This window comes from Panicum virgatum, chromosome 7N (genome assembly GCF_016808335.1).
Source record: "Panicum virgatum strain AP13 chromosome 7N, P.virgatum_v5, whole genome shotgun sequence".
NCBI lineage: Eukaryota > Viridiplantae > Streptophyta > Magnoliopsida > Poales > Poaceae > Panicum > Panicum virgatum.
In genome coordinates this window covers 29,178,814-29,250,902 of record NC_053151.1, presented here as the reverse complement: position 1 = coordinate 29,250,902, position 72,089 = coordinate 29,178,814, and the positions used below count along the sequence as shown (strand labels likewise).

General features: G+C 44.0%; 3 protein-coding genes and 1 long non-coding RNA gene across 7 annotated transcripts; all 4 read right to left on the bottom strand.

Moving 5' to 3' along the window:
• Nucleotides 1–36,387: 36,387 nt before the first annotated feature.
• Nucleotides 36,388–37,165, bottom strand: LOC120683578. The gene is made up of 3 exons (XR_005678834.1): nucleotides 37,142–37,165; nucleotides 36,845–37,036; nucleotides 36,388–36,620 (listed from the first exon to the last, which is right to left on the bottom strand). It is a non-coding gene; the product is annotated as an uncharacterized LOC120683578 (long non-coding RNA).
• Nucleotides 37,165–38,990, bottom strand: LOC120683577. Of its 4 annotated transcripts, none has more exons than XR_005678832.1 (5): nucleotides 38,862–38,987; nucleotides 38,505–38,719; nucleotides 37,974–38,080; nucleotides 37,772–37,894; nucleotides 37,165–37,292 (listed from the first exon to the last, which is right to left on the bottom strand). XR_005678832.1 is itself a non-coding variant. In XM_039965666.1 (5 exons), exons 1-4 carry the CDS (start codon nucleotides 38,881–38,883, stop codon nucleotides 37,779–37,781), a joined length of 294 nt encoding a protein of 97 aa, XP_039821600.1. In that variant the 5' UTR covers nucleotides 38,884–38,990; the 3' UTR covers nucleotides 37,165–37,292; nucleotides 37,772–37,778. The 4 variants fall into 4 exon arrangements, 2 of the variants coding, with proteins under 2 accessions (XP_039821600.1, XP_039821599.1); XR_005678833.1 differs by having other exon boundaries at nucleotides 37,783–37,894; XM_039965666.1 differs by having other exon boundaries at nucleotides 37,772–37,886; nucleotides 38,505–38,561; nucleotides 38,862–38,990.
• A 2,932-nt stretch (nucleotides 38,991–41,922) lies between these two features.
• Nucleotides 41,923–44,531, bottom strand: LOC120683576 (G-type lectin S-receptor-like serine/threonine-protein kinase At2g19130). Its single transcript, XM_039965664.1, has one exon. It carries the CDS (start codon nucleotides 44,461–44,463, stop codon nucleotides 42,073–42,075), a length of 2,391 nt encoding a protein of 796 aa, XP_039821598.1. The 5' UTR covers nucleotides 44,464–44,531; the 3' UTR covers nucleotides 41,923–42,072.
• Nucleotides 44,532–55,837: 11,306 nt separating this feature from the next.
• Nucleotides 55,838–58,458, bottom strand: LOC120683886 (G-type lectin S-receptor-like serine/threonine-protein kinase At2g19130). Its single transcript, XM_039965981.1, has one exon. It carries the CDS (start codon nucleotides 58,391–58,393, stop codon nucleotides 56,033–56,035), a length of 2,361 nt encoding a protein of 786 aa, XP_039821915.1. The 5' UTR covers nucleotides 58,394–58,458; the 3' UTR covers nucleotides 55,838–56,032.
• Nucleotides 58,459–72,089: the final 13,631 nt, after the last annotated feature.

Here is a 72,089-nt window from a genome sequence, read left to right as displayed (position 1 = left end):
CTGCAGAAAGAAGCCAATACTTAGTTAGAAGATAAAAAATGGTTAACTACAAGTACTCGACATGGTGTCCAAAGCACGTACCCAGGCATTCTTGGGAGGATTTTGTGCCGAGAAGAGTGTTGGAAGCGTCAAAGACTTGTCGAAGTTATCGAGTACTTTGCAGCATCTCTTTATTACTTTAGACTGAGCCATTGGTTCTGAGGACATCCTAGTGGGATCCTGCATACCTTCATATCTAAAGGCAGGATGCTTTCGCAGCTGGAGAGGCCGCGTCCGGCGACTGATAAATGAGAAGACCACATGATCTCCAGTGACTCCCTTCTTCATAATAATGGCTATTGCACGAAGAATGGCTTCAACTTGCTTGCCACCATGTCCTCTACTCGACCAGCTCTCCTAGACTTGGGGGGCACTAGCAGTCCTTTCTATAAGTGGGGATTCAAAGTTCCCAACATGGAACCAGAATTTCTTCCATTCGACTCCTTTACCCGCTAGATCATAAGCCAAGTACTCACCTCAGTTCTCAGGGCGGAGTACCAATTCAGATCCCCCGACGACGGTGGGATTGGTGGCATTAGGGATTGGAACAAGGAAGAAGAAATGTTGGAAAAGGTGGAAATGGGAGAGAATTCCATGGAATGCCTCACATAAATGAGTGAAAATTGAAAGATGCAAGATGGATTGGGGAGTCATATGGTGTAATTGAATTCTCCAAAACTGAAGAAGTCTATAGAAAAATTCTGACACGGGAAGAGTAAGACCACATTCTACAAAATCATGAAACATAATGGTCTCAAGGGTACCTTCCTGTAACACCCGGTTTATAAAAGGACATAAACCGAGCAATCATATACATGCCAGGATCAAGTCACACGTATATACAACAGAATGAACAATATATCACAGCACATATCACGTATAAAGATATAATAAAGCGAATACGAATGTTATTTATTACATAAAGGACAAAAATGTCTGATACAGCTGAAGCGAAGTACAAAATACGATAAAAACTCTCCTAAGCTGAGCAGGGCGCCACAGGGACGTCGACTGGGAGACGAACGCCTAGAAGTCCTCGTAGTCCTGGTAGCGCTGAGCGAACTCTCTCGCGTCGGCAGGAACTGAGCAGCAGTAGAGTATCCCAAGAGGAAAAAGAGTAGAGTAGGCAAGAGTGAGTACACAACTTGTACTCAACAAGTATAACACAAACTATGAGGCTCTAGGTTGGCTGACTCAACTGCATTAGCTTTTAATCTTGGCAAAATTTTATTAAAGCTATTTACTATGAGTTGATGAATTACCATAAACCCAGTTACATAGTAATTAATCAAAATTAATCATGTTGCTACTGAGAACCAAACCACAACCGCCAAGGTAACCCCGAGAGGCACCCCCTCGTCGGAAGGAGCTAACCCTACTAATCAAAAGGAGGATCTGGACCGCTCATGACCGTGAGCACGGCTAGTATACCAGTTTTACACTCTGCAGAGGTTGCACATCTTTACCCACAAGTCGTGAGCTACGCTAGTTGTTCATCACACTTCCTTAGGTGAGATGACTAGCAAACTCACTACGAGGCCTTTACAAAGAATCTCGTTGGTAAGGTGTAACTGCGAGGGTTGGATCGGCGACTATGGAGCAGGTCTAGTGGGCATCCTCGACGAGGCCACTCAGTACGAGGGACATAGAAGCTTACCACCCTTGCCCCGTCGGTAAGTTACTCCAAACCAAAAAGACCTAATTATTACGCCAAGACCGTCCCATTCCAGTCTTGTGGTAGCGCTGTTGTCCCAGGTTGTCACTCTATGAACCGGTCCTTATGGATAGTGGCCAACCAGGCAGTAAGCACCGTGCTGGCCCCCTAAACCATGTCTCTAATAAAAACCAATTTTAATGAGAAGTGAGCCACTCAAGCCACACAGAGGGCCACTCTCAGAATTAAGTTGCATATACCATTAATCAATTTAATAAAAAAGGACCATTATGTGTTATAGCGCGGCACCTAGCACAACTAACCAAAATGCAACCCAAAGGATATATATAAAGGATATAAAGTGGCTAGGAAATCCTTATAGGCATACAGTATTAAAATACAGTATGAAAGTGTATTTAAAGTGATAGGTTGTTCATGTTATACTTGCCTTCCTCGTACTATTCCTGCTGCTGCTCAAACTGGTCAGAAGACGACTGCTCCGGGTACTAGTACTGGGGCTCCTTAGATGGATCAACGTCTATTCACGAACACATGGCCAAAACAAGGCACAACAATAAGCATACAAGCAAACACTAACAAAAGCTAAGAAATAGTACATCAATACATAAAAACAGCACACTAAACTAGTCTAAAACTATTCTACGCGTTACAACGATCGCGTGGACATAAAGAACGCCTAAAACGGAGCTAAAACACAAAAACTAGAGGAAAAAAGGTCCAAGGGCTTTTCTGCAAGAAAAACTGAGTTCCAGGGGGTTTTCTGCAAAAACTGAGGGTCTAAACATAAATAAATGGTAGTTCTGGGGTCTAACTCGCAAAAACTACAGCTCTGGACTGTGGGTTCTAATAGGGAAAAGTTCAGGGGCTAAAGCATTAAAAACAGGACCCACGAGCAAATACTTTTGCACGCGACTGGACTGCGGCTTGTTTTTGGAAAAAATACAGGGGCTATTTTGCATAAACGCCAGCGCTGACCATTTTTGGTCTGGTTGACCTCGGGCTTGATCTATTCTGGGCCGTGGATCTGCGATCGGACGGTCTTGGGCGAAGGGGCACGCGGGATGGCGGCGGAACGTGCCGGAGCTCTCTGCTCCGCGGCGGCGCGACACGGGCTCGCCGGAGTTCGGTCTTGCGGGTGTTCCCGGGCCTAAATCAACTAGGGGTTTGGCCGGGGATGATCAACGTTAAATGCATGATCCACCCGTGGCAACGGCTGGGCTCGGGGAGGTTCAGGGGCGCTGATGCGGCGGCGGCGGCGGCTCTGAGCGCCGGGACTCACCGGCGTGCGGTGCGCGGCCACCTAAAGGGTGCTACCGCCTACGATTTCTAGTCCAAAACGAAGGGCAAGTGAAGGCGAAGCTCACCGAGGCTTGGATTTCAAGCGGGGAGCCCGTGCGGGGCACTGACGTCGAGGTCCTGCGGCGAGGTCGACGCTGCGCACGCGGAGGAGGCTGTTGCAGGGGTCGGGGTCGGAGAAGGAGAGGTCGATGGCGCTCCTGACTCTAAGGCGAAGCTGCGGCGGTGACTTGCTGAGGCGGAGCGGCGGCGAAACAGCGATTCCACGGTGGTGCGGCGGAGCTCCAAGCTGTGGAGCGTGGCGAGGGCGGCACTAGGGTTCCGGGCATGTGTGGCGTGGAGGATAAGGGCGCAGGGGTTCCGCGGGGACCAATTAAAGGCCGGAACCGGGGTCTGGGCATGCGTGCCCGAGATGGAAGGCGCGGTGCGGGGATCTCGGCCGAGAATCACTGCCGGTTGTTGCTGTGCAGCGCGTCGGGGAAGGAAGGTTTGCCCTGTGGGGTCGCTGTGTCAGGGAAGGAGTGCGCCAACAGGCGAGCCGGGCTGCAGGCGTGGGGAGCAGACTGGGTCCACGTGCAGCGGGGCACGGCCGTGTGAGCAGAGGCGCGGGCGGAGGAATTCGGGCGCGAGGTGGAAGAAAGGAAAGGGAAGGGGTGGGCGCTGACGCGTGGGGTCATGCTGTTAGAGGAAGAGAGTGATGCGCGCGGACTGCTCCGCGTGCTGGGCTGAGGCGCGCGTCGCGGGCCGGAGAGGGACGCTGGGCCGGGTCGCTAGGAGTGAGGGAAAACGGGCCCGGAGCGCTGGGCTGCGAAAAAAAAGAGAAGGAAACGGGCCGCGCGAGGAAGGGGGCTTGGGCCGGTGTGTAAAGGAGCTGGCCCGCGAAGGAAAAAGGGAGAACGGGCCGCGGTGGAGGTTTATGGGCCGAACTGGGTTTGGGCTGGAAACTGGGTTGGGCTGCCGGTGTTGGGTTTGCTGGGATTTGAGGTTTGGTCCACTTCTTCTTTTCTTTTCCAAACACACTCAAACTAAAACTATTTGAATTCAAATCAAATTTGAATTCAACTCCTATGCACTCAAACAATTAAGAAAGATGCACTAGCATGAATGCACACATATTTTAACCCTATGATAAATTTTAATTACTTGAGGATCAAAATTAGATTAAATGCAAGTCTAAACACAATAAACCTTAGAAATTTAATTAAAGCCAATTAAATTTATTATTAAATATTGAAATTTGAATTAGGGTGTTACACTTCCATGGGGTAATCTTATCCTTCACCAGCGCGCCACTGGCTTACGCCCTGCTCTTGGAGGAGACCCATACTCTCGAACTCCCGGACCAGTGATTCAGACATCTTGCTTTTACGCCAACCTGTGGACATATTGGCGATTGCTTCCTCTTCAATCTTAGACTTGTTCTTCTTGGGAGCCATCTCACAGTCGCGAGTTTTAGCTCGGGGGCTACGAGAGGGGCTTTTGGATTTTGACAGAGAAGTGGCAAATGTGAATCTGAGTTTGACGGTGGCTAGGAGTTCAAGGGGTAAAACCCTTGGAAGTTTTCAACTGGCTTTATACGGTCTTCAGGGGCAATTTTGTGAATATTTGGAATACCAACGGATTCTTTCCTTCTCAGGGAAGTTTTCAGTTTTTGCCACGAGTTTACATTGATTCTTAAATCTAAATTGAGGAATTTAAATTCAAGACTCGGGGGCTGCGGAATATATGTATCAGAGATTTATTTTTCAAATTTTTTGAAAAATAAAGAAGAAGAAAAAGACTGAAGTGACCCTCAGTCTGATTCTACGATTCAACCTAAGGCTCGGGGCTACTCCATATGGAGCGCGAGTACTTCGCGCACCATATATGATCAAGATTTCGGGGCTTGAGCACCTCACAGCCTCGAAGCAAACGGAAGTACTTGAAGGACTACTCGACGTATCTAAAGGAAGAACCAGAAGCAACTAAGTGGATGTTCTGTCTACTTGAAGTACTCGAAGACATGCAGCCAAGTACTCGACGCCTGCAGGACTCGGCTTCGAAGAGTTCGGGGGCTTGTCAGACCCGGGGCAACGGGACTGCTTACAGACATAGAATGTTCTAGAGTAAGGGATAGCTCATGGATGTACCTTACCTCCCTTAAAACTACCCGAATAGGCATAGGACTAGCTGCAGTACAAAGGAAACTATCTGATTGTGTTGTAGTAGGACTCCAACTGTACTCGGCTAGGACTTTCCATGTAACCATGTCCCCCCGGATATATAAGCGCGGACAGGGTCCCCCTCCAAAGACATCTACACCTAAGGCAATACAAACCACCACACAGGACGCAGGGTATTATACAACTCGCGGCCCGAACCTGTCTAAATCTTTGTGTTCCTTGCACCATCGAGTTCCAGAGCCGACGATCCTTACCAACAAACCCTACTGCTGAGGGTATCCCTGAGTAGGCTTGGCAGTAAACACCGATAGTCGCACAGACAGTATCGGCTGCTCAGCTGATGGCTACACCCAGTCCACAACTAGCATCGGCAGCCTTGCCAATAGCTTCGCCAGCATCACAATCAACAACATCTGCTGGTCAACAAATTGATTGGACATTTAAGATTGCAGAGGTAATAAGAGATCAGTTTGGCTTGAGGCCAAAGCAGCAGAATTTGACGTACAAAACTCCATATCCAGCTGCGTATGATCAACTCCCTTTGCCCACAAATACAAACTTCCAAATTTCACCAAGTTTTCTGGACAACGGGAGGTCTCCACAATAGAGCACATCAATAGATTCATCATGCCGTGTGGAGAAGAAGCACAAAACGACGCGTTGAAGGTGCGTCTGTTCTCCATGTCTCTCTCAAGATCGGCCTTTACATGGTTCACAACATTACCAGCCAATTCCATAATATTTTGGGCCGATCTGGAGAAGCAGTTCCACCAGTTCTTCTACTCTGGCGTGCATGGGATGAAGCTGACCGATTTGACCAGTTTGAGGTAAAGGAATGATGAATCGATCACTGCTTTTATTCAGAGGTTCAGAGATGTCAAGAACCGGTGCTTCAGTCTGGTTCTATCTGATCAGCAGCTTGCTGAAGTTGCTTTCCAAGAACTCTTACCACACATCAAGGAGAAATATGCTTCTCAAGAGTTCTACACCATCAGTCAGATGGCCCATAGGATGACGGGGAAATCAAACCTTATGAGCAGAGAAGGGGAAACTTTCAGAAGAAAGTTAACTTTGCTGGTTACCCAGATTCCTCCGACTCCGATGATGACCTGTTGGTGGGATCGACTGAGTGGGTTCAGAACAATAAGAAGCCGATTGCGTGCCCATTTGGCAACAAGGAACCCGAGAAGTATGGGTTCGACATTACAGAGGCTGACAAGATCTTCGATCTGTTGCTATCAGAGGGTCAGATTAAGCTGAAGTCGTATCACAAGATCTCAACAGATCAAGAGCTGAAGAACATTAAGTACTGCAAGTGTCAAAATGCAACGACTCATGACAAGAATGAGTGCAAAGTGTTCCGTTAGCGATACAGTCGGCTATAGAGCAGGGTTGGCTCAAGTTTGAGGTACCCCAAAAGCCGATGAAGATCAATGGGCACCCGTTCCCTACCAGTACGGTAGATGTTGGAGGAAAGAGGAATGCACTGCAGACTAAGGTGCTCACATCACAATCGACCAAGGAATCTGGAGCTATTGACCCTCAAGCTCAGATAACAGCCAAAGAAGCCAAAGGCAAGGAGACGTAGGAGAAGGTTGAAGAGTTTGCGGCACCAAAGAAGAAGGTCACATCCCAGATGCTACTGAGCAAGTTCCAGCGTGACCAGAAGAGGCGACAGTAAAGAGAGGAAGCTACACAACATCATGAAAGACATTGGAGATGTCCTTTCTTTATGTATTGTTGGGAGGAAGGCTTGACTCTGCCAACAGTGAATAATTGTCCAGAGTGCAATGGTTTCTACTGTGAAGACCGATCGTACAAGAAGCCACGATTCGACCAGAGGTCTCGTGGGCCGATCATCATGGAAAGGGGTGATGACAGACGCATCCCTGTACATGATCGGCTGGGGGGCATGACCATGCTACGTGATCCTGCAGGAGGAAGGTTTTCTGCTGATGAGCGGGTTGAGGAGATGTTATCGCCATAAATTAACAGGGTTAATTAATGGGCCACGAGTGAGTTGGGCTTAATGAAGAAATTGAAGGAGGCTTGCGAATCGGCTCCTGCGTAAGCATTTGGGCTGTGTGGGCCATGTATCCTTAGATTTAGTTCAGTTTGAGTTAGAGATAGAGTCTGATATGGACGCGTTAGTTTAGATTGTTTTCCAAGTCTCCGGACTATAAATATGTACCCTATGATATTTGTAAAGGTAGAACGTCATCACGTTTCGAAAACAACAACTCTCGGCGCACCGCCACCCCTAATTCTAGGGTTTCATCCAAGTAACTGCCATGCTGCCCTGATCGCTTCTTGCGATCAGGGCAGCGTTGTTCTTGCTTTTACCTTGGTATTACTCGTACTGAAGTGTTTTTGATGGCGAGTATTGCTAGTTATCCTGATATTCGTAGCATGGCTTTTAGTAGATCTATCATGCTTTGGTTGTTTATCATCTACGAATATCATGTTGTTTCTGTGCAGTCATGTTTTAATCTTATGCTAATTCTCGTTGCATAGAATTAGTAGTGCGGAGACAACACCCTGCTTCTTTTCTATCTAGTAGATCTAATCTGTTATGGTTTGTTCTTATTCTTAAGAATTGGCGTAATATCTGCTAGTTTAGGCCTTGCAAACGGGTTGGACGATCCGGCGACGTATTAGATGCTTTATCTTAGTCTTAATAGGGATTGATCCGGGAATCGGCTTTCGCTTATTCTTAGGCCTCTTTTCTGGTTAAGGTTTGGTTATCTATTACGCTCGTTAGGCCTAATTACATGTAGGATGTTCCGATCTAGCAGTGAAGCTTTTACCGTCGTGGATTAGACTAGCTAGATTTAATTGAAGCAGCTTTACAGTTATTTGCTTTATCCATTATCATCTGGATATGCAGATCCAATCTGACACCGGGACTCGATCGGCTCTTTAAAGCCGATGCAAGAGTCGTCCCGGGGAGCCGACCATGGCTCGGACTAATGATTACACGTGTTTGTGTATGCAGGCAGATCGTTGCAAGCACGTCCACACCTTCTTGATCAGGTATAGGTCAGGTGGCACGCCCTGCATCTTAGAAAGCCGCGGTGTGTGTCAGGATTGCGGGCCGTTGGTGAGGGAGCAGTGCCTGCCAGCGTCCCGGAGAACTCCCGGCTCTTCGTGTTACCTGTCGCTACTCCCGATGGGTTTTGACCGACAACACATTCTGGCACGCCCGGTGGGACCCTCATCAGCAACAACACTCGCCGCAGAGATGACAGGACCTCAGGACCAAGCACCTGTTCCGCTGGTCGCCAAACCTGTCACGTATGAAGAGCTGACTCCAGAACACAAGCAGAAATACGATGAGGTCAAAGCTCAGTTTGAAGCCGATCTCATCGGCTCTTTCGAGAGGACCCGCAACCAGGCATCAGGTGGAAGGGGTTCTCACCCGAAGGTGCTCTCGACAACATTGACTTATCCGTACCATCAGAGGAGCGCACCAGGGCCCTGTGCCAGGAGATGAACTACATGGTGGCTCACACGCTTCATCGGCACTCAGAAAGCCTGGTGAATGAGCTCGAGCGTGTGGCACATCGTGTCGTCCAGGAGGTGATCAAGAACCAGGACTCCCCATCAGGACCAATCCTGGGGAGTCACAGGGGAGAGGCCTCACTTCAGTCTAGGCCGCCAATATCGTATTCACTCACAAATCCAGGTCCGCAGGCTTCGCTGATCTACGTCGTCTACAAGATCGGCGGTGATCTCGGCGAGGGCCAGTTCCTGAATGAGCCGCCTAAGGAGATCCTGCACGGCTACATGTGCATGTACATACCTGACAGCATCAGTCCAACACGCGCGGGACAGATGCAGAGAAGAAGGCATGGCTAGCGAAGTACGCTACCGGGCCGAGTGCTGAGCCCTCGGCCCCTGGAGTTCTGAGTGTGGAGCAGGTCAGTGCAATATTAAGGGACCAGTTCGACATCTTGCCCAAAAGAAAGGCGATCGGCTATTCTAAGCCGTATCCATGTGATTACGACTTGATCCCGTTACCACCCAAGTATCGGCTCGCGGAGTTCACCAAGTTCAGCGGGTCAGAAGGGGCCAGCTCTATCGAGCATGTGAGTCGATACCTAATGCAGGTCGGGATGATCTCAGTGTCGGATCCTCTAAGGGTCCGTTTCTTCTCCCAGTCTCTCACGGGTTCAGCCTTTCGGTGGTATACGTCACTGCCCCCAGATTCGATCCGGACTTGGAGGCAGCTGGAAGATCAGTTCCACACCCAGTATCGCTCAGAGGCTGCTGAAGCCGGGATTGCCGACCTCGCCCAAGTCAAGCAAAAGCGAGGGGAAAGTGTGTCAGAGTACATGCAGCGCTTCAGAGAAGTTAAGAATCGATGCTACTCATCGCGCATCACAGAGAAGGAGGCAGTCGATTTGGCAGTTTTGGGGCTCGCTAAGCCGATCAAGGATCTGACTTTTCAGTTGGAATTCACCTCTCTGGCGCACATGGTGCAGAAGCTCACGGCGTATGAACACTATCACCCGGAGCTGTACCAGGAAAAATTCAAGCGCCATGTAAACATGGCCCAAGCAGATGATTCCGATGATTCTGGCGGGAAACAAGAAGTGGCTGTGGCAGAATGGACCCGGGGGGCAAACCCCGTCCCGTGCAAGTGGGTCAAACAGAAGGGGCTTGTGAAGGGCTTTGATTTTGACGTGGCCAAGGCAGAGCAGATATTCGACTTACTACTCAAGGAGAAGCAGTTGAAGCTCCCAGATAATCACAAGCTGCCAACGACGCAAGAGCTGCAGGGGAGGCTGTACTGCAAGTGGCACCACTCGTTCACCCATGCCACGAATGATTGAAAGGAGCTGCGTCGGTAGATCCAATCGGCTATCGAGCAAGGCCGATTAATTCTGGCCCAACACACTATGAAGGTGGACAATCAACAATTCCCACAAGCTAACGTGGTGGAGCCGTCGGATTTTGGACCTGAGGGCCAGAACTTGGCATTCCAGATTAACATGGCGGGACCCATGCGTCGCCGTGACGAGCAGAGGAAAGAGGCCACTTCTGGCAAATGGCCCCAGGATGAAGACAAGCCGGAGCAGCAACATGTTACTGAAGAACAAGTGCGTCACATATGCAATCAACTCCCAGCTTCCAATCGGCTTCTGGAAAAATACCAGTATCAGTACAAGTTGCACCGCCGATATGAATCAGAAGAGGAGGAGTATGAGCATCGCACAGGGAGAATGCTGGGGAGGCGCCAGGCTATACGCGACCACTGGCATTGCCCGTTCTTCAGGTATTGTTGGAATTCCGGCATGAGCCGATTGCCTACTATCGATGATTGCTTGGAGTGCAGGCCTCGGGGACGCCAGCCAGGCGAGACGTCGGTGTTCCAGCGCTTGGGGCCCAAAGCACGTCACGACGACCATATTGAGCGGCCATCCAGGGATGATCTTGAGCTAGAAGGGGAAGATAAGTATCATCGGCCATGATGGTGTCCTGATGGGCTCAGCCGCTCACAGAAGCGCATAGGGCAGCACCTACGCAATCTCGAGGAGGCAGAAGCAAGGTACCTCGACGTGCTGAGAAAAGCGAGTCCGGATCTCGCGGAGCAAGTCAGGCACCCGCGAAGGGTGGAAAGGCGCCCTCCAAGGAGGGAGTGGCGCCCCAAGTAGCCAAGAGCAGATGAAAAGCCATCAGTTGATGTGAATATGGTGTTCGTGCTCCCGTCGGAGTTTTGGGCGCCCCAGCCGGAGGAATTGGCCGTCGCGCAGCTGGATCTTGGCCCACGGCCTATCATCTTCGAGAAGCCTAAGGAGAAAAGCTACAAGCACCTGAAGGGATTATAACTCAAGTGCCTCATCGATGGCAAGCCTGTGAATAGGATGTTGGTCGACACTGGCGCCGCGGTCAATCTAATGTCGTACTCAGTACTGCGCCGATTGGGTCGTTCTGCTGCTGATCTCATCAAGACCAATGTGATGCTCAATGATTTCAACGGCCAGCCGTCGGAGGCACAGGGCGTCCTCAATGTGGAGTTGACAGTTGGTCGCAAGACCGTCCCAACCTCGTTCTTCATCGTCAACAGTAATAGTACGTACACAGTGCGGCTTGGGAGGGATTGAATTCACGCCAATTGTTGTGTTCCTTCCACGATACACCAGTGTTTGGTCCAATGGGATGGCGATGAAGTGGTTGTGATCCGTGCAGATGACTCCAGCGAGGTTTCACTCGCAGACATGAACGCCTGGGACGCGGAAGGGCAAGACCCGATCTCAGGGATCGCGCTGGAAGACTGTGATCGGATCGAAGTGACAAAAAATGGATTGAGGCTGGTCTTATCCACTGGCCTCACAGAATAAATACATCCTGGCACGCTACGGAGCCTAGCAGGTTTAGAGAGGCCGGTCCCAGCGACCGGCCCCAAAAAATAGACAATTCTTGTTTAGAGTCGAAACTGTTACATTGGGGATAGACTTTAGCCTGCTCTGGCAGTTGGTTAGTTAATGAGCATTCAGCTTCAAGGGTTAAAATAGAGACGGCCGGCCCGTGCAGTCGGCCGCAAATTTTCTTTTGTCATCTCCCCGTGTTTGTTGTCGACGTGGCAGATGATGACGAGTCGCCTGCGTCCACAGTTGATTTTACAGGCGACGGCAAGTTAGGGTACGGGTTTACATCAGCTGACGATTTGGAGGAAGTTGATATCGGTCCCGAGGATAAGCCGCGACCAACATTTATCAGCAAGAAGCTAGACCCGAGTCTGCGTGAGTCGATGACAGCATTGTTGATGGAATACCGAGATTGTTTCGCGTGGTATTATACTAAAATGCCTCGTTTGGATAGAAGCATCCTCGAGCATCGGCTCCCGCTTAAGAAAGGATTTCGGCCGTTTCAAGAACGAGCAAGGCTGATGAAGGCTGAAGTCTTGGAGGAGGTCAAGAAAGAGGTGCAAAAGATGTTGGACGCAGGGTTCATCAGGCCATGTAGGTATGCAGAATGGATCTCCAGTGTGGCCCCTGTATAGAAGAAGGATGGCCGATGGAGAGTCTGCGTGGATTTCAGAGACCTCACACAGAGCGACGCCAAAGGACGAATATCCGATGCCCGTGGCAGAAACATAGATCAATGCCGCTGCCGGTCACAAAATGCTGAGCTTTATCGATGGTAATGCCGGCTACAACCAGATCTTCATGGCCCTAGAGGATATAAGCAAGACCGCGTTCAGAGTACCAGGTGCGGTCGGCTTGTTCGAGTACTTGGTTATGACCTTTGGATTGAAAAATGCCGGTGCAACGTATCAACGTGCCATGAATTACATTTTTCATGATCTCATCGGCAAGCTGGTAGAAATCTACATTGATGATGTCGTGGTCAAGTCCACATCGGCCGTGGGGCATCTGGAAGATTTGCGTAAGATTTTGGAGCGGACTCGGAAGTTTGGGCTCAAAATGAACCCGAAGAAATGTGCCTTTGGCGTATCGGCCGGTCAGTTCTTATGATTCCTGGTACATGAGCGAGGAATCGAGATCGGCTTGAAGAGTCAAGAAGCGGTAAAGACAGTGAAGCCGCCTACTACGAAGAAGGAGTTACAGAAGCACATGGGCAAAATCAACTTTGTCAGATGATTTATTTCCAATCGTCTGGGCGTATCGAGCCATTCATGGGTCTCGTGAAGATCGAGTCCGAGGATGAGTTTCACTGGGGGGGCAGAACAGCAGCATGCTCTTGATGAAATCAAGGAATATTTGTTGAATCCTCCAGTATTGGTTCCGCCTCAACAGGACAAGCCTTTCTACGTGTACCTGTCCGTGGGTGACACTTCCATCGCCTAGGTTCTGATTCAGAAGCATAACAATCAGGAGAGGGTTGTCTTCTACCTCAGCAAGCGCATGTTGGACGCTGAGACTAGGTATCCTGAGATCAAAAAGCTTTGCCTTTGTTTATTCTTTACATGTACAAAGCTTCGACATATTTTGCTCTCGGCGGAAACGATCGTCATATATAAATCAGATGTCATCAAGCATAGGCTTTCAGCTCCTATTCTAAAAGGCCGACTAGGAAAATGGATGTTTGCGTTGTCAGAATTCGATACCCGATATCAACCTGCAAAGGCGGTCAAGGGACAGGCACTGGCGGATCTCATTGCAGACAGGGTCAACACTGACGTGTCCGCACTTTTTGTACGTGCCTGGGCTATGTTTTTCGATGGATCGGCTTGTGATGATGGGTGCGGCGTAGGAATTCTTTTGGTATCGCCTCATGGGGCGACTTATTCTTTTCCCATCAGGATGGCAACACCATGCACCAATAATTTAGTAGAGTATGAGGCCGTTCGCAAGGGGATGGAATTACTCCTGGAAGCTGGTGCAGAAGCAGTGGAAATATATGGGGATTCGAAACTAGTGATTTCTCAGCTCATGGAAGAATATAAATGTGAGAGCGAGGCTCTTTTTCCGATATGGATGCAGTGCCGTGAGTTGATGTCACAATTCAGGTACATTAATTTCCACTGGATACGAAGGACTTTGAACAATGAAGCCAATAACTTGGCACAGATGGCTTCCGGATACAAGGAAACAGCCGATGGGGTCGATGTAGAGGTTCAGTTTCTAGAACCTGGAGACTGGAGAGCCGATATCTTCAATTATTTGAAGGATTCGGCTCGGGGGGCACCCAGAAGGATAAGACTCAAAGCTATGAAGTATGTTCTGATAGGGGACGACATGTTCTACAGGACTTTGGAAGGACTGCTGCTTAAATGTTTGGGGCCTTTGGAGTTGAATCGGCTCTTGCATGAGGTTCATGAAGGGGCATGCGGTACTCATCAATCGGCTCATAAGATGAAATGGCTGATTAGGCGACCGGGATATTACTGGCCTACCATGCTTGAGGATTGCTTTAAATATTACAAGGGATGTCAGGCATGTCAAAGATTCGGCAAGATTCAGATGGTGCCAGCATCAGTGATGAATCCTATCATTAAGCCATGGCCGTTCAGGGGTTGGGCCATGGATATGATTGGCTAGATTAACCCGCCATCTAGCAAAGGTCACCAATGTGTATTAGCTGTCACGGATTATTTCACAAAATGGGTGGAGGCGGTACCCATGAGGTCGGTGGCATCAAAAGATGTGATCAGTTTCGTTAAAGAGCACATCATTCATAGGTTTAGAATCGGCTCATGTGATGTTACCTATTGTGAGGAAGAAGGGATGGTCTGTCTGAGTGTGATCGACTCAGTTGGGGCAGTGACAGTAGCATCGGCTATGTCAGCTTGTTCGTCACACGCCTCTATCGGAGCATTAGGAGTTCGAGTTGGGCTTCCATCGTCACGTCATCTGTTGCAGTTTCTTCGCTGTGAATTTCTGCTTGGACGATGGGTGGTTCTTGCTGTTCTTGGACTTCAGTTGTTCCAGTATTGACTTCATGAACAGCGGTTCCCTGTTGTGATGGGCTTCCGGTGCTAAGGATGTCTTCAGCTGCGTCCTGGAGAAAGGATTACAATCCACCAGAGTATATGTCCATATATAAAAAAAGGAAAAAACATTCAGGAAATTTCAGAAAGATGAATTACCTGGTTGGTGTTGGAGTCTGATGGACTTGGGGAAGGTTGTGCTGTCTTCTTGATGACCTGTCTCGTGAAGATCTTCCTTTTCTTAGTTGGGACTCGGGGGGCAGCACCTCCAGAGGTTTGTCTCCGCTTAGAGGCCGACTGTGGTGAGTCTGGCCGAACAGTCATTATCACTTTCTTCATTAGCGGTGATCTCTTGCAAAAGAGAACATCAGGGGCAGTTGGGAGAAAGTGGAATGGCTCCCCGTTATTTGTCATGGGTTCTGGACCATCCTGTTGCTGCAAGCAAGGTGAACAAGGTTAACCAAGAGAAATGGGAGAAGGCTTAGAAAGAATAAGAGCATGGGTTCAGTACCTCTTCCTCGGGGATTGCATATTCAGGATTAATTTGCTGCAGTAGAGGGCCTAAAGCTCTTCTGAATACATGAGTTTTCCACATTTCCCACCAAGTGTTAAAACCGATTGACGAGGGAGTAAAGGATAGATCGGCTGATATTGGGATGTGGAGATTGTCAAACATGCTGTAGCATCTTGAACTGGTAAGACCGTCAGGTAGATTGGCTCTACTCTCCACCAAGTGGTGAATATGGAAGTGGGGAGGGACTTGTCCTTGGCCGAATTGCCGAGCTGCTATGACAGGTTGATAGGTTTCATAACCTGGTTTGAAGATTCTGTTGGAAGTGCTTATGCCGACAGAAAGGAAGCCAGGTCGGATCATTAGGGAATATAGGTGCCGAGTGCTGTTGTCATCGGCAAAGCTATCCAGCCTGAAGGTAGATGGATTTTCAAAGGCTTTAGATTCAGTGAATGGAAAGAAAAGGGGGTTCTCTAGGCCTTTGTAGAAAATTCTAAACCATTTTGCTGCATCTGTTGAGTTCAGTTTACTGCCAAGGAGGCTGAATAGGGCTTGGCCACAGCTGGTGCATCTAATTGGCTTGCCATTCTCGTCAGGGAAGGAATTCTTGGCTAAGCTTTGAAAGTTTCGAATCTGATGCTGAAAGTAGTGTTGTGCCCATAACTGAATGAACCACCAAGGGCCTCCAATTCTGAGTTTCCTTTCGCTGAGCAAGCTGGTTGTCATCAAATGGAGACATCTATATGTTTCTTCGAGGAAAAGCTTGCCCAGGCTGGTGCGGTTGCCATGGGCTAGATGTTTGTGCAGTCTATTTTAGATGAAAGTTTGAAGGGGACTTCTACCATTCTTTGGGCTGCAGGATCAGGGGATCCAATGTCAAGGCCAGTGATCATGGTAACATCCAGCAGAGTAGGGGTCATGGGTCCATCACCAAAGAGGAAGCAGTTCAGGGCGTCAGACCAGAAATAGCCGATGGTCTTCAGAAGGTTTTCATCTTTATCAAGAGGGGATAATGATAGACTGAGTGCATCATCTATGTTTAGTTCTTGCCACAAGGGCATATAGGCTTTTGCTACTCTGCTATACCATGTAGTCCAGCTTTCAGGTGGATTAGGCCAGGCTCTTAAGCAGTCGGCCCAGGAATTTAAATTAATGACTTGACTCACGAAAGGGATTCTATTCGTTTTACAGGAGATTAGATCTGTGGGATTTTCATAAGTTCGTGGGCTAAGATAAAAGGGTTTGGGATTGGAAGGATGCGGCAAGAGGATGTCTGACACCTGGAGTTCAGAGATTCAGAAATTTACATATGGTGTCATATTTTAGAATTTAATTTGTTGGAGGCTTAATGAGCTGAAGAAAGTTAAAAGGGTAGGCTGAATATTACCTTCAGGCCACAGATTGCCGCATCGTCGATTGAAGAATTTGCTGTCTGAGCTGCAGAGTCCGCCATGGTTCAGATCTGCTGACTTAGGGTATGGTCGTTTTGCGGGCTCTGGTTCGAATTCTGGATGCTTTGCGAGTCTTTGCTCGAACTTATGGAGCGGGATTCTCGAATTATGCTCGGATTTGGAGTGTCTATTTCGAGTTGGATTCAGAGTGGAAGTGGTGTTCTGTTCTTATGCGGGTTCCTTCCAATTTTGAATTTCGTCGGCTCTTGGATATTAGTAAAGCCTGGTGCGATGCTATCGGCTTTTTGGGAGAAATCCGAGTAAATGAGTTGAAAGATAAAGACTTCATTTAAAAGTTGGATTTTTACAAGTAGAAGAGACGATCTTACAAAGGATGAATCCTTCGGCTTTACAATGCTATTCCTATAGTACTGCTCCTACAGTACTACCAACATCTACCGCTCATAGGTACGTAGTACCTACGGCGCTTTGGGCTTTGCGCCGGTGTATCTCCGCCGTCGCTGTCGTCATCGCCGTCACTATGGTCGGCGGCGGCGGCGGCGCTGCTGCCACCACCGGTCTCGGTGTTGCTGCTCCGACCGCCGCCGCCGCTGCGTTCTTCTTCACTGTCCTCTTCGGAGGACCCGAGGAACAGGAAGTTGTTCCCATCCGTCGGGTCGTCGCTGCAGGAGGAGGAGCCGATCTCCTCTTCCGAGGAGGAATCGGCTCCATCCCAGGAGAAGCCCTCATCACTCCCGCTCTCCGGCTCCTCCTGGAACAGGAGTCGGAGGTCTTCGCCATCGGTTTGGCTCGTCGTCTTCGGAGACGATCCCGAAGTCGAACTCCTCTGCATCCCAGTGCAGAGGAGCGAGCGCCTCATACGCTGCCTTCGGGTCGTACTCCGACGTCGGTTCCCGGCTCTTAGAAATAGAGTCGAGGGAGGAGGCGGAGGAGCTTGAAGAGGAAGGGGAAGAAGGGTAGTCGATGAAGTTGGAGCCGGATGAGGAAGAGATCGCCATGGCTACTGAAGGTTTGGGGTTTTCTGCGCTGTTTGGCTTCGGGAAGAAGATGAATTTGTGGTGAAAGGATTCGATTCGGGGTGAGATTAAATAGTAAAAAAGTGGAAGACGGACCGGCAGTTTCACATTCTACGAGAAGCCAGTTGCAGAGATGTTGTGTCTTCCATCGCGGTTGTTGTGCGTTTAATGAAGCATCAACGGGAAGGTGAAGCAACGGAGTGGTTTTGGAATTATCATTGCCAAAACCAGGGGGGCATGTGTTATCGCCATAAATTAATGGGCCACGAGTGAGTTGGGCTTAATGAAGAAATTGAAGGAGGCTTGCGAATCGGCTCCTACGTGAGCATTTGGGCCGTGTGGGCCATGTATCCTTAGATTTAGTTCAGTTTGAGTTAGAGATAGAGTCCGATATGGACGCGTTAGTTTAGATTGTTTTCCAAGTCTCCGGACTATAAATATGTACCCTATGATATTTGTAAAGGGAGACCGTCATCACATTTCGAAAACAACAACTCTCGGCGCACCGCCACCCCTAATTCTAGGGTTTCATCCAAGTAAGCGCCATGCTGCCCTGATCGCTTCTTGCGATCAGGGCAGCGTTGTTCTTGCTTTTGCCTTGGTATTACTCGTACTGAAGCGTTTTTTATGGCGAGTATTGCTAGTTATCCTGATATTCGTAGCATGGCTTTTAGTAGATCTATCATGCTTTAGTTGTTTATCATCTACGAATATCATGTTGTTTCTGTGCAGTCACATTTTAATCTTATGCTAATTCTCGTTGCATAGAATTAGTTGCGCGGAGACAACACCCTGCATAATATCTATTAGTTTAGGCCTTGCAAACGGGTTGGATGATCCGGTGACGTATTAGATGCTTTGCCTTAGTCTTAATAGGGATTGATCCGGGAATCGGCTTTCGCTTATTCTTAGGCCTCTTTTCTGGTTAAGGTTTGGTTATCTATTACGCTCGTTAGGCCTAATTACGTGTAGGATGTTCCGATCTAGCAGTGAAGCTTTTACCGTCGTGGATTAGATTAGCTAGATTTAATTGAAGCAGCTTTACAGTTATTTGCTTTATCCATTATCATCTGGATATGCAGATTCAATCTGACACCGGGACTCGATCGGCTCTTTAAAGCCGATGCAAGAGTCGTCCCGGGGAGCCGACCACGGCTCGGAATAATGTTTACACGTGTTTGTGTATGCAGGCAGATCGTTGCAAGCACGTCCGCACCTTCCTGATCAGGTATAGGTCAGGTGGCACGCCCTGCGTCTTAGAAAGCCGCGGCGTGTGTCAGGATTGCGGGCCGTTGACGAGGGAGCAGTGCTTGCCAGCGCCCCGGCGACCTCCCGGCTCTTCGTGTTGCCTGTCGCTACTCGCCTTTGGGTTTTGACCGACAACAGAAGACTACTGATGCTCGGGTTTTAGATGAGTACCCACATCGTAGGGATCTAGAAAGAGAGCATGTTCATCATAATATTGATCGGCCTCGATGGTGTCCAGCGGGTTTGACCAGATCGCAGAAGAGGCGAGTTCAGAGGCCATATCAGATAGAGGTGCTGGAAGAGGAAAGAAAGGAGGCTCATAAGAAGAAATGAGTCAAGTCAGAGGTTTGGCGTGTTAAGCAAAAGGATGATGATCGGCAAGGTCCAGGGTCATCAGTTGCTCCTGTTAACATGATTATCATGCTTCCACCGATCCAAGCAGCCGGTTTCCCAAACCGTTCCTAATGGATAAGTTCCTTGATGATGAAAGGAAGTTGGGGCATGGGTTTACATTGGCCGAAGCTTTGGAAGAAGTGGACATTGGAGATGGAGATAGACCAAGGCCGACGTTCATAAGCACCAAATTAGATCCTGAGTATAAGCGAGAGCTAGTGAAATTGTTAAAGGAATATAAAGATTGTTTTGCTTGAGAGTATTACGAGATGCCTGGCTTGGATCGATCTATTGTTGAGCATCGGTTGCCTATTAAACCTAGGTATCGGTCGTTTCAGCAGGGTGCAAGACGGTGTAATCCTAAAGTTTTGCCAGATATAAAGGCCAAGATCACAAGGTTAATAGAGGCAAAGTTCGTTAGGCAATGTAGATATGCTAAATGGATATCTAATGTGGTTCTTGTATACAAGAAGAATGGAAAGTTGCGTGTGTGCATTGACTTCAGGAATCTCAACAAAGCTACGCCGATAGATGGTTACCCGATGTCAGTTGCCGATATGTTGGTAGATGCTGCTGTGGGACATAAGGTGATCAGTTTTATGGATGGGAATACTGGATATAATCAGATATGTATAGCTGAGGAGGATGTCCATAACACTGCATTCAGATGCCCGGAGCATGGTGGTTTGTTCGAGTGGATTGTCATGACCTTTCGGTTGAAAAATGCTGGAGCTACATACCAGAGGGCCATGAATTATATTTTCCATGAGATCATCGGCAAGATTGTGGAAATTTACATTGATGACATTGTGGTAAAGTCCAAGGGGCATCAAGAACATTTAGCCGACTTGCACAAAGGTTTGGAATGCACCAGGAAGCATGGGTTGAAGATGAATCCTAACAAGTGTGCGTTTGGTGTGTCGCCTGGTCAATTCCTTGGGTTTATGGTTCATGAGAGAGGAATTAAAATTAGTCAGAAGACTATCACAGCCATTAATAAGGTAGTGGCTCCAGAAACAAAGGTTGAACTTCAATCATTGATCGGTAAAATCAATATTATCCGAAGATTTATTGCTAATCTATCCGGTAAAATTCAGTCGTTCAATTGATTGTTGAAGTTGAAGGCCGATCAGAAATTTTGTATGGGGAGAAGCACAACAAAAGGCATTGGATGAAATCAAACAGTATCTAGCATCGCCTCCTGTGTTGGTTCCACCACAAAAGCACAAGCCGTTTAAATTATATTTATCGGCTGATGAGCATGCTATCGGATATTCAAGAGTTCGAGGGAAAAGAATGAGTGATATACTTTGTCAGCAGAAGACTCTTAGATGCTGAAACCAGGTATTCTCCCGTCGAAAGGTTATGTCTTTGCTTATACTTTTCTTGTACCAAGCTAAGACATTATTTATTATCGGCTGACTGTGTCATAGTGAGCAAAGATGATGTGATTAAATACATGCTCATGTTGCCGATTTTGAATGGGAGAATCGGAAAGTGGATTTTGGCCTTATCTGAGTTTGTTCTGAAGTATGAATCGGCTAGAGAAATTAAGGGACAAGTCATGGCCGATTTTGTTGTTCAGCATTGTGGGCCAGAATTGGGAGTTGTTGATCTAGTTCCATGGATATTATTCTTTGATGGTTCATCGTGTGGAGCTGGATCTTGTATTGGCATTGTTTTGGTGTCGCCTCGGAAGGCAACATTTGAATTGTCTTTTCCGATAGAAGCGATTGCTACTAACAATCAAGTTGAGTACCAAGCTTTGTTCAAAGGGATTCGGCTATTGCATGAAATTGGGGCCGATGCAGTAGAGATATTTGGGGATTCCATGCTAGTGGTCAATTAGTTGATCGGTATATATGAATGTAAAGATGATATTCTACGGGTTTATCATGAAGAGTGTTGCCGATTGCTGAAAGAATTCAAGAAGATAACTATAGAGCATGTCCCCAAGTTTTACAATGGTGATGCCAATCGGTTGGCGCAACATGCTTCTGGTTATCGGCTGATAGAGGGTGTGATGGCTCTAGAATTACCCGCTGATGATTGGAGGAAAGAGATCGTTGACTATTTGGAAGATCCTTCCAAGAAAGTGAGCCGGAGGACTAGATTTTAAGCGACTAAATATGTGTTGCTTGAAGGAGAATTGTACTACCGGACGGTTGATGGTGTTTTGCTCAGATGCCTTGACAGGTATGAAGCTAAAATCTTGATGGGGGAGATATATGAAGGTGTCTGTGGGTCACATCAATCGGCATATAAGATGAAATGGAAAATATCTTAAGAAATATTACCCATGTATATGGGTAGATGCATAGCCGATTGTACCAAAAGATCGGTCGGTTTTGAATATAGCCGATACAAAATGTATCGCCTTCAGTGCAAAGATAAAGAAAGATTTGATCATGATGTGAGAACGTTCAAATGCTTTCGTGAGTTTGGATTTGAGTCAAGATTGCATGGTGTTTTCTTGGAATTATTGGGTTTCTTTGCAGTTGGATTTATCTTAATTGATTGAAACGTGTGGATTTGTTTGTTGTGGCAATCGAAGATCAATGTGAAGAAAACTAAAGAAAAATTGGAACGGCACAAGAGCAAAGGCAAAAAGGGGGAGGAGCCCCATCCATTGATTATATTTACAAAGTAGCCGATTAGGCTGTTACATGCTACAACCTAATCTGACTCCTTGCCGAAGAGGTTGCCGATGACCCCATCTAGGCTAATGTCGTCGACGATGGCGTCGGCAACGAAGCGGAGATCGTCAACGAGCTCCTCGAAGTCCTCCCGCGCCGCGCCCCACTCGGGGAAGACCGGCTCCCACTACCGGTAATCCGCCCCAGACATGGTGGACACCACGGCGATGGCCGTGGCGGCGCCCTCGTGTGCTCCATTGCCCGCAACCTCCTTGATGCGGGCCGGGATGTTCCGTAGACGTATGGCGACGGTGCTCCCCCGAGCATTCACCAAGTCTATGGCAACTCGGGAAGCGTCGAGGAGGGTCTGGACCTACACCTCCAGATCTAAAAGAAGAAGGAGTTAGAACAAGAAGTTGGGGGTGATCATGGAAAAGGACATGGCCAAAGAAACTTACTGGCGACTTTGGTGTCGGTGTTGGTAAGCTAGCCGCAGATGACGAACTGATCTGTCTGTGCCACATCGAGCAGTCGGCAGGCCTCATTCCGCTGGCGGAGGAGGTCACAGATGCACCCCTGGGTGCCCTCGTCTTTGGCCTAGAAGTTCACCGGGAGCTCGGCGTCGATGTCCCTGCAGAAATCAAGAACCGGTAATGAGATGCAATCTAAAATGCAACATGGGTAAAAAAGGAAAAGTGCATTACCCGTGATGGGGACGGAGAGGCGGAGGAGCACTGGAAGAGCCCTCGCCAGCGCGCTTGTTGCTCACCATTTGCTGGAGGAAGGAGAGAAAGACTGGGGTTTTTGGGGAGCTAGAGGAAGAATAAGGCAAGGAAAGCTGTGGCCGATGGAGAAACTATAGTGCCGATGGGGATATTTATAGCCCAAAGTGGGGAGATGAATCGGCCGCGGTGCACTGGTGTGGCTTTTACCCTTGGAGTTAATTGAGAGAAGCATATGGGTAAAAAGACAGAAGATGAATCGGCAGATTCCTGTTGTGTGGATGGGGAGGTGAAAGGTGAAGGGCAAAGAAGCGATTTTGGTTCACCACCCGCATGGGAAGCGAGACGGCAGTGATGAGAAGACCGTTTGGCAGCGTAATCATGACAAGGAGATTAATTTCAAAGTAAAAAGGACATTTTACTCCGAAATTGGGGGGCATGTGTTGACACCAGATTTTAACACGCGTCAAGAGTGTTGCAGAGGAGAGAAAGTTTTGTCTAGCGCAAACGGTGGATTTGGAAGGGTGATCGTACATCACCGATGGAAATCCTGTTGATCGGAGAAAGGCAAAGTTGATCGAATATTTTGTCTTCGGTTTGGCAGGAGATATCTTGTTTAAGAATTAGTTTTATTTTCTAGATTAGAATTGTACTTTGCCGTAATCGGCTCGGACTTTGTTAGCATGGGGTATAAATATGAGCCCCCGATCATTGTAGAAAATTGATACACGTCCAAACAACAAAACTTTACTCTTCTCGACATTTACTTTTCCGTCGGTGGCTTCGCCATCTTTTTATGTTTTTGTGAGTTCTTTCGAGCTAATCAAGGACGCCTCACATTCAAGCGACTTGGTTTACTAGTAAGTTTTCGTTTACCGAGTAAATCTGAGCTTTAGTTTCCGGGCACATCGCTGTGGCTTTATTTAGATCTATTCAAAACTTATTGAATTTATCTAAGCTTTGATTTCGGATGCTTCACTATTTTCTCATTTAGATCTATTCACAATTTACTCAGCTTAGCAATCTATTTAATCGGCTATCAGTTCCTTTGTTTTAGTGTTAGATCTTGAAAAGCTGATTAAATCGGTTGCAAGCTTAGCTTTGTTCAGATCCATACATTCGTGGGTTCGCGCATTGTTTCCTGGCACATGTCGGTTTTTTATCATGGCCGTCTAGTTGCATACCGGTATCGGCAGCCCTTTGCCGATTCCTCTCAGATCGCTTTTAATACACGCTCTTTATACCCGATCTATTGTCGTTTTCTGTATCGGCAGAGTCTTGCCGATACGCTGCGTAAGAGTGATTCAGAAATCCAGCCGATACGCTCTAGTATTTGACGGTTTGCTGTTTCTTTGTCAATTTACAGGTCAAATTGACTGGCACGCCTTGGTTTGAATCAAGTGCAGTCCGAGCTTGGCATACGGGGCTCTCGGACTTTGGTGTGTGATCGTTTCGCGTCAACAAATAGATGCATACACACAATGGTCTCGTGTATGTCTATTATAGACACGGAACCATGCCTTCGCAAAATTGATTGTACAAGTCAACAGACTAAGAGAAAGTCAACCTGAACACCAGATAAAATCAATCAGATTGGACAATGCTGCAAAATTTTCTTCCAAAGCCTTCAATGATTATTGTATGGCCTTAGGAATGGAAGTTGAACATTCTGTACCATATGTTCACACTTAGAATGGTTTAGCTAAATCTCTTATCAAGAGAATAAAGCTCATTGCTAGACCATTATTGCAAAATTGTAACCTACCAACCTCATGTTGGGGTCACACAGTCTTACACACAGGTGACTTAATACAATTGCGCCTAACTGCATACCATACAGCTTCCTCGCTGCAATTGGTTCGTGGTGATCCTCCTAGTATTTCCCATATGCGGAAATTCGGTTGTGCCGTATACGTACCGATCTCACCACCAAAACGTTCATCAATGGGCCTTCACAAGAAAATGGGGATTTATGTGGGGTATTTATCTCCGTCGATCATTAAATACATGGAGCCCCTTACAGAGGATTTGCTCACAGCCTGGTACGCTGACTGTATCTTCAATGAAGAATATTTCCCGACATTAGTGGGAGAATTCAAGTATCACACTAAATGCCCGGAAATAAATTAGGATGCCTTAGACACCCTAAAGGAGGATCCTGGTACCACAGAATCTGAACCACAAGTTCAAAGAATCAATGATTTGCAGAATGCTGCAAATAATTTGCCAGACTCATTTACTGTGAGTAAAAGTGTCACAAAATCATACATTCCTGCAAGGAATGTGGTGGAAAGAGTAGAGGTACCAAATAAAACTATTCAACTCCCTATTTCAAAAGAGAGTGGGAGAAGTACGGCAAACCCTCGCAAGCGCACGAGGAAACAGAGGAAACAATCCTCTGACACAGTAAATGAAACTCAACCTCAAGTTGACAGACACTAAGTGGTTTTACCCAATCCACCTCCCACATCAATAGTGCACTCAATTTCTAATGATGGGACATTGGAATGTCCTGATGCTGTCGTATTGGGAAATACCGTCAAATGGGGTACATGAAATTTTCATAAACTATGTTGATTCTGGAGAATCATTCGATCGTAAGACTACAATTGTCAACATATACTTTGCCTCATCAGTTGTACAAACCATCCAAAATGATCCAGATCCAAAATCCATGGTAGAGTGTAAGAAACGCTAAAACTGGAACAAATGGAAGGAAGCAATTGAAGCAGAGTTAACCTCGCTCAATAAAAGAGAGGTATTCTCACCAGTGATACCTACACCTCCAAAAACCTTCCCTATGGGTTTTAAATGGGTTTTCATCCAGAAGCGGAACGAGAACAATGAGGTGGTGAGATATAAGGCGAGACTTGTACAAGGGTTCATGCAGAGACCTGGCATTGATTTCAATGAAACATATTCTCCAGTTATGAGTGGAATTACGTTCAGATATTTGATTTCACTGGCAACTAAAAAACGTCTATCTATGCAGTTGATTGATGCCGTGACAGCATATTTATATGGGTCACTAGATTCAGATATATATATATATATATATATATATATATATATATATATATATATATATATATATATATATATATATATATATATATATGAAGGTTCCCGATGGGATCCCAATATCGAAAAAAGCGCAAATCGCAATATGTATTGTGTAGAGCTCAAGAGATCACTCTATGGTCTTAAGCAGTCGGGAAGAATATGGTACAACCGGCTGAGTGAGTACCTTTTGCAGAAGGGTTACTCCAATAATGAAGATTGCCCGTGCGTCTTCATCAAAAGATCCTCCATAGGATTCTGCATTATATCAGTTTACGCAGATGATTTGAATATCATTGGAAACACATAAGATATTGATGAAGCCAGAAATCATCTTAAGACAGAATTTGAGATGAAGGATTTGGGTAAAACCAAATTTTTCTTAGGTTTGCAAATTGAGTATCTTCACTTAGGAATTTTAGTGCATCAATCTGTCTATGTCCAGAAATTATTGGAGAAATTCATTATGGACAAAGCATACCCAAATAAGACTCCTATGGTTGTTCGATCTCTTGATAAAGAAAAGGACATTTTCCTATCACAGCAGGAAGGAGAAGAGATATTAGGATCAGAATATCCTTATCTTAGTCTCATCGAAGCACACATGTACCTTGCAAACAGTACCAGGCCTGACATTGTATTTGCAGTGAATCTGTTAGCAAGACATAGTGCTGCCCCGACTAAGCGTCACTGGGCTAGAGCAAAACAAATCCTTAGATACCTGAATGGTACTAAGCATCTTGGCTTATTCTTTCAAAAAACTAATGATCGTAGCTTGGTTGGATACATTGATGCTAGTTATTTGTCTGATCTGCACAATGCCATATCACAGACAGGTTTTGTGTTCCTCCATGGAGGAACAGCTATATCATGGAAGTCATCTAAACAAACCTTAATTGTTACATCTACAGATCATTCTAAGATTATTGCACAATTTGAGGCATCACGTGAATGCGTGTGGCTCCGTAGAAGGATAAACCACATTGAGAAATTTTGTGGTATTGATTCCGCAGAATCACCTACCACAATCTATGAAGATAATGCTGCTTGTATTACACAGATGCAAAAAGGTTACATCAAAAGCAATATAACCAAACATATTGCTCCTAAGTTTTTTTATCCCCATGTGCTTCAGCAAAGTGGAGAAATAAACATCTTACAAACGAAATCTTGTGATAATCTGGCAGATCTCTTCACCAAATCTCAACCTACTTCCATATTTGAGAAATGTGTTAAGGGAATTGGTATGAGATGGCTCAGAGACTTGCAAGTTTTAGGAGACTCTCTGAATGATGAACCTAATTAAACGCTTCACATTGCACTCTTTTCTTTTATGAGTTTTTACCACCAGGTTTTCTCATACAAAGTTTTTAATGAGACAATGTTTAATACAAGCATATGCCTTATCTCATGTTTTCCCCACTGGGGTTTTCCTAGAGATAATATCAAGGCATGAATTACTCCTTAAATCTTGCAGGTTTATGATAGAGTAATCACCAGACATATTATTCCTATGTTTTTTCCCACAGGGTTTTTCAAAGGAACTAAAAGAACTTGTTGGTCTCAAGGATTCGATCAAAAGGGGGAGTGTCACAAAACCAGTTATTTGATCTCATCGAATGCAGCCATTGTAACAGCCATGTTTATGGCATTAATCATCTTTATTTCTGCCATTAGAAAGAAGAAACCGATGTACTTATGGCTAAGAGTTACACATTCTTGTAATCTCCCTATTTATGGGAAACTTGAGATCAATGAGAAATTACACAGAATTCAATGTCCATTTGTCTTCACAAATTCTACCATAACACTCTGCTCAGTGCTCAGCCTGAGCCAAGCCCCTTCTTTTGCATTTGCCCCCAAAATCTAGTGATTTCGGGTGCAAAAAGTCCAAAGATTGCAAGGTATGGCCCAACTAAAACTTTAATTTCCACTTCTCGTTTTTGTAGATATTTGAACCGCGCGGGCGAATTATGATTAGGAATTCATTTTGATTTGTGACTCAATAGATGTTTGCTTTGATAGTTCTGCCCATGGATTTGACATGTAGAAAATTTGCATCCGTATACTTTTGAAGTCGTTCATAATTTGTATAGGATAGTTCAATATAGTTGAAGGTATAATTGTATTGATATAAAAATTTAATTTTTGATGCATACATGGTACTAGGGGAGGGCATCATTAACCGATAGCCAAAAAACGATCAGAATACCCGAGATCCAAACTTATTATTTTTGTTACTAACTCGGTCCGAGGGTATAACTAACTAAATTTTATTCAGTTAATTTGGTCTCCATCTTCGGTTAAATGAAAAGACCAAACAAACTGAGATACATTCAGCCTAGTTAGTTTCAGCCTAACCCATTACCCACACCCCAACCCTTCCAAAACCCTAGATATTTAACTCATTTCCACTCACCACCCTCTCTTCTCCCCACCCCAACATTCAACAGGCAACAGCTGCATGCTGCCTATGTCACCTCCCTCCAGGCGGGGCCTATGTTGTGTCAAGGGTATTCAAATGTATACCTATTTTTTGGCAAAACTTTTTATATACATAGTGTATCATATATATATATATCAATCAAAATATGAATATTACACAACATAACGGGCTTCAAATTTCTAGTTTCTGCTTCGTATTGAAAAATCATATCAGCCCACGTTCCACTCCTCTCCACCCGACGATCCAGAGGCCCATGACTGACTGACCAAGCGCCTGCTCCCCCCCCCCCCTCGGTCCCTCGATTCCCAAATCCCTAGTCATAAGACTGCAACCCTAGCTCCTCAAATTGGCAATCCCAGCGGTGAGGGTGCAATGAGGCAAGACGAACAGATGGAGGCAGGGACTAGTCGGCCGCGAGGATGGACGATGGTAAGGGCTCCGCGGACGGGTAGATAAACGGTGGCATGGGCTTAGCAGCTGTGCAAGCCACATGACGTGGACAGTGCCCGGCGTGCATGGCATGGCGCGCGCGGCCAGGGCGTGGCATTGCCACTTCGCCCAAGGTAGTAGGGCCTCCACAGCTCCGCCGCTCTAGCAGTTGTGCCCCTGTTGGCCGTGGGCAAGCAAGCAGAAGCAAGCCTAAGTGAAATTAAGACTGAGCGCACACTATACCACAGCCTAATATCAGCGACTCCACTGTGGTCGGTATGAGTCATTTCAATGACTGATCATCGGCCGGTATAGAGTTATATCGACACTAACTATTTATCGCAATATTGGGTTGTGGTATAGTGGAAACGTGAGCTAACTAGTGATAAATTTGATCTTTGTTTAGAAATTATCATTATAATTTACGAAATTTGGGCTACCAAAAATGTTTTTTACACCTTTAAAATTTTGAATGCCTACCTCCCAAATTCTGGACCCGCCCCTACCTCCCTCCCATAGCTCTCCTTGGACCCTCGGGCGGATAATGCGATTGCGCCCCAATTAGTCCAGCACCACACATTGGCTCATTGCCTCATGTAGCGGCGGTGCCCCGAGCGCTTTAGCTCCCGACGAGTGGATGGCCTCCTGAAGCGGTGGCGTTCGACGTGCGTCGGCTCCTAGTGAGAACCGAGTTGTAGCGGTAGCGGTGATGGCGCTGGCAGATCCTGATGGCACCCCCTAGCGGTGGCATCCTCCATCCTCTATCCCATGGCTTCCTCCTAGGATGTAGCAAAGCAGTGTAGGGCACGTTGCTTTGGTGGCGGAGCGGCCCCAAAAAGAGTAGGCAGTAGCTATGTGCATCACACTATGTTTTTTTTCCTTTTTTTGACCTTTTGGTTCTAATTTCATTGGGTCAGAACTGAATGGTAACCGGATAGTTCGGTATCGACTAAGACCGAACTGAACTACTCGACACCAAGTTTCATCGGTCTTGACTTTTGTCAGTGACCGATCGGTTCCTAGATCATGACATCAAAATTTTCTAAAGACCGAGGAACCGAACCAAACGGTTCAGTCTAACCAAATGCCCACCCGGCCCCTACGTTGAACATCCAATTTTCATTGTGTTAAGTTTGATCTTAAGTAATGTTCATGTTTCTCATTCATGCATTTAGAATCATCTCCACGAGGGGCATAAATAGACATTTCATGCATACTCCCTCCATCTATTTTTCTAAGGCGTATGCGAGCCTACTCCAGAGACCAAGGCAGCTGTTGGGCCTTGCGCCAGCGTTAGAGTTCTGCATGTAGCGTGAGTTCTGCATGTAGCCATGCACACTGTCCCTTCGTTCCCGTCGCCATTAACTGCCTCCACGCGAAACTGAAAAATCAACAGGAACAAAATCCATGGGAACCTGCAACTCCTCGCCGTCCTTCACGGCGGTGGGCAGCTTCTCCTCGCTGTCCTCCATGGCATCGCTCAGCTTCTCATCGCAGTCATCCACGGCAGCGCGCAGCTTCTCCTCGCCGTCATCCACGGCAGCGCGCAGCTTCTCCTCGCCGTCCTCCATGGCAGTGGGTTTCTTCTCGCTGCCGCCGCAGCCGCTCCATTCATCCATGCCTCCACTAACCTCGGTGCTTGCCGTCGGAAGCAAAGCAAAGGTGCGGATGAAACTGGTTGAACAGAACGTCGATGAAGTGATGTACTAATCGTGTTGCCGGTTTGTATTCACGTGGGACCGATACAATAATCAACGCGGCTTAATTACTTGGGTTACCGAGGGGGTGAGCGCCTGAGTTCCAAGGTCGATGGGGGCGTTACGAGGGGCTGCGCCTTACATACCTAGAAAAACTGATTTTCCTCATACGCCTTAGAAAAATAGATGGAGGGAGTAATACACAAACAGTTTACAAGGACAAGTGTTTTTGCAAACTGTATGAAAAAGTAGTTTTTCAACCAAAATGCAGCCAGGCAGGCAGCTCAACGCGGCGCTGCACTGTACTGCTCCTCCTCCTCCTCTCTGAACCCGGCTCGTTTGGATCGATTTTTCTTCAAAATTCAAATACAAATGCTCTAACCCTTAATCAAAGTTATAGCTCGTATATATGTTTTAAAATATTAGTCTTAGCGTCGGGTCAAAAGATCAAAGAATTTGGAGATCTAGAGCTCTAAAAATAGGGAAAACACACAAATTTTATCGTCCATCACATTTAAGAGTTCAAGTTCAGTTTTCTGAATCTTTCAAAATTTGGGCTTTTTGAACTTTGCTGTGATCGAGAACTAGCTCCAAATGTTGACTAGAGATCCTACTTCAATCCTATGGTGATGTTGTCCAAAGTTTATTAATAAAATCTTTCAAAATTTCATCCCAAATATGCTGATTTATCATTGTCTTCCAGGACTATGGAAATTTTTCATCAAATCTAAAAATTAGCCAATTTTCCATCTTTGTGTAGCTATTTGGCAACCAAACACTGCAACTGTTAGTTGAACTAATTCTCCCTCCATACTAAAGTACATGATTTGTAAACTGTTAGTTGAACTAATTCTCCCTCCATACTAAAGTACATGATTTGTATTACAACTTTTGTTTTGGACCATGGTACAGTGTTTTGGTAAAAATTCAAATTCAAGCCTCCAAACATGGCCAAATGATAAAAATTCCAGAAAATGTTGTTATAGAGGTGGTGGTAGCAAAAGTTGTTACATATATGGCGGTAGCAAATGTGGTAAATGACCTCCAAATATAAGAGTGTATTCTGTGAATTTGGAAATAGTCCAAAGATGTCAAATGCAGGGCCGAGATATTCAGCAAATAGTGTGGTTGGAATTTCATGCACTGAGTGATGATTTTTTTCCCCTATCATTATTGGTTAGGAACTGGTATGTCGCAGTGTTGTCAACCACCAATTCTGCAAGAGTTTTTTTTATTATGCCAGACTACGCCATCATTGACTGGAAGTTTTTAAATATGTTACTCATCGACATATCCTTCCTGGGTTTCTCTAGTAGAGTATTTATGCGTGGGTTCCATTGATATGAATAATACAACTATTTTTATCCGAGTGATCTGAATTATGCAATTATTTTTAGGACCGTCAGTACAGTCTTAGCAGTCTCATACATATAATGAAAGGTTATGATACGCGTGAACAGAACAACTCGCATGGCATCCAAATTTGTGGTGGGAGTTTGTTTTGGCAGATCATTTGCAATTCATTTAGTGCTATTAAAATTTTGGCAAACCTAAATAAATTGTGAATATGCCTATCTTACTATTGCTAATGGGAGGCTTCTCACATGAAGCCACCTAGAATCCTAAATGGATACTCTAAAAAATAGAGAAATCTTAGAAATTTTTACAAAAAATAGAAACATCCGGCCATCAATCCGACAACTCTAATTATAATAGTCATTGGATCTATTATCTTTTCTAATAAATTACCAATCTTTGTTATTATAAAAATAGACTAAAGTAACCCCTAAATATATATCTTAATTACCTACCTCTACTATTATTAAAAAACTAAAGTAACGCCATAATGTTTATGTAAATTATCCACCCATACCATTATAAAATTACTGCAAATAACTCCCTAAATTTGCATAACTTATCCAATCATGTCATCATTCAAAGTTAAAGTAACCCCTAAATCTGAATCTAAATTATACAATTATAACAAAATATTAAACAGCACCAATATAAAATTATAAATTATTATTTCTAGCATTATTAATATATTATTTTTGTTATTGTTTATATAAGAATAGTACACACGATATGTGTCACCATGTATTCATGTATGCATTATGATGGAACAGATAAGAATACTAATTTTAAAAATTAGTTCAATTAAATAATATCAAACACACATGGAGGTGTAATGCAAAATGAAATCTATTGCAACTAGATAATTATAAATATGACTTTTGGAGTATGTGTTAGAATATTTAATAGATGAAAGAGGATTGAAATAGATAATTATAATTATGAGCTCTAAGCCTTAGGCCCTATTTAGTTCCAAAAAATTTTTGCACAGTGCCTATCACATCGAATCTTCGGACACATGCATGGAGCATTAAATGCAATTGAAAAAATAACTAATTATACAGTATAACTGATTAGCATGAGCTGAATCTTTTAAGCCTAATTAGTCCATAATTGGATATTATTTGTCAAGTAACAACGAAATGTGCTACAGTAAACTTTTCACCAACTAAACACACCCTTATTTTATATTACTCTAATTAGCTCATGCAGCATGGGTTGATAGGCTTGTTAAAATTAGTAGCTTAGAGTTGTTGGAAAGTTGTTGGTAAACATCCATCAATCAAACTCTAACAAATAGCCAGCGCCAGTGGCGGAGGTTCTTGATGGCAAGGTATGGCCAGTGTCATACCTTGCTTTTTCACACCTCAAATTTAATCGGCTGCTACTTGCCAACCTATGCTAGGATATATACTACTCCCATATATCAACTAGCATAAGGTCTTCTCCAACGGAGGAGCGACGTCGCTGGAGGATGTGGAGGTGAGAGAGGCTAGACAGAGAAGTAGGTTTGTGCTTTGGAAAATATGCATAGAGAGGGAGCTGAGCTGCACGGAAAACGTCCGAGACTAGCGCTTGTTCTCTCGCTAGTGAGATGCTTTTAGCATTATTTGTCGAATAAAATAATATTCCATCTAGTGACGTCGCTATCTTTGGAGATGGCCTAGGGGTGTCTCCGGTGGCCGACGCATGGGTCACCATGGGAATCACAAAATCACAAATCAACTCATCATACTGGAGAAGCCGATTCATGGTGAGGAGAGAATAGCCGCCGCAAGTCGGCAATGTTAGAATATGCTCAAAGTCATCTGTTTGACCAACTGCGTAAGCAGATGAGAGAGACGTTCAGAATATTGGATCGCAGAAGGAGCAACCTGATCAAATAAGTCGTTTGGTAAGGTAAAAGATAACCTTTGAATTCCATATGCATGGAACCCCTGTGTACTAGAGCATTGATGTCAGAGCACGAGCCGTGGAAACCGTGATCCTGGACTCGTGGACTTAACTTGAGGTGATTAGATGCCGCAACGTTTTCAACGCTGCAGGGTTGCTCGAGTCACTACTGCATGGTTGCAGGACCGGTCGTGAAGTTTCCAGAAAGCGTGCAGGCAACTGTCGATGAAGCAGAGCTTTGCCGAAGTCTGTGGAACCACTAGAAATGGTCGTGGCAAAGACTTTGCCGCGTGTGCCCAATGTATGTGCAAAAATTGCAAATCAGATAAAATTAGCTACGTGTAGTCCAAAAAGGTTGTTTTTTCTTAATTATTTTTCTTGCGGAAAAAATTATGTGCAGGTTAAAAAAGATAGAATTAGAATCTTCATGTAGATGTCAGTTACTATGCTGTTTAACCAGATGGCCATCTGCACATGGGCTAAAAATGGTTCAAAAAAAAAGCGCCTAAAAAATCCATCAGGAACTTACTATGTTTATGTGGACACAAAATTTCAAGGACTATTAATGAGGAATGTTGAGTACTCTATCCTGCTTGTGATGAGTGAATTGTCAACCGTGCGGTGTGATCGTTCGCTTGGTCTTTGGATTGCAGATACACGGGCGTCGAGTGTCGACGGAGAGTTGCCGTGGAGGAGCTCAGGCCGGGCGGCAGCTGCGGCGTCCATTCCTGGATTGAGGGCACAAGCGGCGACGGAAGGCGGGTTTCTTGGTTTGCGCCATAAAACCAAGGAGGCGGACGGCGGTTGAAGACGCCAAGTCGTGGAGACACGGGCGTCGGTCTCGGGACTGACGGAGGCGACGGGTGTCGACGGTGTCTAGGGCCTCGCTGCGGGCGAGGAGGTGACAGGCGTTGGGCGGCGTCTAGGTCTGTCAGAAGGCCGAGGCGGGAATGGCGTCTAGGGCCACGGCGTGGAGGCGGGAATCTTCCCGCGCGTGGAGTTTTGGCGGTTTTCTCAAAACTGGCCACCTACCCGGGTTTCGCGGACCCCCCAAAACCGCGAACCGGATCTTCATCGACATGGCGGCATCGCGGAGAAGACTTCGTTTCAAATAAAGAACCTCGGCCGTCGGATGAGTCCATTGTATCTTTTCCGGTTTTGCCCCTACGGGCTTCCTAGTTTTGCCCCTACGGGCTTCCTAGTTTAAAGTTCAGCTCTAGGGGTAGTTTAGTCTCTTTGGTTAGAGGGTTAGTGGGGTTAAAAGAGGAGAGGGGGCACCAGCTCACGTCGCGCCAGCCACAGACAGAACACACGCCACCATCCTCTCCCTGGCGCCACCCCTCTCTCCCTCTCGGTTCCCTCCCTCTCCTCTCTAGGACTAGGGATTAGAGGTATGGATTCTTGAGTTTTTGTACTGAGATTGATCAGGAAAGGAGGCCCAATCCTCCTTGTGCCCTCCGGGGTTTTGAATTCAATTCAATCTCGTACGATTTGTGCTTTGTTTGGGATGATTTCGATTTTCCTTTGACGAATCTTGAGCACGAGATGACGGGTGGCTTTCCGAGCTCTTTGTGGTGAATCCATCGCTCTTTACTTAGTGCCAAACGCCTAGGATTCACGAGCTCTTTCGATTCGAAGTTCTTGAGTTCTAGAGAAAACCCCGTTCTTGATCGGAATTTCCTCGATTCCTCCCAAACCATGGAGTGATTCGTCGATTCCTTTGGTGGGTATGTTCACAAGGTCTTTGTGATCGTGCCTGCAAAATTTGGTGAGATTTTGACTTGATTTGATCCTCTAATCACCACGTTTTCAAAAGAACGCGGGCTGAAAAATCGTTTCTGGGCACGAGCAGGGTTTTACCTATCACCAGTTAAACCGACGCTTGTGATATGATGCATCGGATCAACCGGTGGGTAGGTTTCTCGCACATTAGGGTTTTCTGTTCTTCGTCTGGTTGCACCGGTGCATTCTCTCTCTTGTGCATCGGTTCAATCGGTGATACCTTTTCACTGACCTGTAGTGTGCTGTTTTGAGCGTTGCACCGGCGTATAGAATTTTCTTAACGTCGGTTCAACCGGTGCTCAGTGCGTTTCAATTTTATGATCCCTCTGGACAACTGAACCGGCGATTAGTTTTGTTTTTGTCGGATCATCCGGTGTCCTAACTCCGGTTGAACTGACGCAGTTCAAACACATATGTCGGATCAACTGGTGCTCGCTTTTTCGCTGCAGGCTCTGTATCATCGGTTTGACCGACGTACTCAATCCTTTGTGCGTCGGATCAACCGGTGCTATATACCTTGCTGTTTCTTGCGCTGCTTTTCAGTGTTTGCTTCCGCGTTGGATCTTATTTGTTCCTAGGGCTTTCTTGTGTCGGTGTAGCTCCTCCATAGCTACTTCACACTGTGCCTAACACTCTAGGGTTGGGCGTGTACTTCGGGACTAAGCCGATCTTTCCGATTGCAAGAATTTTTAATTGGCTCCCATTCACACCCCCCCACTCTGGTCGCCCTTTCGGTCCCTCAATTAAGTGCTTAAAGAATTGGCAGCTAACGGCCTAACACTTTCATCGGAAAATGAAAATAGAATCCTAAATGGCTGCTCCTATATTGTTCATAGACAAGAGCTCTGGTAGTACAAACAAAGCATTGTACTTTCGCTAGCTGTAATTGATTTTATGCATTGTAAAAAGAGATTGGATTAGATTGTTGTCCGCTTTTTCTTAAAACACATTTTAGCTGCCAAGGAACAATTTGGCCTTTACGAAGCACAATAGTCTTTCATAGGAAATACAGAATACAACTGATATGTAAATGAATTTAAAGGGCGAAATATGCCTGACACTAAAAAATGGATATGTTACTACAACAGGGGCAATAATATTAGATGTGAATAAGATCAGTATATTGCTTGGGATTCTGTTATGTATGCTCTAATAAACATGGAGGCTAAGACCTATTTGATACTGCAATTGCAAGATAGCCATAAGAGAAGTTCAAAACATACCTTTCAAACAAAATATCATTCACCAGGAAAATAATGTGCAGCTGCCCCTCTGAATCCTCAAAGGCAAATACTCTTTCCTTAAGAACTTGAGGCAGAGCCGACACAAACAGCACCCTCTGCCCTCTGCATAAACCATGACTTTATTCCCTTCATTGATTCCCTGTTGCCACTAAGATTTCTAAGCACATCTTGTACCTCAGCAGCAAAATCCACAGTTCTAACAATAGAGGCTGCAATTCATATTCAGACACTAAATTCAAAAGCAATGATAGGATTATTAGTTTGCAAGCTGTGAAGTCTATATGACTCCTAAAACACAACTAAATTATACGTTAAGAGTGCATTTGTCACCCACCAGCAATTGAGCAGCTAAGCACACATCGAGCATATAGGAATCAACGTGTCTTTGAAAGAATGGGAAATTCCATGGGACAAAAGCCGTTAAGAAATTTACCTATATGGAGTGTCCCCACTAAATTTTTCTGGTTGACATAACCGGACATAAGCTTAATATATCCACCACCGCACTCAATATCCTGCTCAAACTTGATGGAGTACTGGACCACCAGTGTCCTGTTCTTGTTACTGAATTGTGGGAACTTCGCTGAGATAGGAAAATGCCTAGCATCCATTGTTGTTTGTATTCCTGATACGGTATACACAAAAAAACAAAGCACATGGATCAATAAACTTACTGGAACTAATCTGTTGAGCAAGTATATCATGTTTTATGATCAAATAATCGACATACATAGTCAATTGAAACACAAATGTGTGAGGGATGAAAAATAAATCTTTGGCATCAGAATCTCCAGAGTATGTTCCGGCCGTGTGCTTAAACCTTCCAGCTTTCCCTTCACTCCTTTTACAATCAGATTGCACCCACCGGGACTCCCAGCCATCTGAACATTCGAACCAAAACAGAACAATTTAGTACTAACATGGTAAAACATCTTAAATTAGAATGATGATGGTCGAGGAAGCTTTTAAATTATAATTGCAAAACCAAGCTCATGTCATCAGTTTTTCACTCCATGCCAATCTCAGCAAGCTGCTAAAGCGCTGCACCCAAATCCTAGAGCGCTTCGGGTACTACTAGTAATAATTTCAGTTGGAATCCTTGAGTACATCAGGTCATCAGTTCAGCTCATATCCAAACAGTCAAAACCTCTTGAATTATCCATATCAGGGCTTGAACATTAATGTTTTTTTCAGAACAATATAGGTGTTGATCTTTTCTTAATTAAATAGGCTATTGTTCTAATTAGTGTACAGTGTTGTTCAAGTTTACAAATTTGAACAAACTGTCTTCAGAAAAGCAAGTCCAGTACTCCTACTATGCCCTGTGCAGTAAAGAAGAAGAAGAAGAAAAAAAAATTACTTGTAACTCACAGGTCCACTGGCAACTGTAGAGATATTTCCAGCCCATGGCAAGGCAAATGAGGGATCAATGCTTCGAGCACGATCAAATGCTTGTGTTGCCAATTGCTTGTCACCTGAGTCCCTATAAATGTGGAGGTCAAACTATTAGTTATCCCCTGGTACAAGCAGAAATTAATAACATGTTGCTTTCACAGCAATACCTTCTGCTTCGAAGCTAGATCACTTGATATTGAACCTAATGTAACCCAGAAATCTTTATTAAGTGGTTCCACTATCGAGGCACCCAATGATAATTTTTGGTAGGTCCCTGTTATACAGCAAAGGAAAATAGAATACTTTCAGGCAGATTTTATAAGACCAGTTGAAAAGGTATGTTGTGCCCGAATAAAAGAGTGCTGCTTCGAAGCCAGATCACTTGATACTGAACCCAATGTAACCCAGAAATCTGTATTAAGTGGTTCCAGTATCAAGGCACCCAATGAATACAAATCTACTATAAGCTATATTACTATTCAGGAGAAAACATTAATTTGTCTCTGCAACCTTCTATTTCTGGTAGAGCAGTCACAAGAGATAAGCTGCTGAACTTTAGTTAGAATATCCCTGATGATTGTTGCGATAAAAAAAGCGGATTCAGACTTCAGAACTTGCACATCATATATCTATCAAATAAACTAACAGAGCTTAGCTGATGCTTTTCACGCGATAGTAGCAAAAAGCAAAGCGTTTACCTTTGTTACTATTGTCTTGTCTTGATCCTTTCCTGCTCTTTTGATCTTGTAACCTTCCTGTTTTTGATAAAACAATTTGTAAGAAATCCTAACTTGATTAACCAAGGTTTATATTATTTTAGATGAAGCTAATACAAACATATATTTTAGTTATATTTTGTGTCATAAAGAACTTTGGTACACCAAAATATTATCCTGCTTTATTGTTAGCAAACCTGCGCAAATGAGAAAAAGAGAAAACATGTGCTTAGTAATTTAATTATGTGCTACTTAAATATAAGCTTGGGTGTAAATAAGTAAACACACATGAGCATATGTGTGCATCAGGTAGTAGTGTGCATGCCTGGCTGGGCTTACCATAGCCAGTGGCTTTGTCCATGAAGGCCGCTGCATCCAGGGTCCTGCGGGTTGGGCTGCGTCAGCTATAGTGGGGATTTGACATGAGGGTGAAGTGGCGGCATCACGGACATCAACTGCAGTGCATTGGTCTGTGACTCTTCACCACAATAGGCGGAATGCGCAAAGACCACCAACAGCAAGTAGTTAAGACATTTCGTCGAGCACTTTACTTGCTCACTGTTCCACGTCGTCCTCTAGCATCAACTTGTGGTCTCTGGTGCCCTGGGTGGCTGCGCATACCCTGGCTTGGGACTGCTTCTCGCTGATGCTAAAGGTGCCGTGCGGGCAGCGCGACCATGGCGCTCGCGGCGGGAATGGGCGTGTTCTAGCTAGGACTATTGCGAACGCGAGTGATTGGCGGGCCCATGAGCATCGTGATGTAATGGTGGTTCTATTTGTGCGATCAATTGAAGGAAGAAAAGGCCGGAAGGGGTACCTCACCATGAGGGCCATCCATGGCGGTGGCGGCGGTGCGGCAGGCCAGCGGCGAGGGTGAGTGGGGTGGCGTGCGGTGCAGTGGCAGACGGAGCTGAAGGAGGAAGGCAAAGGACGGAGGCTGGTAGGCGGAGCGGCAGGCGCGCGGCGGTGGCTTGAGAGGTGGAGGGGCTGCGGCCAAGGCTGGCCGCGCTGCTGGGAGCAGCGAGAGGGTGGAGACGGCGTCGCGAATGCTCTAGGACGTTTGGGAGCTTGGGACGTTTTTTTGGCCGTTCGATGCTAGATGTTAGGCTGAGATTTAACAGGTGACGTGGCCACGCTGGCCGGCCATCTTTTGGTCCAAGAATCGTAAGTAAGAGATTGGTTAGTTCAGAACCATGGCGAGTGTTGCTGCCGGCGACTTCACATATCATTTTTCACTTGGAATCTGTTGCTCTCTTCTTCACTAATACTCCCTCCGTCCCAAAATAAATACAATTTTAGGACGAAACACGCAAACCAATGCTAATTGTAAAATTACTAAAATACCCTTTTATATTTTGTGGTGAGTGAATGGGGTGTTAGTTGTCTTTTGTGAGAATCTTCCGGAAATTGGCTTGTCTTTTGTGGTAGATGGGTCAAAATTAACATTTTTGTGGGATAAATTTTGAACTCTAGAATTGTATTTATTTTGGGACGGAGGGAGTAATGTCGTTCCCTTTCTCTCTTTTTTTTAAATATAGTACAGACACAGACATTCATCACGCACTAAGGGTCTATTTGGATCCCAGCTCCTAAAGCAAAGTGACTAAACTTTAGTAACTTTATTAGGAACTAAAGTTCCAAACAAAATGACTAAAAGATTTATTAATCCCTCCCATTGTTCAATGGTCATTGTGGACAGCATTAATGACATTTAGTCACTTGATCCAAATAGGATCGACAACATTTAAAATTTAGGCACTCCTTTCAGTGACTTTGCTTTAGGAGCTAGGATTCAAACAGGCTAACTCTATCTTACTATTACTAATTGAAGGCACCTTTGAAACCTCCATATAAAACTATCTAGAATTCTAGGTGGACACTTTACAAAATAGAAAAGTTCTAAAAACTCTCATAAAAATCATAAATATTCAGCCATCAATCTGACAACTCTAATAATAATAATAATCACTGAATCTGTTGTATTTCCTAATAAATTACCCAGCTCCGCGTGCCATCATGAAAATTTACTAAAGTAACACTCTTAAACATGTATCTAAATTACCCACCTCTGTCATTATAAAACAATATAACGTAGCCCCCTAATCGTGTAACTTACTACCTTATGTATTATAAAGATAATACAAATATCGTCCTAAATTTGTTTATAAATTATTTAATTATATCATTATTAAAAGTTAAAGTATCCCCTAAATCTGAATCTAAATTTTATAATTATAATAAAATATTAAAGTGTACTAATATAAATTCTAAATACTATTCTATTATTATTAATATATTATTTATGTTATTATTTATACTAACCATAATATGTGTCACCATGCAATCATGTATGATGAAATTCACAAATAAATGGTTCAATTATATATATATATATATAACATAAATGGAGGTGTGATCAGGGTTAACGACGGTCCGGTTTGACTGGTTACCGGTCAAACCGGTCCGGCCCGGTTTCGGTTTGGGCCGGTATCAAACCGGCCCAAATTAAAAATTCAAATTTGAATTCAAAAAAATGAAAAACTCTCAAAAAATTCCTAAAAATACTTCAAGGTGCGACGAATATAATGGTGTCAAATTTTCTCAAAAATTCGTTCATTTAACATACTTTTCGGGCATTTGAAGTTAAACCAAAAAAGAAAAGAAAAAAATGGGACGGCCCATTAAGACCCACTTGGTAAACCGGTCAAACCGGCCGGTAAACCGGTCAAAACCGGTAGCACTGGGGTTTTTGAATTCAAATTTGAATCCAACCGGTTTGGACCGGTTTCCGATCAAACCGGTTCGGTATACCGGAACCGGAGCCCGCCGGTTTGACCGGACTAGTCGGATTTGTAAACCCTGGGTGTGATGCAAAATAAAATCTATTGCAACTAGATAATAATAAATATGTATTTTAGAGTATATATTAGAATATTTAATACATAAAAGTGGCGTGAGATAGATAATTATAACTATTAAATGTAAATTTTATTTTTTATTAATTCTAATTAGCCTGTGTGAGAGCACATGTTGATAGGCTAGTGCACAAAATATAAATAAAAGCAGCATGGGCTTCAGAAATAAATATAGAATGCGTTTCCATCTGCATAGGAGGAAACTTATTGCTAATAAATTGATAGAGAGTAGAGAACATTCTCTCTCTCTTTTTTCTTTTTGCTAAACAGTGATGACCATTCCCTGTTAGCCCAATAAATGTGATTGACATGTGCGAACGGCTAGACTCTCAAAGTCCTCAAGGCATGGCAGGACTTGGATGTTGCTTGACCCGCTGACGGTTGGGCAGGGGTCATTTCTGTTGAGCTCTGTTATTTTTTTTTTGCTCTGAATGTCCTTTGATCTTTCTCATCTGGCCAAAAATCTAATGGGTACATAGAGGTCATACATGTTACAAACCATCTTTATTTCAAACACTACATTTGGTATTGAACACACGCTTTGGCAGTAAATCTTACATGTCACATAGAACAAATTTATTTATACACTACAATCTCAGTAGGATGCCATATTCTCATGGATGTTTGCTGCGAAGCTACATATCACAGTCTGAGGAGGATGCCATTGAATCTGAGCCCCCTGCAATTGCATGGAGTAACCTTGGCACTGGAGGCATTTCTGGTTCACATATTCCCTCGAGAAACTGCACCACCTCAGCCATTGTGGGTCGATCAAACTCACTATCTTGGATACACCAACATGCGACTTTGCAAACCCTCTCAACTTCCTCCATGTTCACATCACCATGCAAGTTTGCATCCACAAGGCTCAAAACGTCTCCATGGAGAAGCTTCTGTGCAATTTGAACAGGATAATAGTCTACACTGCCCTCACTGCATGAATGTTTAGGAGAGTTCCTCTTTCCTGATATGATCTCTAGCAAGACCATCCCGTAGCTGTAAACATCGACTTTGGGAGTAATAGCTGTTCCGCTGATCCATTCCGGAGCAAGATATCCGAAAGTTCCTCGCATGGTAGTCACAACACGGCTGAAATCCCTCCCTAGAAATTTTGCCATACCAAAATCTGCAATTTTTGGGACAAAAGATGTGTCGAGAAGTATGTTTTGTGGTTTGATATCACAGTGTATGATGCAGTCTCGACAACCATGATGCAAGTATCCAAGCCCTCTAGCAACTCCAAGAGCTATTTGATATCTAACGTTCCAATCCAAAATTGCACCATGACTTTGAAATAGATGAGAATCCAGGGAGCCATTTGGCATGTGTTCATACACAAGTAACCTCCTATCACCTTCACAGCAAAATCCAATCAATCTTACAATATTTATATGCTGGATGATTCCAATTGAATTCACTTCTGCCCGGAATTGCTTCTCACCTTGTTGGAGACCATCAAGCCTTTTCACTGCAATGGCAACCGAGTCACTAAGCCATCCCTTAAATACAGAACCAAAACCACCTGTGCCTAGCTTCTCTGAGAATTTTTTTGTTGCATATTGCAAGTCAACATATCTGAATGCAATGATGCCAACACCACCCTGATCATTGTCCATTTTGTGAATAGACCACTTCTTATTTCTCCTCCTCCAAATCACTACTAGAAAGACGAAGACGGCGAAAGTGGCAATGCTTGCACCTCCGGCCACAGCAATGATCATTCCACTCTTATTCCTTCTCCTATTCTGCAGCTCTTTGGCGGCAAGGCGAAGGTAAAGCATTTCACCATTGCCATCAGTAGCTACATTAAGTAACTCATCATGCCAAATAGAGCAGCCGTCATTGCCGTAAGAATATGCGGTGCATGAGCAATTACTCAAACAAACTTGTGCACATTGATTTGCACTTGATGCACTTGGTATGACTGTGCCATTCTGAGGCAACCTAATGCCCGGCATAGAGTAGAATTTGTCTGTCATACCTGTCTTGTTTCCACTGCCGCCGCCACCACAATTCAGTGGTGTGTTTCTGATGCATCCGCCTGTTCTGTCCTCTATGTCCCAGTCTGCAGGTGATCTTACAGAGAACCCCTCCATGCAGTTGCAGAAAGGATCTGCATTAGAAGTGCAGACCGTGAAAGGGCCACATACAGCATACACATCACATTGATATCTTGGTTGGTTGATGATACTGATCCAATCTTCCCCGGTCCACACTCGCAGCTTCCTTTGACCATTGACATCCAGCACAGTGACCAAGATAATGTTCTCATCCACTAAGTTGTAGTTGAAGTAAACCTCTTGGGTATTGTTGACAAACGAGAAATTAGAAGCAGAGGAACCTGCAGACATCTCCGGTTCCGAGCTGAAGAATTTACCATTCCACTCCCCACTTGACCAATATACTACAGACCAGTTCCATGATATCCTGCCGATCCCATCGAGGCCCATCTCCAAGGAGTATGCACCTGATCCTTGATCAATGGAGTTCTTTCTTGAAACAAGGCGACGGTTCAAGCCAGTGACCTTGTTCCGGCCAACCTTTGCACCGGGTAGCATGGCGTCTGTCGGGTAGTCAAAGCTTTCCCAGAATGTGCGTGAGGAGTTGGAGGAGCTCCGTAGAACAAGGTTGCCACTGTTCAAGAGTACAGCGACAGTCGTGTCATTGGCTGTAATGTTTGCCTTGGTAGACCAGATGATGGCACCTTGAGCTAAGACAACCAGGTTGCCATCACTGGAAATTATGAGCTCTGGAGAAGCCGGACCCGGGATCGGATGATCCCTGTTGGCTGTCCAAACAGGGGTTAGCTTGGGAACCTTGTTGAACCATATGCCGAGGTACCACTTGAGATTGCTGGTGCCCGTTTGGAAGAAGCCAAGGGCGAACTTGCCATTGCCGGAGACAAGCCTCTCGTCGCCGGTGAATGGACGGCCGCGTGAGAGTGTGTCGGTGGTTATGGAGTATGAGGGGGTGTGCTGCTGGGACAAAAGGATCCAGCAAAGGACGACGGCGAGGAGTGGACGCATGGCGAGAGTAATGAAAGAGCGGCGTGCTACGGGAGAAGTTGCTAGCTTGCTCGCCGCGATCGTGGCAAGAATTGAAGCAGGTGGCCGAGTGCTGCCTCGCTAGCTTGAAGGATATATATATATGGAAATGCCAAGGCCCGTACAGAGGATAAAAAAAATCAGCCTCGTTGACATTCCATGCAATTAGTGAGTAGTGACCCTTCTGTTTTTTTTATATATAAAAAAGTTTGTCAGAAGTCGCACTATTTGAAAGGGATAGTTTGATTTTTTTAATTAACAAATATGAAGTTGCTAGCTGGGTGTTAGATCAAGTTTAATAGTCTCCGCCGGCCACTGGGAAGTGCCGCATCACCTGCAGTGTTGGCGGGCCCTGTTGAGCATTCATTGCATAGCAGTGACACATAATTTGTTTCTGCTGGCTGGGAGCGAGCGTTTCACCAGCCGGCCGCTTCACTCTCTTTCCTGTTTTTCTCTCTTTTCCATATAGAATTTCGCCGGCTTTTCATCAAACTATAATACTTGCTGTTAGTGTTAACCCCATTATTTGAAGTCAACACTCTGGGCGTCAGTTTGGTTGCTTGGGGGTCTTTCAAAAAAAAAAACTTGGCTGCTTGGGGACTTTGTTGAACCATAGTGCTGTTGGAGGACTTTTTGCCCATTTGAAAGAAAGCTGAGCGCGAACTTACATTGCTAGAGAAAAGACTCCCGTCACTGTTGAGCACACGGCCATAGGAGAGAGTGTGTCTTTGTTGGCGGAATATGAATGTGCATGTGTTGGTAAGAAAGATGGAACAATTAACCGAGATCAACCGGAGAGGTTTGCTAGCAAGATGTGAGGAATGGTGTCTGAATATTATGCCTGCAGCTGGTTTTAAAGATTTAGAAATGTGAAAAGTCGAACTTTGCACATGTTGGGATTCCTTGCACGCTAGTGGGCCTTCCACCTTCCGGTTGGTGTTAGATGCAGAAGAAGAAGACCGGCGGCTAACACAACAATTTCTAGATATTCTTTACCCATGTCCCACTTTCTAAATGTGTTGTCATTCTCTAGTTGGACAAACCGACGGTAGTCCTGTTCAGATTTATGAGAGGACTGAATATGTTTTTTTTTTGTGAAAATGAAGAAGTTGCGTGCAAGCGATTTTTATTTTTTAAAAATATTTTTAAAGATTATTTTTTTCAAAATATCTGATTTTTTGGGGTGATCTTTTTGGTCGCGTGTGCATGGTGGCGCGACAGGTAGACACTGTTATGCCAGCCTAACGTGACAAGAGCAACATATAGGTCCACACAGAGTTCAGGCGTGCATGGCATGGCGCGCGCGGCCAGGCGTGGCGCTGCCGCTTCGCCCAAGGCAGCAAGGCCTCCACGGCTATGCCACTCCAGGAGCTGAGCCCCTGTGCGCCGTGGGCGAGCAAGCAAAAGCAATCCTGAGTGCACACTATACCACAACCCTATAGCACCGACTCCATTGTGGTCGGTATAAATCATTTCAACGACTGATCATCGGTCAGTATAGAGTTATACCGACCCTAACTATTTGTCGCAATATTGGATTGTGGTCTAGTGGCAAGGTGAGTTGACTAGTGATAAATTCGATCTTTGTTTAAAAATTATTATCATTATAATTTTATGAAATTCGAGTTACCAAAAAAACTTTTTACACCTTTTAAAATTTTGAATACCTACCTCCCAAATTCTGGACCTGCCCCTACCTCCCTCCCATAGCTCTCCTCGGGCCCTCGGGCGGATAGTGCAATTGCGCCCCAATTAGTCCAACACCACGCATTGGCTCCTTGCCTCATGCAGCAGCGGTGCCCCGCGCGCATTAGCTCCGACGAGCGGTTGACCTCCTAATGCGGTGACGTTCGACGTGCGTCGGCTCCTAGTGTCAACCGAGCTGTAGCGGTAGCGGCGATGACGCTGAAAGATCCCAATGGCACCCCAAGCAGTGGCATCCTCCATCCTCTGTCCCATGGCTTCCTCCTAGGATGTAGCGAAGCGGTGTAGGGCACGTCGCTTCGGTGGCGGAGCGGCCCCAAAAAAGGTAGGCAGTAGCTATGTGCACCGCACTGTGTTTTTATTTTTATTTTTCCTTTTGTTCACCTTTTGGTTCTAATTCGATTGGGTGAGAACTGAATGGTAACCGGGTAGTTTGGTATTGACTAAGACCGAACCGAACTATTCGACACCAAGTTTCATCGGTTCCTAGATCATGAAATCAAAATTTTCTAAAGACCAAGGAACCGAACCAAACGTTCAGTCTAACCAAATGCCCACCCGGCCCCTACATGGTACATCCAATTTTTCATTGTGTTACATTTAATCTTAAGTAATGTTCATGTTTCTCATTCATGCATTTAGAATCACCTCCATGAGGGGCATAAATAGACATTTCATGCATAATACGCAAACAGTTTACAATGACAAGTGTTTTTTGCAAACTGTATGAAAGAGTAGTTTTTCAACAAAAATGCAGCCAGGCAGGCAGCTCAACGCGGTGCTGCACTGCTCCTCCTCTTCCTCTCTGAACCCAGCTCGCTTGGATAGATTTTTCTTCAAAAATCAAATACAAATGCTCTAACCTTTAATCAAAGTTATAGCTCGTATATATGTTTTAAAATATTAGTCTTGGTGTCTGGTCAAAAGATCAAAGAAGCTCTAAAAATAGAGAAAACACACAAATTTTATCGTCCATCACATTTAAGAGTTCAAGTTCAGTTTTCTGAATCTTTCAAAATTTGGGCTTTGAACTTTGCTGTGATCGAGAACTAGCTCCAAATGTTGACTAGAGATCCTACTTCAATCCTATGGTGATGTTGTCCAAAGTTTATTAATAAAATCTTTCAAAATTTCATCCCAAATATGCTGATTTATCATTGTCTTCCAGGACTATGGAAAATTTTCATCAAATCTAAAAATTAGCCAATTTTCCATCTTTGAGTAGCTATTTGGCAACCAGACACTGCAACTGTTAGTTGAACTAATTCTCCCTCCATACTAAAGTACATGATTTGTAAACTGTTAGTTGAACTAATTCTCCCTTCATACTAAAGTACATGATTTGTATTACAACTTTTGTTTTGGACCATGGTACAGTGTTTTGGTAAAAATTCAAATGCAAGCCTCCAAACATGGCCAAATGATAAAAATTCTAGAAAATGTTGTTATAGAGGTGGTGGTAGCAAAAGTTGTTACATATATGGCGGTAGCAAATGTGGTAAATGACCTCCAAATATAAGAGTGTATTCTGTGAATTTGGAAATAGTCCAAAGATGTCAAATGCAGGGCCGAGATATTCAGCAAACAGTGTGGTTGGAATTTCATGCACTGAGTGATGATTTTTTTCCCCCTATCATTATTGGTTAGGAACTGGTATGTCGCAGTGTTGTCAACCACCAATTCTGCAAGAGTTTTTTTTATTATGCCAGACTACGCCATCATTGACTGGAAGTTTTTAAATATGTTACTCATCGACATATCCTTCTTGGGTTTCTCTAGTAGAGTATTTATGCGTGGGTTCCATTGATATGAATAATACAACTATTTTTATCCGAGTGATCTGAATTATGCAATTATTTTTAGGACCGTCAGTACAGTCTTAGCAGTCTCATACATATAATGAAGGGTTATGATACGCGTGAACAGAACAACTCGCATGGCATCCAAATTTGTGGTGGGAGTTTGTTTTGGCAGATCATTTGCAATTCATTTAGTGCTATTAAAATTTTGGCAAACCTAAATAAATTGTGAATATGCCTATCTAACTATTGCTAATTGGAGGCTTCCCACATGAAGCCACCTATAATCCTAAGTAAACACTCTAAAAAACAGAGAAATCTTAGAAATTCTTACAAAAATTAGAAACATCCGGCCATCAATCTGACAACTCTAATTATAACTGTCATTAGATCTATTATCTTTCCTAATAAATTACCAATCTTTGCTATTATAAAAATAGACTAAAGTAACCCCTAAACATATATCTTAATTACCTACCTCTACCATTATTAAAAAACTAAAGTAATGCCATAATGTTTTGGTAAATTATTCACCTATACCATTATAAAAATAATGCAAATAACCCCCTAAATTTGCATATAACTTATCCAATTGTGTCATCATTCAAAGTTAAAGTAATCCCTAAATCTGAATCTAAATTATACAATTATAAAAAATATTAAACAGCACCAATATAAAATTATAAATTATTATTTCTAGTATTATTAATATATTATTTATGTTATTGTTTATATAAGAATAGTACACATGATATATGTCACCACATATTCATGTATGCATTATGATGGAACAGATAAGAATACTAATTTTAAAAATTAGTTCAATTAAAAATATCAAACACACATGGAGGTGTAATGCAAAATGAAATCTATTGTAACTAGATAATGATAAATATGTATTTTGGAGTATGTGTTCGAATATTTAATAGATGAAAGGGGCTTGAAATAGATAATTATAATTATTAGCTATAAGTCTTATTTATATTATTCTAATTAGCTCATGCAGCATGGGTTGATAGGCTAGTTAAAATTAGTAGCTTAGAGTTGTTGGAAAGTTGTTGGTAAACATCCATCAATCAAACTCTAACAAATAGCCAGCGCCAGTGGCGGAGGATCTTGATGGCAAGGTGTGGCCAGTGTCATACCTTGCTTTTTCACACCTCAAATTTAATCGGCTGCTACTTGCCAACGCTATGCTAGGATATAGTACTCCCATATATCAACTAGCATAAGGTCTTCTCCAACGGAGGAGCGATATCTCTGGAGGATGTCGAGGTGAGAGAGGCTAGACAGAGAAGCAGGTTTGTGCTTTGGAAAATATGCATAGAGAGGGAGCTGCATGGGAAAACGTCCGAGACTAGCGCTTGTTCTCTCGCTAGTGAGATGCTTTTAGCATTGTTTGCCGAATAAAATAATATTTCATCTAGTGACGTCGCAATCTTTGAAGGTAGCCTGGCCAACGCCGAACCACAAGTCAACTCATCATACTGGAGAAGCCGATTCATGGTTAGGAGATAATAGCCGCCGCAAGCCGGCAACGTTAGAATATGCTCAAAGTCATCTGTTTGTCGAACTGCGTAAGCAGATGAGAGAGACGTTCAGAATCTTGGACCGCAGAAGGAGCAACCTGATCAAATAAGTCGTTTGGTAAGGTAAAAGATTACCTTTGAATTCCATATGCATGGAACCCCTGTGTACTGGAGCATTGATGTCAGAGCACGAGCTGTGGAAACCGTGATCCTGGACTGAACTTGAGGTGATTAGATGCCGCAACGTTTTCAACGCTTCAGGGTTGCTCGAGTCACTACTGCATGGTTGCAGGACCGGTCGTGAAGTTTCCAGGAAGCGTGCAGCCAACTGTCGATGTCAATTGCGGTTATTCGAGCCCGAAGCAGAGCTTTGCCGAAGTCTGTGGAACCCTTGGTGAGTTCAGAACCATGGCGAGTGTTGCTGCCGGCGACTTCACAAATTATTTTTCACTTCGACTTTATTTAGTTGCAAAATTCAAAATTTCAAAACTATCACATCGAATGAAAATTTTACATGCATGAAGTATTAAATCTAGACAAAATTAAAAATAAATTGCATAGTTTGCTTATAAATTGCGAGATGAATCTACTGAGCCTAATTAGGCTATGATTAGACACTAAATTGATACAATAATTGCTACATTAAACATGTGCTAATGATAGATTAATTAGTCTTAATAAATTTGTCTCATAGTTCACAGACGAGTTCTGTAATTAATATTTTGATTAGTCTATGTTTAATACTTTAGACGTGTAAAGATTCTATTTCAAAAACTTTACAGCTACAACTAAACGAGGCCTTAAAATCTGTTGCTCTCTTCTTCACCAATGTCGTTCCCTTCTCTCTCCTTTTTTTTAAATATAGTACAGACACATACACTCATCAAGCACTAAGGGTCTATTTGGATCCCAGTTCCTAAAGCAAAGTGACTAAACTTTAGTAACTTTATTAGGAACTAAAGTTCCAAACAAAGTGACTAAAATATTTATTAATCTAAAACTTTAGTAACTTTATTAGGAACTAAAGTTCCAAACAAAATGACTAAAACATTTATTAATCCCTCACATTGTTCATTGGTCATTGTGGACAACATTAATGACATTTAGTCACTTGATCCAAATAGGATGGACTAAAATTTAAAATTTAGTCACCGCTTTCAGTCACTTTGCTTTAGGAGCTAGGATTCAAACATGCTAACTCTATCTTACTATTACTAATTGAGGGCACATTTGAAGCCTCCATGTAAAACCACCTAGGATTCTAGAAACACTATACAAAATAGAGAAGTTCTTAAAATTCTCATAAAAAATAGAAATATCCGGCCATCAATCTGACAACTCTAATCATAATAATCACTGAATCTGTAATCTTTTCTAATAAATTATCCGCGTCTGCCATGCCATCATGAAATTAGACTAAAGTAACCCTCCTAAACATATATCTAAATTACACACCTCTATCATTATAAAAAAAAATCTAAAGTAGCCCCCTAATGGTGTAACTTACCTACCTTATACCATTATAAAAATAATATAAATATCCTCCTATATTTATTTATAAATTATTCAATTATATCATTATCAAAAGTTAAAGTATTCCCAAAATCTGAATCTAAATTATATAATTATAATAAAATATTAAAGTGTACTAATATAAATTCTAAATATTATTTCTATCATTATTAATATATTAATTATATTATTATTTATACTCCCAACAATATGTGTCGCCATGCAATCATGTAGGATGAAATTTGCAAACAAATGCTTCAATTATATATATATATATACCTATTGTCTATTCAACACCAGGGTGTTGAATATTATTCAACACCCCCCACCGGCGCCGCCCAACTCCGGTGAGTAAAAGCCACCCAGGTTATTACTTCCTCACCACCACCATGTGACCCGCAACATCAATGCAATTAAAAAGTGCATAATGGCTTCTAATTTACGGTGTTGAATAGTACTCAACACGCTCTGTGATGAAAATCTCACTTCCGTAAAACCAAAGCATCAATTTTCTCCTAGAATTCCGCTTCCCTAAAATCAAGGTATTCATTTACTCCTATTGCATTCAATCTGAAGCAATAAAACTCTGCTAGCATTCGGTGTAAATACCTGAAACAAGACCATAAAAACTCCTAATATATAAAAACAGGCCTCCACTATCTCTATCCACCGTTGATGGTTCATTATAATCCTCCCATTCTCTCTCTTCCCTGTTCTTTCTAAGTTGGCTGCACAGCAGGGTGAAATCAGGCGGCAGGGCCGGGGATGTCCCTTTACCCCTCGCATATCGGTAAGCCATTGTCGATCGGATCCCTCCCACATCACGAGCTCCATCCGTAGAGCAGATCTCAGGTGGCGATGCAGCATGAGCTGTGTATCTCCTTCAGGCTACATAGTTGACCTCGTAGGTCACCTTCGTTGTCCTCCCGGCACTAACGCCCCAAGTGCCAGCGGCCCGACCTCATCACCAAGCCCCAGGTTAGCCTGATCCGTGTGGCTTTATCCCAAAATATCGCAGGTTTTGTGCTGATGCGAATGATTTTGGATTTCTTTCCCAGGATTTATGCACAGGTGGTGCTGCATCATCCTATAGCTACATCATCCTATAGCTACATCATCCGATAGCTACAACTAGTCACTTTCAGTTTTATTGTGTTTGCTTGCTGCTAAATTTCTGATCCTGGTTTTCTCTGTTGTGTGCAGATGGTGAACCTTGCAAAGTCATAAAATTGCATCCTTTTTCAAAGCAGGATGCTCTTGCAGCTGATGTAGCGAGGGATCATCTCTACCAGTGGCGGAGCTTGAGCAAAATCTCAGGGGGGTCCAGACTGTCAGAGTTTAGCTCAGGGGGGGCAGTATTAGGCTGGTAGATCAGATTAGCTAGTAAAATTAGATGGTCATAAGAAAAAAATTAGAAATCCAGGGGGGCCATCGCCCCCGTTGGCCCTCACTATCCTCTGCCAGTGATCTCTACGTCCATATGAGGTATGGTGCACATGGCTCTCTTATCCAAATTTATTCCCCCACCCCCCCCCCCAGCCTGCAGCAAAGAGACGTATTTGTACAATGTTTCGACAGACCGAAATATTGTTTCCTTGCATATATATTTCGAAAATGATTGGACCCAACATTTGTTGGTTGAAAAGCTCTACTTGGCCTGCAGTTTATTAAACGACTTGCAAAATTACGGCATATTTTATACCAATATACTCCTATTTTATCCATGAACTAATTTCCCCTCGTTGTATGTGCAGATTGCATCAATGGAAACTAGGAAATCTCGTGTAGGAGGGCTTATCTACCCTCTACTGCTACCGTGCACCGTACTGCTTGGGCTTCATCATCAATTTCCAACATTCCCAGCACAAAATGCACTTAAATTTAGTCTACTATAACAACATTTTGTGCTCACTCTAGGAAAAAGTGGGCAATTTCAATGTGTTTGTGTGATCAACTTGTACATCACTTCAATTTTGTTGAATCAAATTCTGTGAGACCAGCCAAGATTATTATGGTCAAGTCCTTGTAAAAATACTGCTCTAAGTTTTAAAAATTACTTGGACAAATACTCCCAAAGAATAAAGAAAATGCTTCCAAGGAATAATTGGCCAAATAGACAAGGAATAAAATTTAAGAGACTTGAGGAGTAACCTTGTATAACACAAATAATTTTTCATAATTCTATTTGCATACACAAACATCTACTCAAGTTTCAGTGACTAATTACTCCTTGCTCGGCAGTCAAAATATAAAGTCAAATTACTTTGCTTTATGCATAATTACTCCTTGTTTGTATGGTAACTATTCCGAGCGTATCCCATAGTAAAAAGTACAAAATTTGAACCAATCACATGCAAATAAATTTCATTGATCAATGCATACGAATCCACCAAAATGGTAGCAACTCAATTAATGCACCCATATATATATTCCTCCCTAAAATCTCTCTCGTGTCAGCCGTATATTAAGTAAATAACAACCACCCTAAAATATCTCTCTTTGAAATTTTGAAGTTAATGGCAACAAAAAAAACTTCCATGCATGCCAAAGAGATCCTACAGTCTAGCATGCGCCCGCATGCACGAAACTGATGCATACCGCTTCCAGCACCTACGGAAGATCAGGTGCCCTATTTGCGCCTAGAGAGAAGACCAGCACTAAGTCGCTCTTAATGGTTTGAAAAATACTCCTGTCAATTAAAGAATGTTACTCTTTGACAATTGAAAAATACTCCTGTCAATTGAAGAATGTTACTCTTTGACAAATCAGTAAGTTTTTACTTCCTACTTTCCACTTTTTACTTCCTACCATTTCCTACTATTCCATACCTCCTAAAGTGATAACAACTCAATTACCATTTTCAATGGTCATTCGGAATTTTTTAGAATTACTAATCATTTAAAACTGTTTTAATACAATAATGGAGACCATGTCCGCGTCAATCAAGGGTCGCAAGTCCATTTAATCCATTCAATATAGTCTGCACTGAGATTTTACTCCCCTGGAACTAGGACACGTAATTTTCTCCATTCTGTTAAACTCGCCGGAGTAAGCCATTGCTCCGCCATGGGTATTAAATAGCTATTCAGCAATCCGCATGCTAAATAGACGGGTATTTAAGAGTATGTATTAGAATATTTAATATATAAAAGTGACGTGAGATAGATAATTATAATTATTAGATATAAGTTTTATTTATATATTAATTCTTATTAGTTCGTGTAGGAGAAATAGGCTAGTGCACAAAATACAAATAAAAGCAGCATGGGCTCCGGAAATCAATATAGAATGCGTTTGCGTCTGCACAGGAGGAAACTAATTGCTAAGAAATTGATAGAGTAGAGACCATTCTCTCTCTTTTTTTCTTTTTGCTAAACAGTGACGACCATTTCCTGTCAGCCCATTAAATGTGATTGACATGTGCGAACGGCTAGGCCCTCAAGTCCTCAAGGCATGGCAGGACTTAACTCAACTAGTTAGGTTGGCGCGCTACGCGCCTATAAAAAAATATTAATCTAAAATATTAATAAAAAGATATTATTCGCTAATATGTTTGAAACAACATCGTATTGATGTATTGAGTTAAATCTAAAAACTACAGTAAAACGGCATAGTAGTTTAGAGTCTGAGAGCGCACCAATCTCAAGCATTTTAGTATAGAGATACAGACAATTTTTCCTTAGGAATTCATTTTTTTTTGTGTCACTAGGTATAGTTTAATTACTTTAGTAGGGAAAAAAAGATTAGAAATGAATGAACAGTTCAAGTATATTTTGTGAGTTTACGGAGGGAAACCCAAAGCCAAAAAGTAGTAGAACTACCACGTGTGAATGTAGTATACAAAGTTTTATTATTTTTATATGTAGGAAGTAGTTAAATATATTTTGTATTGTCAAATAATGGAAGGAAAATAATTTTTTAAGATAAAAAGGCTCACTTAATAGAACTGTGGCCCCACGTGGGTCCCGTCTGAATAGCGCGTGGGTCCCACGTGGGTCCCGCCTTAATAGCGCATGGGTCCCGCCTGAATAGCGCGTGGGTCCCACGTGGTCCCGCCTGAATAGCGCGTGGGTCCCATGTGGGTCCCACCTGAATAGTATGTGGGACCCGCATGAACAGTGCGTGGTTCTCACGTGGGGCCACGATTCACGGAAACGCTCCGATTCTTGGAGCTTTAGTATAGTATATTAATTAATTTCTTGTTTGTCGTTGATGCTCTGTTATTTGACCTCAAGACATATGAAGACCAGAAGAAAACAAGACGTTGCGCTGACTTGGGTGTTGCTTGACCCGCTGACCGTTGGGCAGGGGTCATCTCTGTTAAGCTCTATTTTTTTTCTCAGAATGTCCATTGATCTTTCTCATCAGGCCAAAATTCTAATGGGTACATAGAGGTCATACATGTTACAAACCATCTTTATTTCAAACACTACATTTGGTATTGAACACACGCACTACTACAGAACAGGTCTTTGTTCCAGGCCATTTGTCCCGTCTGACTTTGGGCCCGGGACAATAGGTAGCTTTTGTCCTGGGTCCAACGGCTAGCCGGGCCAGCGGGGGGAGGGGGGACAGGGGCCTTTTGTCCCGGTTGGAGGCACCAACCGGGACAAAAGGGGGGCCTTTTATCCCGGTTGGTGGCTCCAACCGGGACAAAAGGCCCGCGCAGCCTTTTGTCCCGGTTGTCCCGGTTAGAGGCACCAACCGGGATAAAAGGAGCCTTTTGTCCCGGTTGGAGCCACCAACCGGGATAAAAGGTTCCTCTTTTGTCCCGGTTGGTGCCTCCAACCGGGACAAAACTCCTTGGCCCCCTTCTCCCCTTCCCTCTCCCCCCGCCCGAGCCATTCAGCTCACTTGTTCTTGTTGTTCTTGGCTCGGGAGAGAGGAGTTCTTGCATGTCACATAGAACAAATTTATTTATACACTACAATCTCAGTAGGATGCCATATTCTCATGGATATTTGCTGCGAAGCTACAGATCACAATCTGAGTAGGATGCCATTGAATCTAGCCCCCTGCAATTGCAAGGAGTAACCTTGGCACTGGAGGCATTTCTGGTTCACATATTCCCTCGAGAAACTGCACAACCTCAACCATTGTGGGTCGATCAAACTCACTATCTTGGATACACCAACATGCGACTTTGCAAACCCTCTCAACTTCCTCCATGTTCACATCACCATACAAGTTTGCATCCACAAGGCTCAAAACGTCTCCATGGAGAAGCTTGTGCGGAACTTGAACAGGATAATAGTCTACATTGCCATCACTGCATGAATGTTTAGGAGAGTTCCTCTTTCCTGATATGATCTCTAGCAAGACCATCCTGTAGCTGTAAACATCGACTTTGGGAGTAATAGCTGTTCCGCTGATCCATTCCGGAGCAAGATATCTGAAAGTTCCTCGCATGGTAGTCACAACACGGCTGAAATCCCTCCCTAGAAACTTTGCCATACCAAAATCTGCAATTTTTGGGACAAAAGATGTGTCCAGAAGTATGTTTTGTGGTTTGATATCACAGTGTATGATGCAGTCTCGACAACCATGATGCAAGTATCCAAGACCTCTAGCAACTCCAAGAGCTATTTGATATCTAACATTCCAATCCAAAATTGCACCATGACTTTGAAATAGATGAGAATCCAGGGAGCCATTTGGCATGTGTTCATACACAAGTAACCTCCTATCACCTTCACAGCAAAATCCAATCAATCTTACAACATTTATATGCTGGATGATTCCAATTGAATTCACTTCTGCCCGGAATTGCTTCTCACCTTGTTGGACACCATCGAGCCTTTTCACTGCAATGGCAACTGAGTCACTAAGCCATCCCTTAAATACAGAACCAAAACCACCTGTGCCTAGTTTCTCCGAGAATTTTTTTGTTGCATATTGCAAGTCAACATATCTGAATGCAATAATGCCAACACCACCCGGATCATTGTCCATTTTGTGAATAGGCCACTTCTTGTTTCTCCTCCTCCAAATCACTACTAGAAAGACGAAGACAGCCAAAGTGGCAATGCTTGCACCTCCTGCCGCGGCAATGATCATTCCACTCTTATTCCTTCTCCTATTCTGCATCTCTTTGGCGGCAAGGCGAAGGTAAAGCATTTCACCATTGCCATCAGTAGCTACATTAAGTAACTCATCATGCCAAATAGAGCAGCCGTCTTTGCTGTAAGAATATGCGGTGCAAGAGCAATTATTCAAACAAACTTGTGCACATTGATTTGCACTTGATGCACTTGGTATGACCGTGCCATTCTGAGGCAACCTAAGGCCCGGCATAGAGTAGAATTTGTCTGTCATACTCATACCTGTCTTGTTTCCACTGCCACCGTCACCACAATTCAGTGGTGTGTTTCTGATGCATCCGCCTGTTCTGTCCTCTATGCCCCAATCTTCAGGTGATCTTACAGAGAACCCCTTCATGCAGTTGCAGAAAGGGTCTGCATCAGAAGTGCAGACCGTGAAAGGGCCACATACAGCATACACATCACATTGATATCTTGGTTGGTCGTTAATTGTGAACCAATCCTGCCCGGTCCATGCGTGCAGCTGCTTTTGCCCAGTGACATCCAGCACATTTATTATGATTGCATTCTCATCCAATATGGTGTAGGTGAAGTAAACCTCTTGGTCATTGTTGACTAGCGTAAAATTTGCTAGAGAGGAACCTGCAGACATCTCCGGTATTGAGCTGAAGAATTTACCATTCCACTCCCCACTAGACCAATATACAGTAGATGAGTTCCAGAACATCCTGCCAATTCCATCGAGGTCCATCTTCGAGGAGTATATACCTGATGATAGATCAATGGAATTCTTTCTTGAAACAGTATAGCGGTTCAGACCTGTGACCTTGTTCCACCCAATCTTGGCACCTGGTAGATGGGTGTCTGTCGGGTGGTCAAAGCTCTCCCAGAATATGTGTGAAGAGTTGGAGGAGCTCCGTAGAACAAGGTTGCCACTGTCCAAGATTACAGCGACGGTTGTATCGTTGGCAGTAATGTTTGCCTTGGTAGACCAGATGATGGCACCCTGAGCTAACATAACCAGGTTGCCGTCACTGGCAATTATGAGCTCTGGAGAAGCCGGACCAGAGATCGGATGGTCCCTGTTGGCCGTCCACACAGGGGTTAGCTTGGGAATCTTGTTGAACCATATGCTGAGGTACCAGTTGAAGAGGTTGCTGGTGCCCATTTGGAAGAAGCCAAAGGCGAACTTGCCATTGCCGGAGACAAGCCTCTCGTCGCTGGCGAGTGAACGGCCGCGCGAGAGTGTGTCTGTGGCTATGGAGTATGAGGGGGTGTGCTGCTGGGAGAAAAGAAGCCAGCAAAGGACGAGGAGGAGGGGACGCATGGCGACAGGAATGAAATAGCGGTGCGCGACGGGAGAAGTTGCTAGCTACCTCGCCGCCGCCATGCCAAGACCGCAAGAAGCAGAACGAGTGCTGTCCCTGGCTTGAAGGATATATATCGCCAAGGCCTGTAAAGAGGATAAAAAATCAACACCTTGGCATGACAGGAGATTGATTTGAGGTGCTAGTTTGATTTTTTTAATTCACAATTGAAGTTGGCAGCTGGGTGCTATCCCCATCATTAAATGCAGAGTACAACTTGAGAGTTGCTGTTGGTGGACATTTTGCCGTCAAAGTCTGCACGTGATGGGATTCCATGGACGCCTTCCACCTTCCTGTTGGGATAGGAGCATCCACTCATACCCTCTATTCAAAATATACTCTCTCTCCGTTACTAATCTGTTTTTGTGTTTTTAGTAATAGTTGCTGCAGCATACTATTGAAATTCAATCATCAAGAATAGAGTAGGGTGAAAATTCTCTTTGTTTAGGTGAGAGGGAGGTATATTTTAGTGATTACTAAAAACTTTTACGTAATACGAATTGGATTGGTAATCTGTTGGAGTATCTCCAATCACCAAAATATTAATTTTTTTGTATTGAGAAGAGGGATGAGTAATCTGTTGAAGATGTAGCATAAGAAAATTGAAGGCTTACACATCAATATCTAATTTTCTAGATATTCTTTACTTGTGTTCCTCTTTCTATCTGTGTTGTCATTCTCTACTCGGACAAACCGACGAGATTGGAACGGCATGGCCTGGGCGGCTCGCATGTTCTGCAAATTGTCCACAAATGATGCTCCTAGTCATGTTCCGATGCATGACAGGACTGAACATGCTTTTATGGTGAAAACGAAAAAGTTGGGTGCAAATGATTTTTTATTTTTTAAGTTTTACAATGATTATTTTTAACAATGTCCTCATATTTTTTTACACAAAATGATCATTTTTGTTGCGTGTGCGTTGTGGCACGGCATCAGGTCAGCGCTATTGCACCAACCTTACGTAATAACCATGGGATACGTAATAACCTTACGTAATTACCTTTCTCTTAGGATTAATTAGGATTAATTAATAGTGATAAATTATAGTTAATTACGTCATTAGCAGTTACTAATGACATCTGTACGTAGGCATAGGAAATAGACACCTTTTGGTGTCAACGGACACCCTTTGGCCTTTGGCCCTTTCGTGGATAGGCAGCTGCCATTGTCCTTTGTATATATATCAAATTCTTGTTCATCAATACAATAGAGATTCACTTTTCACTCAACATGTTATCACGCACGCGCTCTCCACTGACGCTGACTGGAAAAAGCAAGAACGCCGTGGACTGGTCTCGCCGGCCTCTGCAGGGATGCTTGCCGGTAATCTCGTCGGAGAACTGCAAGGTAAAAGAACATGGCTAACCCCGTACCTTCGATGAACGCCTTGGTGGATTCCATCACCGACGCCGTCGAGTATGCACTCCACCGTGGCCAAACCGCTGGAGGTCTCCGCCGCCACATGCTGCAGAGCGCGATTCGTCGCGTTCTTCGGGACATCCACACTCAGCGCATCCCTCCTCGCCGTTTCAACGGCATCCGAACTGAGGGGAGTGGCGGTCGGCGGCCATCAACGCCGCCACTGCCACCACGCTGGACGCCGCGCACCCCGTCCACACTGCCGCCACCCACGGCGCCGGCGCTACTTCCGCTGCCGCCTCCTCCGCCATTGCCATCCTCCAGGCTTACACGCCCTCGGAACGGAGGTGGCGACCCTATGACTACACGCCATGGCGCCCCCTCCATCCCCAATGTCGGGGTTGCTGCGTGGCCGCCCGGCTTCGCCTACGACTTCGACGTCGTCCTTCCACCCCCTCCTCCACCGTCGGGACGCCCTTCCTACGCCGATGCGGCGGCCAATTGGCCGCGTAGGGGCGTCCTCCTGCCGGGGACGGCCCTAGGCGCCGGATTCGCTTCTTCCCCGACCCCGGGGGAGGCGGCTCCGCACCCCTGAGTGCCACCGGGATGGCCGGCGGGGATGGATCCGCAGCGCCCCGGCTCGCAGCGACGGTTCTATGGACCGAAGCTCGCCGGGGAAGGGCGGCCTTGCTCCGCCGGCCGGCCTCCATGGCCGGGTCTTGTGCTCGCCATGAGAGGAGGAAGGGGAATGGGGGATAGAAGGCTTGGAGGCAAGGAGGGACGGCGACTGGACGGCGGCTTGGCGACGTCGGCGGGTGGCGACGGCGGCGGCCGGAGCACCCCACGGCGGCAGCGGCTCGGCACAGGGGGCGGTTAGGGTCCCCAAACCCTAACCGTCGCCCTTTTATAGGCCGCCGACGGCACCGTGCTGGACCGGGCCGCGCCACTGGGCCGCACGCCTTGGCCATGGCCGGCTGGGCAGTGCACCTGGCAGCAGGCCAAACGGGCCTCGCGCGCGCCTGGCTGCTGGGCCAACCGAGGCCGCTTGCTGTGGCTGCCCTCTAGCATCCCATTTTCTTTATTTTTTTAGTTCTTTTCTATTTTAACAGCATTAGTAGTATAATTAGCCTCTGATTTAGCTAATTTGTTGTCTTGTGAGACTTATCTACTTAAATTGTATTGTATGATGTTGCTCTGTAATATTGTACTTGTATTTGTATATATTTGTGGATTGATTATATATATATATATATATACATTGCAATTAAATATTCTATGAGAGTATTATTTTGTGCGATCATATATTCTTTTGCACTATATTATTTTGTGTTCTTTTCTGGTATATATATTAGTGCAAATAATCCCCACTGTTTTTCGCACCTAGTACTTATTTATATTATTTCTACATCATAGAATCATGTATGTTTGTGCCCCAAAACTTTTAGCACTGCATACAAGTTAACTAGAGCAATTCCAACGTTTGTTCATTAAATTGTACACATACTATTGCCTTAAATATTAGAACATTCTCATGTTTGATTTAATTTACCTTACGGCAAATTCACTAGTCCATAATTGTCCACGTAGGACCATGGCCACTAAGGAGTTCGAGGAACTCGCATTAGATGGCAGTAATTACCCTACATGGGCTTCTGATATCGAGATAGCGCTTGCATCTCGTGGACTTTTGGCTACAATAGAGCCTGCCCAAGCTGGAGTTGTCCTCCAAGACAAACAAGTCTATACTGCTTTGGCTTTACTACGATTTTATATTCATAAGGATCTCAAGGCTGAATACCTTATGACTAAGAATCCTCGTGAATTGTGGGACTCTCTGAGAGCGCTATGAGCAGCAAAAGGAACTCATTTGGCCTGAGGCCAATCATGAATGGAATCACTTACGTCTCCAAGATTTTAAATCTGTGGCAGACTATAATCATGCTGTTCATAAAATTTACTCTAAATTGAAGTTTTGCGAGAAAGAGCCAACGGATGCAGATAAGATAAAGAAAACACTCTCTACTATGCTTCTGTCTGATCGTGTATTGCAACAGCAATACCGGGCCAAGAATTACCAAGTTTATTCTCAGCTTATTCATACATTGACTCAGGCCGAAAAACATGCTGAACTTCTTATGAAGAATCATTATAAGCACCCGGTTGGTTCGGCACCTTTACCTGTGGTTCACAATGTACAGAAAAATGCTAAGAATAAAAAGTTCAATGGAACTACTCAAAAGAACAGATTTGGTAAACGCAAATATAATAAGGGGCAGAGACCGAATTCATACAAGAGGAACAAAGACAATGCGAGGTCCAAAAATGACAACAAGTGTCATAGATGTGGTGACTTCTCGCATTTTTCTAAGAATTGTAGTGCTCCAAAGCATTTGGTTGCTTTGTACCAAAAGTCATTGAAAGAGAGCAAGCACCCAGGAGGAACAAGATATGAGACACACTTCAATCTTTGCATCCGAGATTGTCAATGATAAGGGTTGTTCACACAAGGAACCAAAAGAACAAGAGAACAACAACACTCTTCACGTTGAAGAGAAAATTCCATCGACAGACAACATGCTCATAGACTTCGGTTCTGGAGACATGTTTGGAGGTATGGACTAATTTTTGGTCCATCACTTGATATCAGATTGCACATATGTTGTAATATATTTGAGTTGTCAATAGTTACTTTCGATTGTATTATTTGTTAGACTTAATGATTGCTTACCTAAGTTATTCATTTGTACATACCCATACATATTGTGATATCATACTCTTATTTTACTCAATATTGTATGTATACGTCTATATGTTATAATATTAAATTAAATTATATTACTATTTTACATATAGATGTCTATTGACTGCAATCCAAAAGAGGAAGAGTTATGCCTTGTGGACTCATGTACCACAAACTCTATACTTAGAGAGATCAAATATTTCCAAACTCTTACAAAAAAAGATGGAAATATTATGACTATTGCTGGTCGTGATGCATTAATAGTTGGCTCTGGACAAGCCACTATTACTCTCCCTATGGGTACACAGATTACGATAGAGGATGCATTGTTGTATCCTGATTCGACTCGTACCCTTTTAAGTTATAGAGATATCCGTAAGAATGGTTTTCATGTAGAAACACATGAAGAAAATAAAGAGGAATTCCTTCTCTTTACTAAACTTACGAGTTTTGGCAAACAAATATGCGAAAAGATTTCTTCACTCCCAACTGGATTGTACTTTACATACATAAAGCCTATAGAACATGTTGCTTATAAGATAATTTTCCAAAACATCGATACATTCCAGAATTGGCATGATCGACTAGGGCATCGAGGACTAGGGATGATGAGGAAAATTATTAGCAATTCAATTGGTCATGATATGGAAAACACAAAGTTTTCCCAGAATAAAGATTTTTGTTGCACTGCTTGTGCAACTGGAAAATTAATTTTAAGACCATCATATCTTAAAATTAGAGCAGAACCACTAAAATTCCTTGAAAGGATTCAAGGAGATATTTGTGGTCCGATTCAACCATTATCGGGAACGTTCAGATATTTCATGGTATTGATAGACGCATCTACTAGATGGTCTCATGTGTCCCTTTTATCGACACGCAACCATGCTTTCGCTAAGATAATGGCTCAACTAATTAAGTTGAAGGCTAATTATCCTGAACATCGGATTCAATCTATCCGAATGGACAATGCTGCTGAATTCTCATCCCGTGTATTTAATGATTATTGCATGGCATTGGGAATTCAAGTTCAGCACTCGGTTCCATATGTCCATACCCAAAATGGTTTGGCTGAATCATTGATTAAACGAATCAAGCTCATTGCAAGACCATTACTAATGAATTGCAAATTGCCTACGTCGTGTTGGGGTCATGCAGTTCTGCACGCTGCCGATTTGATCTAACTACGACCAACTGCATATCATGAAACCTCCCCATTGCAGTTAGTACGTGGAAATCCTCCGAGTATTTCCCATTTGCGTAAGTTTGGGTGCGCTGTATACGTACCCATCTCACCACCTCAGCGAACATCGATGGGCCCTCACAGAAAACTGGGGATCTATGTTGGATATTCATCTCCGTCCATCAATAAGTATTTAGAACCTTTGACTGGGGATCTATTTCGTGCCCGTTTCGCTGACTGTATTTTTAATGAGGATCATTTCCCGGCATTAGGGGGAGAATTGTACCAAAAAGAATGTCAGGAAATTAATTGGAATGCTGAATGCATTTCATTCTCTGATCCACGTATTACAGAAACTGAACTACAAGTTCAAAGAATTATTGATTTGCAAAATATTGCAAACAATCTGCCAGACGCTTTTGCTGACAATAAAGGTGTCACAAAATCAATATATCCTGCAAGGAACGTGCCTGAGAGAGTGGAGGTACCTAATAAAACCACTCAACCCCAAACTGGAAACAAGAGGGGGAGAAGCACTTCCAAAAAGCAAGAAAAGACTAGAAATACATCTAAAATTTCCATTGATAGACACTTAGAGGACAAGCAATGTCCTGTGGATATATGTGATCCACAATCTAGCCCAATTATGCGCATAAACACTGAGGCTGGAACATCGGAAGACCCTAGATCCATCGTTTTGGGAAATCATGATGAATCTTTAAGGGTAGACGAAATTGCTATAAATTTCGTAGAGACTGGAGAGTCTTATGATCGTAAGTCCACAATAGTCGGCTGTTACCTCTCTGAGCAAATTGCAAATATTCTTCAAACAGATTCAGATCCCAAGTCTATGACAGAGTGCAAGAAGCGCTCTGACTGGGATAAGTGGAAGATAGCAATAGAAACAGAGATTGCCTCGCTTTATAAAAGGAAAGTGTTTTCGGCTGTAATGCCAACACCTCCTGGTATCCTTCCTGTGGGATACAAATGGGTTTTCGTTCGTAAAAGAAATGAAAACAACGAAGTGGTGAGATATAAAGCAAGGCTAGTGGCACAAGGGTTTACGCAAAGACTTGGCGTTGATTTCAACGAAACCTATTCTCCAGTAATGAGTGGGATAACCTTCCGATATTTAATATCGCTGGCAGTACAAAATCGTCTATCTATGCAGTTGATGGACGTAGTGACCGCATATTTATATGGGTCATTGGATTCTGAAATATACATGAAAGTTTCCGAAGGAATTAGTATACCAGATAATAAGGCAAATTGCAGAAGTCATTATATGGCTTAAAACAGTCAGGCCGAATGTGGTACAATCGGTTAAGTGAATTCCTTAAATTGAAAGGGTACACAAATAATGATGACTGTCCATGTGTCTTCATTAAGAAATCTTCAACAGGATTTTGTATTATATCGGTATACGTTGATGATCTTAATATCATTGGCAACGAACCCGATATTAATGAAGCACGTCATCATTTAAAGACAGAGTTCGAAATGAAAGATTTGGGTCAAACCAAATTTTGCTTGGGTTTACAACTTGAGCACTTTCATTCTGGTATATTTATATACCAAGCTGCCTATGTCCAGAAAATATTGGAAAAATTCAATATGGACAAATCATATCCAACAAAAACTCCCATGGTAGTAAGATCTTTAGATATTGAGAAGGATCCTTTTAGACCACGGGAAGAAGAAGAAGAAGAGATATTGGGACCACATGTCCCATATCTAAGTGCCATTGGAGCACTAATGTATCTTGCTAACAGCACCAGGCCTGATATTGCATTTGCAGTAAATTTGCTAGCAAGACATAGTGCTGCACCTACCAAACGTCATTGGGTAGGAGTCAAAACAGTATTGAGATATCTCAATGGCACTAGAGATCTTGGATTATTTTATAACAAAAATCAAGATCCAAGTTTGTTAGGATATACAGATGCTGGTTATTTATCAGATCCCCATAATGGCAGATTCCAAACAGGCTTTGTATTTTTACAAGGAGGAACGGCAATCTCTTGCAAATCTACAAAGCAGACACTAGTGTCTACTTCCACCAATCATTCTGAAATAATAGCTTTATATGAAGCTTCACGTGAATGCGTATGGCTTCGCAGAATGATAAACCACATAATACAATCATGTGGTATAGGTGCGATTGAGACACCAATAATTATCTTTGAAGATAATTCAGCATGTGTTACTCAAATGGAATCAGGTTATATTAAGAGTAATATGACTAAACATATTATTCCCAAATTATTCTATCCCCATGAACTCCAAAAGAATGGAGAAATTGAAATCTTGCAGACTAAGTCATGTGATAATTTAGCAGATTTATTCACAAAATCTCTACCATACTCTTCATTTCGTAAATGCGTTGAAGGTATTGGTATGAAGAGACTTAGAGACTTGCAAGGATCAGGGGGAGAATCAAATAAAATATAACTTGAATAATCATCACATTACACTCTTTTCTTTATATGAGTTTTACTTCTAAAAGAGTTTTCTCACATAAAGTTTTTAATGAGGTAATGTTAACACGTGGTAATTGTCATATTATCTATTTTTCCTTACAGAGGTTTTTCAAGGATAATATATGACATATTGATCTCAGATCAAATTGTTTTAGACTATGACTTTAGAATCACCTAAAGGGTCTATAAACATTGGGAGATATATATATCATGGCGTTTCTCCTTATTTTTCCCACTGGGTTTTAAGGAGTTTTATCTGGTATATCGAAACACTTTGGTTTTTTCCCACAGGGTTTTTCCAAAGCTTCAAGACTACGAATGATAAACAAGCAACGGTGCCTACACAAGATTAATTGATCAAGGGGGAGTGTTAGGATTAATTAGGATTAATTAATAGTGATCAATTACAGTTAATTACGTCATTAGCAGTTACTAATGACATCTGTACGTAGGCATAGGAAATAGACACCTTTTGGTGTCAACGGACACCCTTTGGCCTTTGGCCCTTTCGCGGACAGGCAACTGCCGTTGTCCTTTGTATATATATCAAATTCTTGTTCATCAATACAATAGAGATTCACTTTTCACTCAACACTTTCCTCCTATGTCTGTCGAAGTCTGTCCCTATTTTTATGCGTGGATCCAAATGGTCATTAATACAATTATTGCTAGTACAGTCTTTAACAGCCTCGTATAAAGAAGATTTTTTTAGAAAAAATCACCAAGGTTATGATATACAGGAATATATCAACTCGCATGGCATCATGTCTGTGGTGGGAACTTGTTTTGTAAGATCATCCACGGTTCATTTTTTTTCTCGAACACTAGGAGAATTACGTATCTTTGTATTAAGAGAGTAAAAAGATGGTCCAGTTCCAAAGAACAACACCTCACCTTGCCCTAGAACGAGGGTTGCAGGGGATCTCATAAGGTAGCTATTATTACAAACTTTATGTTCATTTCACCAGTGCTATTACAAATTTGAGACTAGGAGTAGTATATCCTAAGCATAAGCAGCCCACAAACATTAATAATAGTTTTCGACCGTATAGAAGGAAGGATAGCCATTGCCATCTTACTATTACGAATTCAAGGTTCCTTTCAAGCCTCCATGTAAAGCCACTTAGGATTCTAGATGGACACTCTAAGAAATAGATAAGTACCGAAAATTCTTACAAAAATCAGAACCATCGGGCTATCAATCTGACAACTCTAATCATTATAGTCATTGAATTTATTATTTTTCTTAATAAATTACCCACCTCTGCCATTATAAAAATATATTAAAGTAATCCCTAAACATTTATCTAAATTACTCACCTCTACGATTATAAAAATCTAAAGTAACCCCTAATCTTAATGTAAATTACCCAGAAATGCTATTATAAAAATAATGCAAAGTAACCCCCTAAATTTGTGCATAAATTATCCAATTATATCACTAGTAAAAGTTAAAGTAGCATTTCAATATGAATCTAAATTATATTATTGAAACAAAATATTAAAGTGTGTCAATGTAAAATTCTAAATTACTATTTCTATTATTATTAACTTATTATTTATATAAAAATACTATCACGATATGTGTCACTATGTATTCATGTATGATGAAAGAGATAAGAATACTAATTCACAGATAAATGGTTAAATTAAATATATATCAAACACATACGAAGGTTCGATGCAAAATAAAATCTATTGCAACAAGATAATGATAAATATATATTTTAAAATATATGTTAGAATATTTAATAGATGAAATAGAGCGTGAGATAGATAATTATAATTATTAATTATAATTTTATTTTTATATTAATTCTAATTAGTGTGTGCCGCAGCACAGATTTGTAGGCTAGTTTTATTCTAATCCGGCATGATTGGGTCTAGTGGCCTCCTATTATAGGTCTAGTCAAATGTGATGATGGGTACGCAGGATTATTCGCCGCCGCCAAGGATTTTTATTCTAAAGCTTCGATGCAGGATGTGCAATGAATTCAAGGTCCCTCTATATTCAGAAATATTAGTAGCGGCTGGAGGTACCTTGAATTGTTTCCTGTTCACACACAAATAAATGACTAATACAACCCTTATGTTCTTTCGGTTCAAGTACAATTGCTTCCAATTTGAACAGCTAATTTACTCCAAATTAATAATAATTTATAATACTTTTTGTGCGAGTTTGCATGATTATTCCAGATATATTTTCAATACTACAAAAATAATTTGTAGGAACACCTCAAATTTTTTAAGGGCGGACTGAAATTTCACCCGTTGCTACAAATAGAGCGAAGGTACTATAGCATCGGACCCGCCTCTAAAAATACATTTTTATGGGCGGATCACCCCCTCACCCGTCCCTACAAATGGACGCATTTTTAGGGGCGGGTGAGGGGTTGATACGCCCCTAAAAATGTCATTTCTAGGGGCAGATGATGCCACCACCCGTTCCTAAAAATGGAGCGCCATTTTTAGGGGCGGGTGGTGGCGTCACCCATCCCTAGAAAAATTAAAAACCAGTGGCGGCAGAATCTAAAACCAGTGGCGCGTGGATGTCCTTTTTATTTATGGGTGGCAGCCCCTCTCTCTCTCCCTTATCTCTTTCACCTTATCTCTTCTCCCACACGGCACTTCTTCTCCCATGCGAAGCAGTGGTGTCGGTGTGGGCCTGATGGCGCAAGGCTGCCGGTGCGAGGTCAGGCCGCGGCGGCCGGTCTGCGGCAAGGTGCCGGCGGAGGGAGGCGGGGCCGGCGCCCGGCGGCGATGCGAGGCCGGGCGGCGGCAGCGCGGACCCTGACGGCCGGGCTGCGGCGAGGTCCCGGCGGCGAGAAGCGGGGCCGGCGCACAGCGGTGGCGAGAGGTCGGGTCGCGGCGGCCCGGCCGCGACGAGGGTCCCCGGCGGCGGCGTGGCAGATCTGGCGGCCACGCGAAGGCAGTGTGCGCGGACACGACACGCGGCGGTGACGGGCGGCGCACGTGGACGCGGCACACGGTGGCGGCGCGCGGCTGCCTGCGGTCTGCCTTTTTTATTTTTTTATTCTATTTTTAGGGGCGGGTGACCCCCTCACCCGTCCCTACAAATCCATTTCTTGGGACGGGCAGAGAAATGGGTTTGTAGAGGCGGGTTCACCCGCCCCTGCAAATGCATTTTTAGGGGCGGGTACGCTATCCGCCCCTACTTTTCGCCCGCCCCTACTTTTTGCAGTTAAAATTAGTTATTTGTAGGGGGCGGGTACGCTATCCGCCCCTAAAAATAGGTTTTTACCCGTCCCTACAAATCGTTTATGTTGTAGTGTTTTCTACTCGACAATTTTGCCTTGATACAACATTTTTCCTCGTGAATCTAGTCAATCTGAAGATCATGTCTAATAAAAACGTAATGGTGTAATTGGAATATAGCTCGATTTTGAAACATAAGTTTCCGTTACACAGAACCTGTTCAACCGGGTCATGTAGGCTGAGCGTTGTCCTCTCGGTTTTGACACATGCGGAGCCGAGGTAAATAAGTTGAGCTGAGTTTGTACACTGGCTCAGCGGAGTTGAGCTCTCGGTTTTTACATAGGCTAAGCCGGTCCAATCTAGCTAAGCCGATTTATACTCTCAGACCTAGTTGTTAGGATCGGACCGGACTGATGGTTCTTCGTATTGTACTCTGTTCTCCTCTCTATCGTATATAGAGAGGATGGGCTTCTGGAGAGGGAGGGTCGGATGACTAAAGACCGGACAGATGATCGAGCTCCCGACCGATCACTAGACCATCTCAACGGAGCACACAGACACGCTCTCACTGCTGGGAAAGAGGCAGGCAAGAACTCCGAGTAGTTCTCGCCAGCGACTGTCCTAACCAGACGAGGGCAATCCAAGCAACTAGAGCACCTTGAGCCACAGATATACTTTCCTCCCACCGATCTCAGAGACTTGGGACGCTTGTCCCTCTCTTGCTCGTTTGTATCCCCTACTACAAACCAGTGCAAGATACACAAGCAGCAAGAACTGGACGTATGGTATTATGCTTCCGAGCGGCCCGAACCAGTATAAATCATTGTGTCTTTCTGCATTACCATCCGCCACTAAACGTACATACACGAGAATCACTAGCCGTTGGTAAAAACACCGATAGTTAGGCTACACCAAGTGGGTGCGCTCGCACGCACCTATCAGAGTTCGAGAAGGACACAACCATTCCCCAATCGTTCCCAATTGATGACAAGAAGTTAGCCCGTGATGAGATAACCCTCTGCACGAATTCTTGATTCACCCATAGGCTCGCGGGCTACACCCACTCGGTGCGCTCACGCGCAAGTGCAAACGGCGCCTTTGGCTAAGGGCACATATATTCGGCAGGCAGACCCCTTGCGAGATCCGACATAGGATCCCAACAAGGGCTCGGGGGCTACTGTCGGGTATAAATGTTCTGGATACCCAAAGGAAAGGGATTAGGCGGCTGAGCCACCCGATCGAGATGACTGATAGTCGCGGCGGCACTGGCCAGCTCGACCTACGTGGGACGGCTTTGTCCCGCCCGACCAAAGGAGGGGACTCTCCCTTGCCCGACTCAGAGGAGGAGTCCTCACCTCATCCGACCTACGACAAGGGGTCCCACCTCATCGAGCAACCGGCCGGATGAGGGGGACGCACCCAACCTGAAAGAGGGACCTACCACGACCTGCATCACACGGGACTGACAACGTCGTGGGTTGATAGGCGACCGGGCGTGCGCTGACACGACGTGGGCTGACACGGTGAACAGTGGAACACCTCGTCCCGTCGTGGCCTACAGCAGCGTAGGTCATAGGGTAGGGGCATGCCGCACCTTAACCGAGACACCGCCATGTCTCCCACTCCACTAACCATGCGGTAGGACGAACCCGGCCGTGGAGGAGGAGGGCGGCGACGACAAGGCTAGGCGGGCCCATGACGATCGGAGTGGCGGAGAACTGTGAACCCTCGAGAACGAGACCCTGACCGATTGGACTCTTGAGAGACGCCACCACAACGGAGCACACAGACACGCTCTCGCCGCTGGGAAAGAGGAAAGCAAGAACTCTGAATAGTTCTCCCCGGTGACTGCCCTAACCAGACGAGGGCAATCCAACCAGATAGAACACCTTGAGCCACAGATACACTTTCCTCCCACCGATCTCAGAAACTTGGGACGTTCGTCCCTCTCTCGCCTGTTTGTATCCCCCTACTACAAACCAGTCCATGATACACGAACAGCACGAACTAGACGTAGGGTATTACGCTCCCGAGCTGCCCAAACCAGTATAAATCCTTATGTCTTCTTGCACTACCATCTGCCACTAAACGTGCATCCACGAGAATCATTAGCCGGTGGTAAAAAAACACAGATAGGGATGCAAGTTAGATAATTTTTGGATCATGGATCGACCCAAAAAGTTAATGAAGTGAACTAGAATAACATTATGTGCAAAAAATTTGGGAGGAGAAATGAACTAGAGTTGTATGCCATCGTAATTAATTAGCTGACCCTGAGGGACCGAAAGGGCGACCAGAGGGGGGGTGAATGGGAGCCGATTAAAAATTCTTGCAATCGGAAAGATCGGCTTAGTCCCAAAGTACACGCCCAAGCCTAGAGTCCTAGACACAGTGTGGAGTAGCTATGGAGGAGCTACACCGACACAAGAAAGCTCTAGGAACAAACAAAATCCAATGCGGAAACAAACACCGAAAAGCCGCGCGTGAAACAGCAAGGTATATAGCACCGGTTGATCCGACGCACAAAGGATTGAATACATCAGTCAAACCGATGATACAGAGCCTGCATCGAAAAGGCGAGCACCGGTTGATCCGACGTATGTGTTTGAACTGCGTCGGTTCAACCGGTGTTAGCACACCGGATGATCCGGCAAAATCAAAACCAATCACCGGTT

Excerpts from the sequence above, each read along its gene's own strand:
- LOC120683886 (XM_039965981.1), bottom strand. The coding sequence starts at position 58,393 with ATGCGTCCCCTCCTCCTCGTCCTTTGCTGGCTTCTTTTCTCCCAGCAG.
- LOC120683576 (XM_039965664.1), bottom strand. The coding sequence starts at position 44,463 with ATGCGTCCACTCCTCGCCGTCGTCCTTTGCTGGATCCTTTTGTCCCAG.
- LOC120683577 (XM_039965665.1), bottom strand. The coding sequence starts at position 38,883 with ATGGACAAAGCCACTGGCTATG. Across the intron at positions 38,562-38,861 it reads GGACAAAGCCACTGGCTATG|GAAGGTTACAAGATCAAAAG; the intron begins GTAAGCCCAGCC and ends TATCAAAAACAG. Across the intron at positions 37,293-37,782 it reads CTACAGTTGCCAGTGGACCT|ATGGCTGGGAGTCCCGGTGG; the intron begins GTGAGTTACAAG and ends TCGAATGTTCAG.